Here is a 72,089-nt window from a genome sequence, read left to right on the forward strand (position 1 = left end):
CATTAAGGTAAACTACGATACGTTCAGGAATACAACTCTTAAATTCCTCCAAGAGAATTAGCTCGCGCAACGTCTGAAAATCTGACACTTTGTTCGATGTGCACCACTTGTCAAACAAAACACACTTTTCTCTAGCGAATTCTACATAAGTCTGAGCGGAACTTTTCTTATGATTCCTAAAGCGTTGTCTATACGCTTCTGGTACGAGTTCATATGCTCGCAGAATTGCCGTTTTAACAACGTCATAATCTAAACTGTCTTCTAAAGACAGAGCAGCGCATACTTCCTGAGCCTTTCCTGTTAACCTACATTGCAGAAGTAAAGGCCAAACATCTCTAGACCACTGCAAAGCAGTAGCAATTCGTTCAAATACATTAAAATAGGAATCAACCTCGGCTTCCCGAAATTGCGGTACGAGAGTTATGTGTTTACTCACGTCAAATGTATTCCTGGAGGACACTGAGGCAGTCGACAATGCAGCATTATGCACAGGTTGCACAGGTGAACTAGGTGGAACCGGTGTGTGTCTAGCGGTCAATTCAAGCTCTCGCAGCCTGACTTCCTTGTCCGCTTCGATTTCAAGTCGGCGAATTTCAAGTCGAAGTTCCCTTTCGGCGCGACTTTCCGCTTGTCTCTCGCGCTCTTCCCTTTGAAGTCTAGCAATGCGCGCTTTGAGACGCGCATCGCCTCCAGACTCAAACTCAGCTGGGGAGAAAGGCTCGAAGGGCGGCAAAGCAGCTTTGGCTTCGGAACCCTCCGCCGCAGCAGCTCGACTCGCTTCCCCCTTACCTACCCCAGAACGAGCGTCAACGCCAGGCGAACTTTCAGCCAACAACAACACACCCAACTCCCCTAAATGCTGCACGACACTGCTTTTAATGTCTCGCTTTAACTGCTGTCTGTTAACTGGAATGCTAAAATGTTCCGCGACTTTTAACAAATCATCCTTGCGACACACATCTAATTGTTCGACAGTTGGTGCACTAACGAAATTATCCAAATCGAAGTCAGCCATATCAACTATATTCGACACATGTGCTAAACAGCCTCCAATTTAGCGACTATTCAAACAATACTCCGTTGAAATATTTGATCCGTATCTACACCAGCAACAATGTCTCACACATCATCCCAAAGGAAATTATAATCCCATCAAATGGAATCAATCTATCCCATCGCTGCCACCAATAAATGTTACGTGTTTGATGTATAAAAGGGATGATAGCGTAACATTTAAGTGAGACAGTTGTTGTTGCGTTGTGAGGCAGATCAAAAGATGACAGAAACAGAGTACGTTTAAAGTATTTACTAATTAAGTTGTATTATAATTGTACAATTAAGTGCAAGCAGAAAGACATTAACATAAATAGCAAAAGAAAAGATGAGTGTCACCCAAATCAAAGAAATAAACAGAACAAAACAGCCTTAGGTCTAACCTATAAACTGCTTAAAAGAAAAATAAGAAAAGAAAACCGAAATCTTCAGCGTATGCGACGCTCTAACTAAACTCAATTAAACTAAAAAGCAGAAATACAAAAGTGGCATGACACACACAAAACTAACTAACAACGTACAAACTAAACTCACAAGAACAAAACAAACAGGACTATGGCGGTTGACTAATTGTTCTAATTGTCACAAAGGCAGTTATGGTTAACAAACTCAATGCTCAGAAATCTCAAGAAGGTGCATTCTTAACTTTAAACTTAGCATGAGGTACTAAAACTCCATACGGGCAAAACAACCTCTCTCTACATTCGATACAAGTCAATAGCCAAAACAAATCTAATCAATAGATCAAATTACACTGCACAAAGCATTACTTCGAAAATCAGGATACTTTAAGCATTTGAAGATACTGGTGTAGCACACGAGACTGAAAGCTGACCGCGTTGGAGCACAAGGTACGCTGGCGAGGCGCACACACACAGACTGAGCTCGAGGCCTCAAATGCAGCGGGCAAATCAGCGGATTGGCGGAACGTGATGACGTCATAACGATGACTGACAGTCCAGTCAGCCAATAAACAGAGACCTGGAAATTAGTAAGAAAATAACACAGAAATGGGGAAGTAATGAGAAAAACAAAATATACACAAATGAGGAAACTAAACATACACAAAACACACGTGGAACGTAACAACATCCAATAAAATATTTTCTCTCTTTGCCACGACCCTTCTTTCCCATATTGCACTCTTGATCAACATCACAAGCAAATTGATAAGTTTTTTGTTTTTACATTGCTTATCCAGACCCAACATCACCACCTTATTCCATTCGATACTTTCATTATCCTCCCCTCTCAAACTTAAAATCATATTTTTGCATTTCCCATTAAAATCCTCCAATTCATTGCAACATAAAAACAAGTGTAGAAATCCTTCATCTTCATTTTTACAAACTTTACAAGTAGCACTTGGTTCCATTCCAATTTTGTTTAAAATAACATCTGTAAAAATAACTCTGTGTCTGATAAAATATTCTGAGTTTTCCAGTTTCGTCTGTACAAGTTTCCCATTCATGTTCCCCCATATGTTGTCTTCTTTTAAATCCTTAAATTTATGTAACCAATATTCATTTACCACAGGTTTCTTAAAGACAGCATCTCTAAACATAGAGTAAAACTTTTTTACAGTACATTCATTAAAAGCATACAGTTTTTCCCCCACCTTCACATACACATCTTTTTCTTGTTTCCCTTCTTCCATGTTTTCAATTATCTTTATCCACTCTTGAGGTATAGCATTCTTAATTACATCATAGTTTTTTGTTATCGCTTGTCTGCTGTAATCCTCCTTTGCCTCTTCCATCACATCCACAATATATTGTACTGGTAAGAATCCCTCCTTGAATTCATATAAAATATCTCTGACTTTCATGATTCCCACATCCCACCATTTCTTAAAAAATATCTCTTTCCCTTGATTTAAAATGCCGTTGTTTGAGAATAAAGGCTGATTTAAAATGTTCTCTCTACCATGTGGCTTAAAATGCACATTAGTTAAAAATTTGCTCCATGCCCCCAACAGTTCTTTGTAAAACTCTGGCAGCCCTTCCGTCATCCACTTTTTTGTTTTCATCCATAAAATGTTGTCCCCCAAGTTAAAATGACTACACTTACTTAAAAAATACCCCATAGTTCTCTTCCATGCCGCTTTATTGTCTTCATCCATGTACTTTTTAATTATTTTAACTCTCAAACTGTTCTTTCTTTGTTCCACATCCATTAACCCCAGTCCTCCCTTTCCCACTGCTCCTATTAAAGTGTTGTGTGCTATTCTCGGGGGCTTTCCTTCCCATAAAAATTCTAAAAAACATTTTTTCAGCCTTTTTTCTACCCACAACGGCATAGATGATACATATAAAATATGCCATAACTTAGAAACCATTAAAACATTCAAAATTAAAACCTTCCCCTTTAAAGTTAATGACATTAATTTCCAAAAAATCAACCTTCTCTCAATCCCTCCTAGAATCTCCTCCCACATAGTTCCTTCTGCTTTCTTTTCATCCCTTCCCATTACAATACCTAAAATCTTTATTTCATTCATTTCCTTAAAAGTAAAGTGCCCAGTTAAAACCTCCGTTCCCCCAAATCTCATGTATACAGTTTTATCCTCGTTCACTTTAGCCCCTGATCCCCTGCAAAATTGTTGTACTATTTTCATTGCTTCCTCTACACTGGCCAGATCTTGTAGCATTAACGTAGTATCATCGGCATATTGAAAAATTTTATTCTCTCCTCCCTCTATGTCTATCCCTTTTATTCTCCCCTCCTGCTTTATAGCCAATCCCAATGGTTCTGCAATTAAAGTATATAAAAGTGCCGACAACGGGCAACCCTGTCTAATTGATCTCGTTAATTTAAAACACTCTGTTAAAAATCCATTACACTTTACTCTCGTTACAGCACCCTTATATAAAATTTTAACCCATTTAATAAATTTCCCTCCAAACCCAAAACTCTTTAAAACCCCAAATAAAAAATCATGCTCTACCCTGTCGAAAGCCTTCTCAAAATCCAAACTGATTATAAAACCATCTTTCTTCTTTTCAGTAATATACCTTATTGTATCTTTTATGCTCATTGTTGTATCTGCAATATCTCTTCCTTTAATACTGTATGCTTGGTTTGTTTTGATTATGCTGGGCATCGCTTCTTTTAGTCTGTTAGCTAAAACTTTTGATAAAATCTTCAGATCTGTGTTAAGCATTGTTATAGGCCTATAATTTCTTAACTCCAATTTGTCTCCTTTCCTTTTATATATCAGCTTCATTAATCCCATTCCCATCCTCTGGTTCATCTCATCTTTCCTAAAAATCTCATCAAATACTTCTTTTAAAATACTGGTTAAAAAATCTTTAAAAACAATGTAAAACTCACTCCCCAACCCATCTATCCCCGGACTTTTCCTTTTATTTAATTCACTTATTGCTCTTTTTATTTCTTCCTCTCTTATTTCATCATCACATTCTTTTTTTTCGACTTCTCCTATTCTTGCTTTTATTTGCGTTAATAACTCCACTTTTTCTATTTCTTTTACCCCCTCCGAACAGAATAAGTTCTCATAGTATGATTTTATTTCTTCCAATATCTCCTCATTTTCCTTTACTATCATACCATTTTTGGCCCTTATTTCTTTGATCATTTCTGCTTTTCCTCTTCTTTTCTCCAGATCAAAGAAGAATTTTGTGCACTTCTCCCCTTCCACTGTATATTTTGCTTTGCTTCTTAATCTTGCACCTTCATATTTCTCCTCTTCCATTTCCTTCAGTCTACCCTCCATTTCTTTTATTTTCTCTATGCTTTGTTCCGCATTACCCAGTTCCTTATTTAAGTTTTGTCTTAGCTCCCTTTCCTTATTTTCCTTACATTTTTTTATTAATTTGCAATACTTTATTGTAAATTTTTTAACCAGATATTTCACATTCTCCCACCATATTCGCTTATCCTCATTATACATTTCATTTCCTTTTTCCTTTTCAATGATCTCCTTTATACTTAAAACATAATCCTCTTTCTTTAAAATCTCTGTATTTAAAATCCATACTCCCGGCCCTCTTTGCACTTTACTCCAGTCCACTTTAAAAAATAAAAACTTGTGATCACTAAAAGTTGCTTCTACATACTTAATCTGTTCTATAAAATTCTCCACATTTCTCGTACATAAAATAAAGTCAATTCTTGTTTGACACACAAACTGCCCCACTATTTGCCTCCTTGAAAATTCTTTTTTCTTTTCATTTCTTTCTCTCCACACATCGATCATATTGTTTTCTTCCATTAGTACTTTTAATTCTTTCCTCCCCATGTCAGTTTTAAACACCATCCCTTCTGCCATATCTTGTTTACTAAAAACTGTGTTAAAATCCCCCATCATAATTATTTCCTTATACTTGTTTACAATATTTCTTAAAACCTTAAAAAATTCTTTCTTTTCTTTCTCTTCTGTTGGTGCATGTACATTCACTAAGATCAGTTCACGACCTTCATAGTTAACTCCAACCACCATACATTTCCCCATCTTATCTTGGTACACTACTTTGCTTGCATTAAAAACATCTTTTCTCATTAAAAATGCCACTCCTCTTCCAAGCCTTCCATCCCCATTATTATATAAAATATCCCCATCCCAATTCCTTTTGTAGTCCATCATGACACTCTCTTTCCAGTTTGTTTCTTGTAAAGCAATAACATTTTCTTCTTTACATTTTTCTTTCAGTCTTTCAAATTTCCCCATGTCCATCAATCCCCTTGCATTAAAAGCAACACAACTTAAAACCATTAAAAGAAAGAAGAATAAATACCTAAAACCCATTATTCTCTGTCTTCTTCCTCCATCCCACTTAACACTTCATATCTGTTTACACTTGTCATGATCTTTTTTCTGGCCTTTTCCACATTTGGTTTTACCTTTAAGGTTCTCCTTCTTATTTGTCCTCTCCCCTCTCTGTCTTTTCGCATGTTGTCCATCTTTATTTCCTCTCCATTGTCTGTTTCTTTGTTTTGATTTCCCATTCTTTGTCCATTTCCCTCTACGTCATCCAGGAAACTTTTAAAACTGTCCGATATTTCCATTTCTGTCCATTGAGTGTCCTGTTCTGTTGTCTGTTCTTTATGCTCATCGTTCTCTTTTTGTTCTTCTCCTTCCTCTCGGTTGCCTGTTCCTCCTTCTGTTTCTTTTTGTTGTAGTCCTTCCTCTTGCCCTTCATCAGATTCTCCTTCCTCTTCTCTGTTTCCTTCATGCACCTGTCCGTCCACCCGATGTTCCATACCTCCTTCCTCTTCCTCCATCCAACACTCGCACTTATTTAAAATTTGTTGACACTCCGGGCATCTGACTGCATTGCAATCTCTTGCAAAATGTCCCCTTTCTTCACACTTGTAGCACTTAAAATCAGGGCAATCTTTCACCAGATGTTCCGGGCTCATACACAGCCTACAGGTCTTCACCTGGTGGCTGTGCATCACCCTAAAGTACTGTGGCCCTTCTGCTGTTTCCAGCTTAGTGCTATAGGGCAACGATGCCACCTCTTTGGGGAACCTTACTTTTAGGAACCTTGTTCCATCTTCAATTTCAGTGCCCGGGTAGCATCTTCTTTTCATCTTTGATAAGGGATTAACTCCCCATCCCTCCAATTTTGCCAGAATTTCTTTATCATCCAGGTAGACGGGCAGGTGCATGAAGGAAACAACATAATCCCTATTTTGCAGTTTTTTTCATCCAGAGGGTGATTTTGTCACTTGGGCACAAGTCTCTGAAACCAAGAATACAATCCCTGAAAACTCTTCTAATGCAGTAACGTCACTGTGAGTCGATGTCGAGCATTGTTATTGTCATTTTTCAAGGTTGTCCATTGTTAAGTTTCAGAAATGTCATCACTACTGAAAAATGTATATTGTTTCCTGTTGGTAAACTGAATGTTACGTGGTTGGTTTTAGAATATGTAACATTATAGAAGAAAAAAACTGTTCTGTACTAAAAGACTTTTATGCTCTCCAATTCCACATTTTACCTCTGTGAAAGTTAAAGATGTGAAAAAGGATATTTATTTTTTTCTTGTCAAGAAAGTGTATCTTGATTCAAGAATGATTAGATACACAAAAATGCTTAGTAAAAATGCAATTTTTGCAGTGTACTCTTTAGTGTTGTCCTATTTTGCATAAAAAAGTTATACATGGAAAAAGGGGACACTGTTATTTTTTTCAGAGTGCAATTTTTGTTGATGCAAATGTGCATTATTGTTGATATGTCATGCTTTAATGGCTTGAATTAACATTGTTTTGAATTAACATACAACATGTTTAATGGAACAAATAAATGACTTTGTTGTTCCAACAATCTGTTGTCTGTCTGTGTATGATTAACTTAGAGTTGTGAGTACAACTTACTTGAGAAATTTAAGGTAATCAGTTACCACAGATTTTTCTAGTAACGTGAACTAGCAAACATGTTAACTAAACTGTTTTATTTGAGTTACCCGTATTAAGCCTAACTTAGACCTTTAAGTCAGCTGAACTTGTTATACTGAGTTGACTGTACTCAAGCTTTTAGGTAGTATTTACAAATAAGCAAGTTAACTGAACTAAGTTATAGTAGCTTAATCAACTCAGAAATTATGTATTACTTTACTTGAAAATTCTGAGGTAATCAGTTACCACAGGTTTTCTAAGTAAACTCAACTCATTACTTTTTACAGTGTGCAACAGCATCTGTCAGATTTTTAACACACTGACTTGACTGTCATTGACTCATCTTTCCATCTTGGGAAAAGTAATTTTCAACAATATCATAAAATTTCTTGCCATAAAATTATTAATCTAAGTTGAATAACAAGTTATAGAAAATCCTAAAGTCTATTGCAGTGAACTAATCCTCTGATTTTTTTTCTTGCAAACTAAATAACTATATAGTATAGAAATGTAAAGTAATAACTACATACAATAGAAACATCACTGGTTAGGCAACACTTTTGTCTATTTTCTCCCTAGCAAAACATGAATGTATGTGCCAAAGTAGAATTCATCAGCTTTAGCCTTGATTTCTTGGATCAGCTCATCATCTCTCCATACTCTCTCCACAGTGAAGTCACCCCTAGTTTTTATCACCAGATCACACCAAGCTAAGCCAGTGGACTAGCACCAAGGTGTGGCACTTCAGGGTGGATGATGAGACCACATGGACGTACATTCACAATGAAGGTCTCAGCATAGTGTCAAAGAACCAATGGCTCAAGTTCCACTCCTCGACGCATTGCTTTTGTCTGGGGGGCACCTTTAATTACCCAGCCAGCAAGTGTTTTTGCCGTGGATTCTGACCTCACATGAGCTGCTTCATAGAACTTGCTTGCTGTAAGTCGGAGACAACACATGCAAAACCAGAGTGGGCTTTTGGATTGATCCCGTGTTCCCTCCTCAATAATCACTGACATTTCAGGTGTCACCTCCAGGCTCTGCATATGCTTGAGTTCAGCCCAGCTGCCAGGGACAAAACAAAACTGTGGGACAGGTAATGAGGGGAATTCTGGCGCATTTGGATGGGTAAACACATCCGTCAGCTGCACAGCAGGGCACTGGTAAGAAAGCAGTGAACCATTTGGGACCTCTCCAAATTTTACCTGGGTGCGGGGCCTATGCCAGGCTTGCTGCTTGCTTGTGCATGCAAGGGCAGTAGGAACATTCTTGGTGCCTAGCGTACTAAAATGTGCTGTCTGGTAAGTGTGCATATATACTAGTATATGGTATGTAGTATCATATGCTGTGTTAACTTAATCCTAACTGCAGATGATGCTGTTACTGCTAGACGTTATCGCTATGTTTGATATTGAGACAGGTACTGCATTAAAAACAATCATTAGCTAAATACTGAACATATTTACCTCAAGCTGATGTGGTTCCTCATACTTTCGTAATGACCTATAGCACCTGGCCCTAATTACCACTTTCCCTAAAATAATGTTTGAGACTGAAGTGTCCAAACAAACAAACATACACAAAAGTTATTAACAGGACGTTTTTATTATTATTAATAGACCACTTTTAAATTAATCCATAAAAACAACATTGATAATGCGCAAATTAGCTATCATGACAGCTGTCTAATAAATTACACATACCTTGATAATCAAAAATAAATCAAAATTGAACAAGGGTTATAAATTATTTTTTGAGCAATTAATTTATAACCCTTGTTCAATTTTGATTGCCTCACATCTCCCTGAAAACTATCAACAAAACGGACAACATCTGCTATTCTAGTTGTTGGTACATTTATTAATGACTGGCAGAAAACGAGTTTGCGCTCCATTTTTGTATATGAATGACGATCGTAACGGGCGGCAGCGCGACCGCAAGTATCGCTTCCCTACTTCCGTTCTTGGACGCCACATTGTGAAATAGGCCTATCGGTCAAAGGTTACCATCTTGTCATCATGTGCCTTGGTGACGTCATCCGATTGGACTGCTGCCAAGTTTAAGACTACTGTCCCACTGCTCCCCTCCTCACATGACCCACTGACAACTCTGCAGCTGCAACAACAAAAACAACAACCACCTAATTTCTAAGGTGAGTTCACTTTTTACTTCTCTCCATTCTCTGTGGTATAATAAAACCTATTCTGTCAGGATTTGGTCTGAGAAAAAGGGAAATCTTTACTTCACAAGAAATTTGTTCATACATTTTTCTTAATAATCAAAAGTCATTGATAAAATATAATGTGAAGAAAAGATTTACCTCAGATAACAAGCTTTTCTGTCAGGAAGTGGGGGGAAGGGCTGTCTTTAGGGTTAGGTTCATTTTATGAAGTAAATCTTTACTTCACAGGAAATATTAATAACTTTCAATGAATAACACACTTACATGAATGAAGTGTGGAGTAAAAAAAAGAGAAGACTATTAAACAAAAAAGACCTTGACAGGAACTTATTTTTTGTGAAGCCAAGATTTACCTCAGAAAATATTTCAAATTGTGACTGGTACTGTCTAAATACACATACTTCACAGTAAGTATTCTTAAGTATGTTGTGCATTTTTCTCTTACCCTTAGGATGGCAACACCAAGTCCATACACACGGCCAGCACCGATTCGTTGCAAGTGTGTTGCAAATAGGTCCACTAAAAAAGCCACCTCATATCTGTCACACCCCCGGACTTTCTTGTTTGGTTTTTCCCATTTTCCCCGCTGTTCTGAGTGTTTTGGTTTCTCCGTCATTGTCTGCACCTGTCTGTGTAATTAGTCTGTGTGTTATAAGGTGTGTGTTTCCCCTGTATTCTTGTCGGTCTTTGATGTTATATGGGTGTTTTACCCTGCTGTTCCTGTGTCTGCCTGTATTCCGTTGGATTTATTAAATATTCGTCTTTTACTACGTCGTTGTTCGTGTGTTCCTGCCTGCATCGTGACAATATCATTACGAGGGGGACAAAATAAAAATAGAATAATTTTATTTGAAAACGGTTACTGCCCTATCTGATGGCACAAACATATATACAACATCATGTCAGGGAACAAGTTCAGAATTTGAGGAGGGGGTGACATATTATCTAAAAAATGTCACAATCAGTGCCAAGTATGGTCGCCAAAATTTATATTTTGGTCGCACATCAAGCAAATTTAGGGTAGCACCACTTGCCGTGTTGGATGCAGTAGAAAAGGCTGCAAAAGACATCCTCTGTCCACCATCCCATCAATGGCGAAGAGGCAGACATCTTTTCTATGGGGGATTACTTGACCATCCAAGGCAAAGTAGAGAGAGTGAGTTATTTTACAGTTTTTCTCAATTGCTAAAACACTATAACCAGTCTTTTGAACTAAAATTTCAAAACTATAACGCCATTTATGAAAAAGCACACCCATTTCCCTAAACATTAAACACTATTCCCTGCTTTGACACATGAGTTATATTTGGTGAACTGTTACTGCAAAACTCTACACACAAATGTCTACATTTCTCAGTGCTTACACCATGTGGTCATTTAGAAAGCACAAGCATTCAATGTTGTTCACTCAAGTCTGCAAAGTTTGAGCTCAATTAGCACACAATTACCCAACTGGAAACACTAGGAGTCAAAATTTAGCACACACCAATCAGAACCTTCGATGGAGATAAAAGGATAAAAGTTTTTCTCAGTCACTTTGGTGCATTTCTCAGATCAGAAATGAAATTGTCAAAACTACTTGTTCAACATCCACATCATCTAGTCTCTTGTGCACATCATAAAAAGCTTCTCATTCTTCTGATCAAGTTGTGATTGCTTTGGTACATTCATACAACTGATTATATACATTTGTCTGCGGTTTCCTACATTATCAGTTGCTATATGTTGCTCAAAATGTATGATATAGTTCTCTGTGCAATAGTCTTACCCCTCAAAACATCAAGTCATTAGCTCATCGTACAGTATAAGTCATTACCTAAATGCAAAATTTTTGATCTAGTTGTCATAAACTGTCAATCATATATTCTACACATTTCTATTAGACTTACTGTAAATTTGCCATGAATTATTCAAGTGAATCTTGACTTTCACTAATGAAGATAATATAGATCAACCAATGATAAAGGAGTTCTCTGAAATAGCTCAAAGGTACATCTCATGAACTTTCAATTAGAAAGCATATAGACAGAGGACAACGCAGGAGTTACAAATTCTGACAGTGGACTTTCTAATTTTTATTTTCACCTTTGTGCCCATATTTCCTTTTCTTTTCTGTTTCACAATGACGTTGTAATGCATTTTTATTTATTTATTTTTTGTTTGTTTTTTTGTCAGACCACTAGTACAAGTGTAACTGTGAATCCTATCCAGTCTTTTTCAATCAATATCCCACCTACAGTAATGTGTAATTTTGAAGAGGAAGAGTAGGAGGTGAAAGAGGAAGAGGAGGAGAAGAAGGAGGACGATGATGACGACAACATGGAAGAGACAGGAAGGGCAAGGGAAAGAAGAAAAGCAGTCTCATATATTTTAGTTGATGAGTGCCAGGGTTGGATCAGGCATGCAAGAGGATTTGACCCCTGCTGCCTGGCCAGGGCTAATTTAGCCTTTGATGCTGAAGAGGTTCTTTGGCCTGTCCCAGACCAAGGATGCTGGGTAGAATAATTATTTTTGATGTTGTTTGCTGTTTTGTACTGTACTCGACAGTACATTAAATTAAGGAATAAAACACTTGCAAAGGCATAGATTTGTTGTGTTCATCATGTGAAAAGTTTTTTATTTGTATTGTTTTCGTAGTATTGTTTTGAATTTATCTCATCAGTGTGTAAAACTGTGTTGTAGTGTGTGTGTTTTTGAGGATTTGTGTGTCATGTCTGAGAGCAAAGTTTGGTTTTTCAGCAAGATTGAGTTATTTTGAGTGGAGAGCTTCATTTTGACCTCAATATAGGAAGTTTGGGGAATTGAGTTAGAAGTTGTGGATTTGTGTTTAGAGTTTCACAAATAAGAGGCATAATTTCAAGAAATGTGTTTAAGCAATTGAGAAAAACTGTAAAGCTGTTAATGAATATTTGAAAATAAAAGTTAACCTGCATTACTCTGTAGCTTAAATGAAGATGAAAATGAAGAACTTTTAACTTTTAATTACTCACCCACAAGAAGTTGCAAACCCACATGACTTACTTCTGCATAAACACAAAACGATGGCAATACGTTGTGACTAACTTTAACACACTGTGTAAGCAAAAAATGCATATTAGATTGACATGCCTTTAATCCGAGAGTGTTGGCTGAACCTTGCATTGTAAGTGCATGAGCCAAGAAAGGTGAGAATCAGATTTGCAAAACAATGTTGTCTTTCCAAAGTTTTCAATTTCTTTGTTTTATTTTTTAAACCATTTACCGTGTTATAGGGAAGCCTCAAGCCTCAGGAAGTTTCAAGTGGATTACATGCATGGTTGTCCCAAGGACCACTGGATTCTTATGGTATAATGTCTGACAAGTCACTAGCAATTTGTACATTGTAGAAATTTTGCTTCTCAGAATACTAGTGTTTGTATTCCTTGTATGTTGATTTTATACAACCTTGACTTCACAATCACCCTGTACTTCACAATAAAAACAGTTGGGCCGTTATCCCTTACTTTTTACCCACTACATACATATATACCAAAAACAAAGACATAGATAAATTGAAGAACTGGGCTTTTGGTCCATTATCTTTTCTTTTGTTTCTCTTTTTTGTTTATTTGCTCACAGTTGCCAGCATCTGTTCTGGAGGACATTTTTATTGATGTGGTTCTCCAGGAAGGTGACGAGGCAATTTTGAAGCTGGCCCTTGTGTGCACTCGCTTCAGAGACCTTGTGACACGGGAAGGCTTCAGAAGACGAGCCCATTTTCTTTGGCTTGACAGTAAGTGTTAATTGCAGAGTTTTTGCATAACTTTTTCAAAAGTTACATATTTTTATAAAAATTCAGGTGATTTTTGCTTGAGTGGCTGTTTAATGAATTCCAACCTTGTACATTTTTGAATGTGTGATTTTAAAAAAAATGTTGTATGTTTACAGGTGTCACAAATTGGACCATTTTCTCACCGTACTACAAGGCTGAGTACTACAAAATGTACAAACTGGAAACGTGTAGGCAATGTGGTGATGTTTACAAACACTGCACTCCAGGTATGCATTGTTAGTTGTTGCCATGGAGTGTTTTACTTTCAATGATGAATTCAAACATTTAAAAAATAATGAACATTGAAATATTTGCTTTCTTTGCTAACCCACAGGATATGGAGGTCGAGGAAGAAAGGGGGAACTTTTTAAAATAATAAGTAAAGACACCCACCCAGACTTCTGCAGCCAGTTCTGCCAGATCTGTGCTGACCTGAAAGTCATGAAGATGAATAGTTAATTGTGAATGTCCGGTGGTTTCCCTGTAATGTTTGTGTCATTCTGCGTGTGCTCCCAATGTGGTTTTCCTTATGTTTTGCCTTCAAAGTTTCCCTACTGTTTTCAAAATGTCTGTTTTACCTAGTGTGTTAATAAAAGTGTTTTTTTCCCCTATTTAATTGTGCTGGTAATGAATTTTTCATGCATTTATGTAAGTGAGATGCTCTTAAGTTATGCAAATTAAGTCAGATTCCCTTGTGAAGTCATTTATAAGTATAAAATTAGTGCTGCTGTAATTTAGTCACTTACAGTTGCATAATCAGTAGTGGAAAAGCACACATTTTCCAATTGAATTTAAACTTGATTTAATATTATTCAAAAGTAGAAGCGCCTACTTATTACAATTTTTCTCGATTGCTAAGACACATTTCTTGAAAGCTGCTCTCCTTTTCTCTAAACTGTGAACACAAAACCCAATTTTCAAGCTACATTCACAAAACATCAGACTCTTCTTGCAAAACCAAACTTTCACCTCAAAACAGTTCAATCTGTGCTCAAAACTGAACTATGTTGTCAAATCGTGCCCCGAGTCAATCAAAATTAAAAACACTACTGAACAGTCACTAAACACTACGTAGAAAAATAGAAAACACAATGCTCAGGACATGAAGCTGGAGAAATAAATGTTTATTGTTCACTATAGGCTAAATGCGTGTTGCAAAACAAAGAAAACCTGTGCATTTAGCACTTATACAAAAAGACAAAACAAATCTTGTAAAAACAAACAGAAATCTTTATGCGTTTGCCACTTGTGTACAGTAAGCCCATGTAAAAATAAAGTACAAAAATATACAAATAAGTGCATTACTCAGCCACAGCATCATGTCTCCGTACTGGGTCAGGCCACAGGACTTCATCCACATCACAGGCCACATATTGTCTGGCCAGGCAACGAGGGGAAAAAACCCTGGCATGCCGTATCCAGGCTTGCAGGAGATTTACTGTACCCTGGTGTAAGGTTGGCATTCATATACCTTCCAACGCCATGAGGAGAATAATTCCTCAATGGGGTTTAGGAAAGGGGAGTACGGTGGAAGGCAAAGATTGATAAAACCTTGGTTCATATTGAACCACTCTCTAACCTGGAGGGCTAATAATTATTATAATTATTATTTTCTCACATTCACTTGCATTGACGATTTTTCAATCTAGAGGTCCAGTGGGGTTTTACGGATGGGCGGGACTTACCAGCTCTTTAGTATGTCATACAGTAATTGCTGTCAACATTTACATACTGTACTATAATGTCAAAAAATGGTAATTACCTGTTTTCTTCTCTAAATCTTCGGATTATGGTGGACACAGTGAATCTACTGATGTTTGGTTGTACCCTTTGTCCAGCCTCCCTCATGCTCATACCATGGACAAGAACATGGTCAATCACAGTAGCTCTGATTTCATCAGATATTACTGTTCTTTGTCTTCGCTGACCACGTCGACCTCCTCTCACACAAACTCTTCTATCCATTGTAGGGCCTCACAAACCAGTGTTCTCTGAACTGGCTTACTGTATATGTTCCCTCACATCATTAGCCACAAGTGTGATCAGTTTTGAGTTGTTGTGTTCAAGTGGTGACACCTGTGCTTTAATTGTGTTTGACTTTTGTCACCTGTGCTCACCATTATGCAGCACGGGTGCATCACAATGAAAATGTGTTGGCAAGTTGTGTCTAAACAGGTGAAGAGTGCTTATGGTTTTGCCAAAAGAGTGATTGATTTAATCAGTGGGTTCAGGCAACTGAGCATTTGGTTCAGACATTAGGGTTTAGTGTTTTAGCAATTGAGAAAAACTGTAATATACTTAAGTATTTGAAATCAAAGTGCATGTGGACTACTGAGAGGGGTAAAAGATCAGCCAATCAAAGAATACATTTCCTTTTAAGAGATATTTATTCTTGCATGTAACAAGGAACCACATGCTTTTCAGGGAAGATGAAATGTAAAAATTTGTAATCATTCTTTTTGTTTTGGATTATAATTAAACGCTTTTTCCAAATGAAAAAAAAAAATCACATTCACACAATGTACAAACTGCAATGCTTGTAACTTTTTAAACTTTATTAAATAAGATTTGTTTTCAGCAAGTTTGTTTTTCCGTCAAAAGTCAAATCATCTTCATTTATAGGCCTATAGCGGTTTTTACAGTATAGATTTGTTTCAAAGCAGCTTTACAGAGATAAACTTATAATTTAAGGAAACAGAGATTGTTTTAGCTTTATAGCGGTTCTTTAATAAAGTTATTTTCCAGCTAAAGTTAGTTTTGATTGATTCGCTTCCGTCGCAACCATCATTTGTTATTAAATTAGGCGCAGCTAGACGACACCATTCTCTCTACACAGCCTTTAAACGCGAACCTGTGAGAAACGCTAGGAACCTGTCGACCAATCAGAATGCAGTGAGAGGAAATCCAACTCCGCCCCCTGAATCTGGATCCAACTCCACCCCTTGGATCTTATGTACTGCATTGAGGTGCTACTGACCGGACCCCTGAGGTTCCTTATGGGTGCAAATGGAGACAGGTCTGGCTGGTAGCACCTAATTAGTGGCCAAGATTCTCCAAATTAGACAAGACTACAGTAATAAATGCATCAGTAACTACAAAATTAAGTAAAGGTTAAATGAACATAAAAAGAAACAATTGTGGACATAAACACTGTCATAAATACATGATTGAATAAATGAAAGAATGATTGAATACATTTGGAAAATATAATAATACATAAGTAAATAATATTATAAATATTACAATTTGTAAATATTTGTCAAATAATATTCTTCTCATTTCATTCTTTATATATATATATATATATATATATATATATATATATATATGTATTTCACCAAGAAAAAAACTCTTAATACCATTGACATAAGTTTTATTGTTCATATGTGTTTCCCTGTAAATATCAATGCAGTTTTTGGATTGTAGACAGAAGCGCGTGAACAGGACTTTTATTTTGATCTGGTAATGTGACGTCATAGGGCTGCGGCGTGCTCCTGCATCACAGCGTTTGCTTTCAGTTCAGGAAGGTCTGTAGTTTTAATCATTTAAAGTGTTTAAATTCTTAAAATACGTACAGTCTGTTTTTATATGGTTTACAAGCGATTTAAACTTAATTTATGCGTGTAACATTGTAATATTTTATCTAATAATGAACGTTATTTATTGTGACTAAAGCGCATCCACAGATCAGTCTGATTTCTCTCTCTGTTAGTGATTCAGATCAGAAACACGAGTTACAAACTCCGAGTCAATTGAATCGGTTTATTCACAAAATGATTCACTGTTTCGAATCGCCGCTCGCAGAGAGACCTGCTGCTCAAAACAGAGTCAATGCAACGAGAACAAACTCAAACTTTGACAAACAATTGAAAATGTTTTTGTTGTTGTTGTAATGACAATCTCAAAATACAATAGCGTTTTTTTTTTAAATATGCCTCGATGTAATATACTAATTAAATGTTAATCAAAACTGAATAGTAAGTTGAAGTTTTGAGTGTTTGTCTAATCAGATCATTTAAGATCAGTGCACTGACTACTGAACTAGGGCTGATTGAGATGCACACAGATTTAGACAGATTTTAACAGATTTCTTGTTAATAATTGTCATCTTAAACAGGATATAGTTTCAACCACAGAAAAAAAAAAACATCTGGTTCGGCAACTGAGATCCATGTGACATAAAGATGGCGTTTATCAAAGAGGAGAGTGAAGACATGAAGATTGAAGAAACATTCAGAGTCAAACATGAAAATACTGAGGAACAAACAGGTTGGTTTTATTCTCAAAGCTGGACTATTCTATGAACTGTCCTGTACAGTTTCTCAGTTCATTTGCCTTTGGCAGGTGTTTTTCTACACTGTCTGTTCCACTGTAGCTTTCTTTTTTTAAAAAGGATTTCAGCTTCATTTTTTTTTTAAGTGTTTTAAAAACAGAGTTGTGTCATCAAATATTTAAATGTTAATATTCACTTGCTAGGATTGAGTAACATTTTTACATGAAATAGGTAAATAAGGGCTGTGTGCATGTGGTCTAAGTTGCTCTGATGTAATGATGACGTATGTGAAATAAAGTCTGGTCGTCGATTTCACTCGACTAGGGCTGCCGCTTTAATAGTTTACTGAATGTTAGTTTATGAAAAGAGTCAACTAATATTTTATTATTTGGTCAGTCTCAGAATTTTTTTTGTCAATGTCAAAAAGGTTAAACAGATTGTTAACACCTAGGTCTAATTCCAGTATATTGGGCAGGAAATAAAAACATTGTCTTATCATTCATCAATCTCACATATGTCTTATCATTTGAAAGTGAAGAATGTAAATAAGCAGCTGACTGCTTCATCTGGTGACTCATGCTGGACTGAAACACACACCAGTTTATCAGCCGCCTCAGTATTTAGGGTGCTTTTCCTAACATATAGTTACAATAATCTTCCCCTGGCTGGTCAAATGCTGGGGTTGTGTGATGTTTGCTTCAGAGAGGGGTGTTAGGGGTCGGTTTTACAGTAGCTGAATTTCAAAACAGTAAAACTCAATTTATTTACTCTGGGGGAGTTGGAGAATGAGCCTATTTCCAAAAAAGTGGAGTGTTCCTTTAAAGTCCTCCAAGAGTTCTCTGAAACTTGAGGAAGATCTGAAAATTCAGGCATGAAATCTTCATTTGTTTTAGGAGGTCTATAGACTGTTACAATGACAGTGGTGATGGTTGCAGAGAGACTCAGAACAAGACACTCAAACAATTAAAATAATAACAGGGAAGTAAAATGGGGAATGACCCTTCCACTGGGATCTGGGGATTCAAATAATCCATAGCCAGTGGGTGTAAAATCGTTAAAAATTGCTTTTGTGGTTTAAAAGTTATTAGCATATACTTGAGTGCAAATTGTCTTTAATTTCACAACTTTCCTGTAAGCGGTTCTACGGGCTTCCATAGATTCGATCGAATTAAGAAAAACACCAATTATTACAATAGATGCCTGCCTTCGGTGCTAGGCCCCATTAATTAGATCTTCTGGCTCAAACTGTTTTTATTATTATTATTTTAAATCAAGGGTTCAATGCCAGCTTGATAGTAGAGACATTCTAAATAAGTGAAGAGTTTTCTAGTTACACCTCTTACAGCTGCTTAGTACAGCAGCCCTGACCGATCTGTATATTTTGTGTGTATCTCTTATAGGCTAACGTTAGCTAGCGATACTTCTCTTCAAGGACATCTTAATCGTATTCTTGATAATCAGTAACTTGCCTTTATAGTCATGAACACATTTTTAAAGTCTTACAATATTTTAAAGACTTTATTATTTTCCAACTCTACAGCTGTGAAATAAAATTCACTTCAAGGACTCACTTTTCATTCATAAAGACAGGAAAAAAATGCCTTTTCACGGCAAACAATGTCTTTTTTAGGCTAAGACCACATAACACATAGCTGGGTATTTAGAGAAACAAATATTTCCTCTTCTCTGTTTTCAATAATAAAATTGTGCACACAACATCGTTTTCAAAAAGCAAAAAGTCATTTATATCAACCTGCATAAATACGCCGTCGAGCGCCATAATAACTATTCCAAACCTATGGGCGGCAGTATATGGAAAAGAAAAAAGCCATGCAAGCCAATCAAAATCCTCAGAATCGAAGTTTACGAAGTCTACCCTCATCAGCCAAATAGTACAGGGTGAGGGCAACTTTTTTCTCTACACTGACTGGCAACCGCATAACATTAGTCTGGCCAACTACTAGGGCACTCACATGACGTTAAGCATTTTATGGCGCATAATGTGACGTTTGAGAACTCTGAATTTAGTCTGGATCATTAAAGCTGTTTTTGACATCAGCTTGTCAGATGTTTGGTCCGGTTATTACCGTCAATCATAGCAATGACTCATAGCGCATATTTAGCCGATTTACTCCCGTATGTTTTCAAACTCACGTTTGTCATTTTTGAAACAGTATACATGGACGTTTGGTCCTCTTAGACAAACAACACTTTTCTTTGATTGTGAATGGATTATGGAGAGAAAACGAGCAAAGTACGCTCATATTACAGCACAGTACAGTTGACCGGAAATGACTTAGCTGGCTTGACTAAACGTGCATATGGTCAATTCTAATGAGCTGATTATCAGAATCAGTTGCGTTAACAAAAAAAAGGCATGAAAAATGCAGAGCGGGTGGTGCATGAGGACTGGAATTGAGAACCACTGGCTTGGTGGATATAGGATGTAGATGTATGTTAGTTTTGACACTTTACATGTTTGAATGTTTTGTCTGTTGTTTTGTGTCATTAAACTGGGGTTAACTTTTACTTGTCTTTTTTTCACCTTAGACCTGATGGCCCTGAAAGAGGAGAGTGAAGTACTGAATGAAATGGAAGAGAAAGATCATGATTTCATAAATGGAGAAAAATCTTTTAGTTGTTTACAGACTAAAATGACTTCCTCGAGAAAAATGACTCGAAAGACAGGAAGTTATTTTCCCTGTCAACAGTGTGGAAAATCTTTCAATAAAAGAGAAAGTATTAAAAGACACATGAGAATTCACACAGGAGAGAAACCTTACACCTGCCAACAGTGTGGAAAGAGTTTTACTCAACCTGGACACCTTGGAGTCCACATGAGAATTCACACAGGAGAGAAGCCTTACGTCTGCCAACAATGTGGAAAGAGTTTTACTGAATCTGGAAAGCTTGGAGTCCACATGCGAGTTCACACAGGAGAGAAACCTTATGCCTGTGAACAATGTGGAAAGAGTTTCAATCACAGACAAAATCTTGAAAGACATGTTTCAATTCACACTGGAGAAAAGCCTTTCATCTGCCAACTGTGTGGAAAAAACTACACTCTAAAAGGAAGCCTTTCCAGACACATGAAAATTCACGAACAGCCTTATGTGTGTGATCAGTGTGGAAAGAGTTTTGATCAACATGAAAACCTTGAAGTCCATAAGAGAGCTCATGAAGAGAGTCCTTACACATGCTCTGAGTGTGGAAAGAGTTTTAGTCAAAAACGGCGCTTTGAAGTCCACATAAGAATTCACTCTGGAGAGCAACCCTACACATGCCCTCAGTGCGGAAAGAGGTTTAATTATAAACTAAACCTTCGAGACCACATAAGAATTCACACTGGAGAGAAGCTTTTCACCTGCCAGCAATGTGGAAGAAGTTTCAACCGAAAAGTAAACCTGAACAGCCACATGAACCGTCACTCTGGAGAAAAGTCAGCTATATATTTGATCACTCCCTTATAAAAATTAATAATGTTTTTTCATAGTAACCATAGTAAAACTATAGTTTTGTGGTAAAACCGTAGTAACTCCAAAATAAACCTTGGTTTTACTACAGTAATTGTAGTTAAGTCATGTTTTTGTAGTAAGACAATAGTAACTACAAAAGAACTATGGTTTTACTACAGAATTGACAGTGAAACTATAGCAATGTTGAAATGAACAATCTATAGCATAACTGTGTTAAAATTAAATATTGATGTACTATAATATTTGTGCTTATACTTTTACCTTGAAGACATAATTAAGCACGGTTTTGTAAAGTAAAAAAATACATATATAAAATAACGGCTTTAGCTGCTCTTCCTCTTTCACATCTGAATTGTTTTGCTTCCTGGGGATTGAGTTGGTCTTGCAGACCCATATCCTTAATAATTTCACAAACAGACAAAAAATACATACACATAAACAGTGTTTGATACCTTACAATACCAAAAGCACATAACACTTCTTTAAACACTTTCTTGTGAAGACCTTATCCCTCTTCATATGGAGCCAAATAAACCGAAATGTCATGTCATCTGTCCATTGAATAAAAAAAAATATCATACTATATTTATCATAAAGAACAGGCTTTTTTTTATTATTAAACCACTATGCTTTTTTTTTGTTCTGTATTTTTTTTAATGTTTTTGCAACCCAGCCATTTGGCAATACATATACATACTTTACATAAGCAATAACAATATGTATACAGTTGTAAGTCCACATGAAGTGCAACGTCTCCTATAGATCACAGCACCTCCCAGAGCCCCACAGCAGACAACATCGAAACAACAATACACATTCACCACATCTGTCCACGACAGCACAAATTACCCAATATGCCACTGTTGGCTTCCCAAGTTCAGTCACACATGTACTACAACAAATCCTGAATCACCATGTACAACTATGGCAATATCACTATGAAATATAAAAATGTATTCAATCCATAATAGACACTCTACAGACTCCATCAATGTATTAGTTTTAGCACTACCACCAATAGCAATGTAACACACATCAACTCAAGTTCAAACTCAGTTCCTTTCAAGTGGGTCCCCAGGAGCAGGGTTGAAGATCTCTGTGATAGATTTTTTTTTTTTTGCCATCTACACAAGCTACATCCATCACTTCATCCACATCAGCCCCTCAAACATCTACACTAGCGCTCACTAAATCCCAACCATCAACACAAACATGCACTACCCACCCAGACAATAAAATATATTCACAGATGGTGTTGTGGATGTGTTTCTGGTTGTCAATTTAGTTATTTATTTTTGTGGAATTTTCCAAGTGCATGTGTCATGCCTTTCACACCAAAGCAAACACACTGTGTGCAAATAAAAAAGTTTATAGCCACATTTGTGTATTAAAAATGACAGAAGACACACTAGATGAAAGGCAGGCAGTGGACAACTACATCACTCCAGAAGCTAACAACGTTTACCAGGTCAACATTTACCATTTATTAGACGTTGCTAGTGTATTTGAGGCTGTCATGTCGATTGAAAATCCTGAGGAGGAAACTGAAATGGGCAACAAATATCATTGTCCATGGATACTGGATATTCTGATGAAAGACTCCAGGCCATTTTTTCCACACTGATCAGGGATAATCAGGGTAAGGACTCGAGGGTTCACGTTGAGATGATGCTTGGAGTTTTTATTTTCTACTTTGGTTCCTTTTTCTGGGTTTATCGAGAAAAAACACCTGTAGAACAAAAGCATATTAAAGTATATTAAGCATTTTGATTGATCAGTTAAAAAAAAAAAGACTACAATAAACAATATACACACTACGGGTCAAAAGTTTGTGATATGGTTTATAAATGTGTATAATTATTTGAATTATAATAGATGATAAAATAGCAATTAAATTTACAGAAAGCATCTAATTGTTATGAAAGTATGTTTAATAAAGAACTTGCTTGATCAGTTTTTGCCAAGATTTTTCGACATGGTAGCTGTTGTGATTAGGGCTGCAGAATATCACATGTGATATTTAACGTGCATCTTGTCAGTAAAGCTGGCTGTGTAATCAGCAGTATATCTCCATCACCTGTACGTGTTCAGATAGAGCAGTGCTTACTACGCAGAGCGTCTTTTGTGCTGCTTGTCAGTAAACTCCGGCTCTGGGTAGTAAGCTCTTCTGTATCTGAACACTCACAGGTGATGGAGATACATTACTGTTTATAGAACTGGCCTTAATGACAAGATGCACATTGGATGTCGCATTTGAGATATTAAGCATCCATAGTTGTGATTTAGTTATACAATAAGTGAATAAGTATAATCATTATATTTAAAGGTGAATTGAATGTCAGTTTGGTAAGTGGTAAGAGCCGGGCTGAGTGCTGAGGCCAAGGCCATATAGGCTGCTCCGCCATGGCTTTCCAAGTTTCATGATCCACCATGAATGACCGTGACCGTTCCTAAACGGTCTGCTCAGCCAAGGCTTCCCGAGCTTTTGTAATTCAACAATGGCTCCCCGAACTGTCTGTACAGCTCCCTGATGCACCATGACTCCCCGGTCCACCATGGCCCCCCGAGTTCCCTGATCTGCCATTTGATCTGTCATGGCCCCAGCTGGTCCACCATGGCTCCTCAAGCTCTCTGATCCACCATGGCCCCCCGGGCAGCACCCGGATCTGTCATGGCCCCTCGAGTACGCTGATCTGTCATGGCTCCCCAAGCTCTCTGATCCACCATGGCCGGGCAGCACCCTGATCTGTTATGGCCCCTAGAGTACCCTGATTTGTCATGGCTCCCCAGGCTCACTGATCTGCAAGGCTCTTCGAGCTCCTTGATTCACCCTAGAGACCTTCTATGTCTCCTTCAGTTAGCAGCCTCCAGGGGGCCAATCCCCCTCCCCAGTTGATTATGTTATTGCGTGAGATGTACCCTCTGGGAAAGGGGAGTTATATCAAGTTTACGGACTAATTTTGCCTTATTTTTCACCTTTCTTTGTTTCTGTTTGTCTTAAATGTTTTTATATTGTATTGGATATATGTTCCCCTGATTACCTGTGTGGATTACCCTTTGTGGATTTTATTAAAGAACTTTCATTTAATTCTAATCTCTGTGTTGCATATAGTCATGACACTATGAAGGTAAAAGTGATATAAGGCTATAAGCTGTACAAAAAGAAGTGGACCACATGATGATATCAAGACGAGAGCTGATAGGTTCTTAAAGTACTGAGATTGTAGGGGCTGAAAGTGCAAAGAGTGAAAAGTTTTACACACTGTGGGAGCAGTGTATGGTTAAAAATGACCAAACGGTGTAATTTGGCAACAGAAAAAATGCTGTGCAAATGAGAATGAATGAGAAGTGTTTGAAGTATGTGCTAAAAGTTATGAGTTGTAAAATGTAGCTTGGCTGGGTAGCCAAAAGAAATAGATAGAATGGTTTGATGAGAAGCTATTTGTGCTTGGATAGAGGCGGGGTATGAAAATGTGTTACTGCTGAATACAACTATTTAATAATTTTTAACACCTGCGTTTAATCAAAGTTTGTTTTTCTGTGGAAAGGTTGATGGCACCGATTGTTTTTTGGCATATCTTGGACCCTAGGCTGACCACAGAGACGAGGTTTTTTTTTTACAGATAACGCGTCCTTGTTTCTATTTATTTACTTATTCGTTTGTATTCACATTTAGTGGTACTAGAAAGCAGTTATTCGTTTCTGTATATTAGTTTTGCTAGTGTTTTCGTTTTAAATTGTAGTTTTGATTGCACTTATTCAAATTAAAATACTGAGCCGACGGCCAAGGGAAGCTTTTGTTATTGATATCGCACACGTTGACGCAATCTCTCTAACCTGCGTCCTATCGACACCTCTTCCACTGAACCTTTCTCTTTCACGGTTGGCCTCTGGAACTGTCAGTCAGCTGTCAACAAAGCTGACTTCATTTCAGCCTTTTCTTTGCAATCTGGCCTGAGCATCCTAGGCTTGACTGAGACCTGGATACGTCCAGAAGACTCTGCAACCCCAGCTGCTCTATCTAATAACTTCTCCTTCTCTCACACCCCTCGTCAGACTGGAAGGGTTGGTGGTACGGGCTTGCTCATTTCTAACAACTGGAAATACTCAACCCATTCTCCTCTATGCAATTATAACTTATTTGAATCTCATGCAATCACTGTAACATCTCCTATCAAACTCCATGTTGTGGTAATTTACCGCCCTCCTAGTCAACTTGGCATCTTCTTAGAAGAGCTGGATGGGCTGCTGTCCTCTTTTCCAGAGGATAGTAGCCCACTTCTAGTCTTTGGGGACTTCAACATTCACCTTGGCAAACCCTATGCTGCAGACTTCCCTTCACTCCAAGTGTCATTTAACCTAAAACGCATTATCACTACATACACTCATAAATCTGGCAACCAACTTGATCTCATTTACACTCAAAATTGTATTTCAGACAACATTGCGGTCAAACTCCCCTTTTCTCCTTCTGTCCTTACTCTGAGGCAGAAGTAACCAAACATCTCCTCTCCAGCCATCCGACGACATGTCCTTTAGATCCTATCCTCTCACACCTTCTCCAAGCAATCTCTCCTACAATCCTACCGGCGCTCACACACATCATCAACACATCTCTTCTCACAGGCACTTTCCCCACTACATTTAAGCAGGCCCGGGTAACCCCACTGCTCAAAAAACCTACACTTAACACTTCACTCATAGACAACTACGGACCTGTATCTCTCCTTCCATTCATAGCAAAAACACTAGAACGAGCTGTTTTCAACCAGCTATCTTTATTTCTCACTCAGAACAACCTATTGGATGCTAACCAATCAGGGTTCAGAAGTCACTGAAGCCTTACGGACTGCAAAAGCTGAGTCCAAATCATCAGTACTCATTTTGCTGGACTTATCTGCAGCTTTTGACATGGTGAATCACCAGATCCTCCTGTCCACCCTCTCAACTCTGGGCATTACAGGGACTTCACTTCGCTGGTTCAAATCTCTCTGGTAGGTCTTTCAGAGTGGCCTGGGGAGGGGAGGTATCCAAAACTCATCAACTAGTCACTGGGGTTCCTCAGGGATCAGTTCTTGGTCCCCTCCTCTTCTCCATATACACCACATCTCTAGGCCCCATCATACAGGCACATGGCTTCTCCTACCATTGCTATGCTGATGACACACAGCTCTATCTTTCATTCAAACCAGATGATCTATCAGTAGCTGCAAGGATCTCTGGCTGCCTGGCGGATATCTCTGCATGGATGAAGGAACACCATCTACAGCTCAATCTAGCAAAGACCTAGCTCCTTGTCTTTCCTGCTACTCCAACTTTACAACATGACTTCTCCATCCAGTTAGGTTCATCAACAATTACCCCATCGACTACAGCCTGAAATGTCGGAGTAATTTTTGATGGACAATTGACTTTTAAAGACCACATAGCTAAAACTGCTCGATCTTGCAGGTTTGCATTGCACAACATCAGAAAGATCAGGCCCTTCCTAACAGAGCATGCTACACAACTCCTCGCCAGGCCCTGGTCATTTCTAGGCTAGACTACTGCAATGCTCTTTTAGCTGGTCTTCCAGCATGTAAAATCAGACCTCTACAAATGATTCAGAATGCAGCAGGTCTTCAGTGAGCCCAAAAAGGCCCATGTCACACCTCTCTTCATATCTCTGCACTGGCTACCGGTTACGGCTCGCATCAAATTCAAGACACTGATGCTGGCATACAGGACAGCCACCGGCTCATCACCTGCCTATCTCCATCCACTACTACGAATCTACACTCCCTCCAGAAGTCTGAGATCCTCTAGTGAAAGACGCCTCATTGTACCAACACAGAGAGGCATGAAATCACTTTCCAGAATATTCTCACTCAACGTTCCTGTCTGGTGGAATGATCTTCCCACCCCTATCCGAATGCACACTCCTTAACAGCTTTCAAGCGTCTGCTGAAAACCCATCTTTTTCGACACTATTTGACTATTGGTAAGATCAAAATTTTGATCTTACCTTTCTATCCAGCACTCATCTAACAATGCCTGAGATATATGGTATTTTTGAGCACTTCCTATGTTGAACTGCCTCCTTAGGATGAATCAGTTGTTGTATTCCCAATTGTAAGTCGCTTTGGATAAAAGCGTCTGCTAAATGAATAAATGTAAATGTAAATGTAACTTTTTGTTTGTTTGTTTTTGAACTTGAACAGCAACTGTTTCTGTGGGTGTACGATGTGTTGTGTGTGGTGGTGTATGCATTTCCAGTAAACTCTGATCATACTCCAGATCTTCAATGTCTTGTGTAGTGTCTTTAACAGTTTAAGTATGTGTTTTATCTGCCATGTCATGGTCAGGGATTGCAGTTCTATCAGTGCCTAATGAAGCAATATTTTGTTCAATTTGAATGACAAAGTTATTGTGTGTTTTAACTGTAATTTGAGGAATTTCAAGCAGAGCATCCACAATATCATCATTAGATCTGCTGTGTTTTACATCTACAAGTGTCTGGATAATCGTATTGCTTATGTTTGCTTTAAAAATTTTGCCAGAGGTTGATTTCAGTGTCAGATTTCTGTTAGTTTTAACTTCAATTGCAGTTAATTTGAATCATTTTGGACAGAGTATTTTTGTAATGGTTAGTGACATGTTTCCAATAACGTGTTTTAGTGGGCATATGTAAGTGCTTTTTACTTGTGCGCCAATTATTTCACAGTTTTCAGTGTTGAAAGTTGTTGTGGGAACAAAGACTGCAGTGCCTTGAGATGAAATGGATGTGATCACAGTGTCTTTTGTTTTACTGAGACATGGTTTATTGTTGAGTTCTCTCACTGAGATGTTGGTCATGTTATACCATTGTCCAATGCTGATACAGTGTTCCCCCCAGATTGTGACTTCTGCTGAGGATGTCTTGTCAGCTACTGTGTAAGTGTTTTTCTCAAGAAAAGTTCCATACCTCATTATGTTGTGTCCCTTGCTGTCTAGCTGGACAATTTTTACATGCATTGAAACCTATTGAAATACAGACATTTACACAAATTAGTACAATACAGTACATTAAAGATGGTTATTACCATTAAGTAATGCTACGTTAATTTGAGACATTTATGGATATTTAAAAGTGTATGTTTATTATTTATACTTAAAAAAAACATTACAAAGATATTTTTTCAAAATCAGATGACTGATGTGTATTGCAGCCTCAGTAAACTGCTCTATTAAAGTGTGAAATCTGTCAATAGCAGTGCATGTGTGAATATGCAAGAGGTCAGAAGCAAAAGACTCAAAATCCATCTGCCTTTTTTTTTATATATAAATATTTCTATCAGGCTCTTATGTATAGGTTTCTACCAAAGTACCAGTACTGATTGAGCAGAGGCTGTGATTAAGCGTTTGAAACTCCCTTGGTTAAGGGAATGACTTACGAAATGTCAGCAACACTGCGTGTTGTCAAGGTATTCAGCACTCCACCAGTTGTTGTAAATGCATATTTCTTCTCATTATTTTTTTAAATTTAACGTTATTTTATTTCATATTAAACTTTTTTTTAACTAAACATGCTAAAACTTGCTTACAGTACAATCTTAAATAATATTTCTTTGGGCCAATGTCCTGCAGAGTTTAGCTCTAACTTACCCAACAGGTGTATTTAATTGAGTTGGAGTTAAACTCTGATAGTGGCCCTCCAGGAGCAGTCTCCCCACCCCACAAGAAAATTCAGTAAGGAGGATGTTTTTGTGTGTGTGTGTGTGAGCGCTGTAAAGGTAAATATTTTCATTTGTTACATCTGATTGTTCATATTGACAGACATTTCAAAATAGCTGCTTTTTCCCCAAAGTTTCACACACATTCATGTTGCTTAACTGTTCCATGGACTGTTTTCACTTCTCCGGGTTTCTCAGCTGCTGGAGTTGTCATAGCTGGGTAAACATCTATAGCTGTGAACAGGAGACTTTATCAAATATATATTTTTGCATTCCCCTTTGCTTTGACTGTTTGCCTGTGTTTTCCTTAAATGGATAAATTACTAGAGTGACTGACAGTTTTTAAATGTGTGCCTCTGATTTGGTAAAAAAATTATATATATATAAAAAGAGATGTATACTGTTTTTGTTGTTGTTTGCATCTTTAGGCTGATGACATAGAAGTGAAGAGAGAATGCATAATGAAATCTCTGTGTGTCTACCTGAATTAACTCCCTAGCAGTCTTATTCTGGAGTTTATGGTGGTCAGTATGTTTTTTTTATTTTTTTATTATTATTCTGTTCAAAACATGTTCCTGAATGCTAAGTTAATATGCAGGAATTTAAAAGTTCTCCATTTTAAATTGCCTCTTTAGGATAGAGGCGGTGCTAGCTCTCAGCAGGCGATCCAGAAAACTGTCTTGGGAATCTATGCAGTACGATACGAAGGTGCCAACATTGAAGACAGTCCAGCAGATGTTGGAGTGGTGTTGGAAGGTGAAAAAGTTCTCCAGGACTAAACCTAAGCTACCCTCCAGAACTCAGGTACACGTTCGAGGTCCTACAGAAGCTAACAACGAGTTGTCCAATAAAGTGCAAACCCTGGAGACAAAGCTGTTCTCTGACATGTTTGAGTAAGGATTCATCCTGAAACTTTTTATTGGGTACATCTAAAAGCCAAGATTTAGAAATGATAGTGGTTTGACATTTTTGCTGTTCTCTGTAGTTTTGTAATGTGGGTTACACTTGTTTAACTGTATTTATCCATGTTCAAAATTGTTGCAAGGTGCCTGTTTCCTGTAGGTGCTCGGCCTCTGAAATTTTCAGTAAAAGCTATATTCATTAAATGCTACAGCAGTGCAATCATTGATTTAAGATGCCATTTGATAATTGTTGTTAGACATCAGTTAAGAGGAAGTTATGCCCCTAGCTGCACATTTCTCGGAGGCTGCTTGGAATGTGTCATTTTATTTATTTTTTTGTAAAAGTTGTTAAATATATTCCAGAATTGATTTCTGACCAGAACCTCAATTAGTCTGCAAACTTTCATTTCTGACCTTAAGTGTCAAGCTGTGTTTTTTTTTTTTTTTCTTTCCAGAAAATACTTTGATAAAGGAATATTTGTTGACTATTCTAAAATAATGAATTGTAACTGAAAACCATGTTAATGCCTTAGCACAAGTCTAAAGACTCTTGAATGTAAGCTTGAGACTGTTTGAAAACGGTTTAAAACACTATTTATTATGCTGGTTTAACAAATACAGTTTGATAATTTTGAACATCTTGCCTTTTTATGAATCATTACTTGACAACCACACTCACAAAATGCACTGAAAAAAATGATTAATTGAATTTACTCATTTTTTTATGGTAAGTGGTTGCAATCAATTGATTTGATCTCAATTTTAACAAACACATTTAGTTGAATTTAATCAATTTTATTTAGTTACCTTAGTATAAAAAACAGTAATTTCAAACCTATTTAATTATGTTACATCCTCTTAATTTATTTATTTGTAACTAGATGAAAAAGATTAATTGAATTTACTAATTTTTTTATGGTAAGTGGTTGCAATCAATTGATTTTAGCTACATTTAAATAAACATTTCGTTTAACTTCAACATCGTACACACAACAGTAAGTTTAATGTTTTGAACTTTTCTTTAATTTCATCAAATGTATGTTCAATAACAATTTCTTTGTTCTTTGTTTAGAACACAAGTGCTTACAAATGCACATTTGCAAAATGAAAAATAACAAAATTCACAGGAGGGCAGAGGCTATGTTGTTTGTGAACTGCACAACTGTTAAAAACTAGTACTAACAACATTGTACAATTAATAAAATAAAATAAAAAAGGGGAAACAGGCAACAGTATTTGCTTGCGATTCTTTAAAACAGTGCTTAAACTGCATAAATGTTAAAAACTGGAGCCCTGACTTAACATTGCACTAATAAAAATAAACAGGCAACAGTGCAATTGTAAATCATAACAATAGTGCTAAAACAAACTGTTTTCATATTTCATGCAACAAACTGGGAATTTTAAAATGTTTGAACTACAAATACAGGTCTTAAATGAAAAATGTTGCGATGTAGGCTGTGACATCTGGACTAAAATTTCATGCTAAGCCTGCATATATATGCCTGCTGCACACAGCCCTTCGGCACAATTATAGCATTAAACTGTTTTTCAGTCCCAGAATTTTGGGGGACAGCCTTTCAGAATCCATTTGCATGAGGAATTTCTGAACAAATTCATAGTAGTATTTTAGCTCTTTTGGGTATGCCAAATTAAGCACATAGATGGTACCCAGCATCAATGCACAGGCTTGTGCCACAGATTTGATCTGCTCAATAATCATTACTCCATCAACAACCAATATCGTCGTAGTCTCCCAGAACACTTCCTTCCTTTTTAATTACACATATGCCCATGGTGATGTTTTCCAGCTCTTTCAAGAAGTCATCTCTTTGATTGTCCTATATTTAAATAAAAAGAAACTGTTATTAGTAGGGTTGGGTATCGATCAATATTTACTGGCCAATATGCAGAAAAATACGTTAGTACGTCATCATAAACACAGCTGTTTTTTGTAGAAAGTTCAATTGAAAGTAAACATAAGAAAGAAAACACATGTGTAAAGCCACGTTCACACTAGACTTTGAGCATGTGCAATTCCTTTGGATACTGCAACGGCCATGATATGATATTATGATATGATATATGATTGCTCTGCAGTGTCTTTTTAAAAAATTAAACTCAACACGGTAAATAATATTACATCTAAAATGTAAAGACATACAATCTACTACACTATCCCGCAGTGCTGCAGTTTCACATTTATGTTCTTAGTTAGCTACGAGGTCACGCTGTGACCTATTTGTGACAGATTTAAGGAGTTCACCCAAAAATGAAAATTTGATGTTTATCTGCTTACCCCAGGGCATCCAAGATGTAGGTGACTTTGTTTCTTCAGCAGAACACAAAGATTTTTAACTCAAACCGTTGCAGTCTGTATATAATGGAACTGAATGGGCACCAAACCTTTGAAAGTAAAAAAAAAAACAAAACACATAGACCAATTCAAATTACACCGTGCATCTTGTGACCATACATTAATGTCCATGTTCTAGTTTTTGCTAGAAACTGAACAGTATTTATATAATTTTTTACCTTTGATACACAGCAATGTAAATCTGTCCTAAGCAAGAGCTCATCATCAGGCACGTTACATGTGAACGCGCTCTGGCGTAGTATACGCAAACACTGTAAGGGGAAATTGGTGAATAAACAACACTCCCGGAAGAGTTTGCACAAGCAATCATAATATTTTATCTTTACATCAGCTTAAACAATCAGGATAAGCGCAAGTAATTACCATTTTGAATAGCCGCTATACTCACAATCTCTGTGCACTGTGTAAACAATGAGTGTCGTATTCATGCTACAGATCGCTTACGGCGTATTTTACGCCAGAGCGCGTACACATGTAACATGCCGGATGATGAGCTCGTGCTCAGGACAGATGGATGTTGCTGTGTATCAAAGGTTAAAAATGATATAAATACTGTTCAGTTTATCATAAAAAGTGATCGTTTAGTCTCTTAGGACATCACTGTATCCTCACGAGTCGTAGTTTTGTTTTGTTTTTCTTTTAAAGGTTTGGTGCCCATCCACTGCCATTATATGACTGACAGACTGCAGTCATATAATGAGTTAAAAATCTTTGTTTGTGTTCTGCTGAAGAAACAAAGTCACCTACATCTTGGATGCCCTGGGGGTAAGCAGATAAACATCAAATACGGAATTTGCAGATGCTTATAACTTTAATGAAGATCACATGAAATTTTATGACCAGTTAATGCAGAAAACCAACTAATTACAAAGGTCTCAAAGGTACTTCTTCTTGCCACTATATGTCAACTTTCTGGATGAAGTATTACTTTATTATCCAAACACTCACCATGTATTCCTTCACCAGGGATCTCTCATCCTCACCAAGGTAGATACAAAGAGCTCTGAGGATGGCCTCTCTCTTTATATGGACATCACTTGCCTGTAAATGTTACATATTTGATTATTTGCTCAATCCATAAACAGCATGGCAGAAAAGAAAAAAAAACTTTGTAGAACCTCCAAAATGGGGCATGGGTCTCCACACACAAAGACTTTCATTGTGGACTCTGGCTTCAGCCAATTGATACTAACATTTTAAAATAAAAGTTTTTCTAGTTGATCTAAAATAAAACACAAAATATGCTAAAAAAATATGCTACATGAGTCCTGGAGCTTGTGGCCAGTAGCATTTGCATATATTGTGCTTGTCCTATATATTGTCAATTTACATGTAAAAAGCTCCACACTCCTACAGTTAGGTTAAAACATTGTTTCCAAACATATAACATGCTAGAAACATAATCACAGCAATAATGGTCTAATTGTTGACTCTTAAGGATAGTTCACCCAAAAAAATTAAATTTGGTAATCAATTTTTAAAGGTGCCATAGAATGCATTTATACAATATTTTAAATTGTTCTCTGATATCTACATAGAAGGTATATTGCATAGGAAAGGGCAAAAAACCATGAAAATCATCAGCGCAGTCATCTCTCTGTTTATGTGGTAAGTGAAATCCTATGTATTGCAATGTAACAGGCAAGCGCTAGCATTAAGCTAACCGTGTTGCTTGCCTTGTTTTACTGATGTACTGACATTAATGATGATTGGGCGATGCAAATGTTGGAGGCGTAACTATTAACGATTCCAGGACAGTTTCATAACAGTCGGTGTTATGTTGGAATTGACCTATTTTTCGGTGGTCTTTTGCAAACACTAGATTTATATAAGAAGGAGGAAACGATGGTGTTTAAGACTTATGGTATGTCATGTTCATGTACTGAACTGTTATTATTTAACTATGCCAAGGTAAACACAGTTTTACATTCTATGGCACCTCTAAGTAATTAATTCACCCTCATGTTGTTCCAAATCCGCAAAACTTTTGTTCATCTTTGGAACACAAAATAAAATATTTTTTAATGAGATCTATGAGCTTTCTAACCCTGCATAGACAGCAACACAACTGAAATGCTCCTAGACCAAGAAACTAGGGATGCAGAAAAAAATATTAAATTAAATACAGTTTAATAAGTAAAACATGTGCTTTTAGTAAAGTAAAACAGTAAGCCAACAGGCATTTTAATGTAAAATAATAATAATCATTCTTAACAGAACAGACTTTTATTTTTGGCTTTTCAAAAGTAGATGTTTGTTTGTTTTTTTACAAAAAGAAGCATCTCAGCTTTGTCACAAGTGAGTCTGTTTCTTTTTTCATCTATCACGTGAGAAGCTGAGCTGAACAAACGTTCGCTGTCCACGCTTGTGCAGGGCGCGGACAGGTATGCTCGCGCAACTTCAGCGAGCACAAGAAAGCGGCTCTTTGTGAATGAATGAATGTTTCATGAAGTGTATGAATTATGTTTCTGAATTAATCGAATGCCGCGGCCCACGTGCACACTTCGGGGAAAAAAAACAGCCGGGATGAAAACGAAAACCGGTTCCGATTTATGGCCGGTCAACCGGTGCATCCCTACAAGAAATTCTGTAAGGACATTGGTAAAATACTCCATGTGACATCAGTGGTTTACCTGTAATTTCATGAAGCTACGAGAATACTTTTTGCGAGCAAAGAAAACAAAAATACAGACTTCATTCAACAATTTGCGTCCTCTGTGCCACCGTCTATTCATGAGAGGTACCATGACACAAGTATGTGGTGTTGCTAACGTAGAACACGCATGGGCTGAGCCATGTTTATAAGCAGAGGAAAGCACACGCATATGTCGTTGTAGTCTTGACAATGGCAGCAGATAGTGACTTGGAGAACAATTGTTGAAAAAAGTTATTCTTGTTTCTTTGCACACAAAAAGTATTCTAGTAGCTCCATAAAGATACAGTTCAATTACTGACCTTAGTACGTTTCTGGGCCAGTTACATTGTTGTCTATGCAAGAAACCTCTCGGATATCATAAAAAAAATATCTTAATTTGTGTTCTAAAGACGAACAAAGGTATTATGGGTTTGGAAAGACATGAGGGTGAGTAATTAACGACAGAATTTTCATTTTTGGGTGAACCAACCATTCATTTCACTATTTAAATTCAATTTTAAATTAAATTATTTTTTTATTTTTTTCTATGGCAGTGTATTTGACGTCACTGTGTTAAATAACAATACCTGTGGGAAAGGGCATTTTGGCATTTGATACTTGAATACATACCGTCTGTAAAAAATAAGTTGTGGAACATATTTGTCCAACTGTGCCATAAAGGTGTTTTGAAGTGGGATGGTTGTAATGCGTTGGAATTCAGCACCAAGCTATTGTACACAGAAGAATAAACAGACAATGATATCACATTGTGGTAAGAGACATACACCAAATTGGGTCACTGTGAACAGAACTGCTTTTTACTAGATATAAAGGGTGTTTTACAAGACCACTGAAGAATTTTAAGTATTTTGCAGACATTTCATGAAGACCTTAAAAAATCATATCAATTTGTGGAAAATCAGCATCTAATGTCCCCTCTAAAAAGTCTAATGCCGGCTACTATTCACTGCAATTACATGGATGAGCAACATTTATTTTTCTGTAGTTTGTAAAGGAAATAATATAAGAAAAATAGAACAACACCAGGGTGAGCAAAGTATTACTTTTTTTATTTTTTTTTAAACAAAAAAATATCTGATCCACGACTCAAAATTCTTGATATGATCGGAACCGTGAGTTTCTGATCCGTTGCACCGCTATTCCATGCAAAAATGAAAATCCTCACACTTGTGTCTTTCTACATGCGCATGACTTTGTTTAGTTGAAATTCTTCAGGTACACTTCCAGTTGTATATCTACGAGAGCCTGGTATGGTGTGGCACGATTACAAACAAACCATTCTCGGCACATTTAGGCAACCAAAATATCTGATTATTGTTCATATCGCTGTTTAAATTACACTTGCATTACTAAGGCAATCACTGGTGCATTTGTGTTACATTCCAAAGAGCTCCTTCATCAGCACCACAGTGGAAAATTAAACCGTATCTGCTGACTGGCCCAGATCGACACGAAATCGAATGGTTATGCAAAGATTGCCATTTGGCAACAAAGTGGGAAAGCAGCTACTGATTTATTAACTGGGAATTACCATTGTGTTTGTTTGTGTGGTTTTCAAATGTCAAACCTGGAGATCCCATCCACTTGCATTCTATGGAATCACATGGATCAATTATTTCTTTAAAATCTTTGTGTTCATCTAAAGTAAGAAATTCATTTACCTATGGGACAACATAAGTATATGAGAGAATTTTCATTTTTGGGTGGAGTATGAATACCTGACGAGGAGATCAACAACTGTAGCACAAGTGAAGATAACATAATAAGAGAGTAAATATGACCTTACCTCCTCAGTCTGAAAAAGTGCAGGCCAGAGTTTAAAAGTCTTAAAGTCCTGAATAGTTGGACTGTTCTGTATGACATTCCTCCTCCTGTAAGCAAATGTTTTGGACATCTTTTCTTTTACCGCTGATGATCTCTTCCTTTGTCCAAAATCAACCAGTAGCTCACATCTCAGTTTTTCGAGGTTTTCATCCGTTTCTCCAGTTGGATTAGCAGGGCAAAAGTTAACCTCTGCTCTCCTTGGTTTCTTCACATTTTTGGCTGGGAAGTATTCATTCCTGGACTTGTTCTTCATTGAATTCACAGTGACTTCGGGACAACCAATGTTGCGCATCTTTGTCCTATAATTTGCCATTTTGTGCTTGAGGCTAAATATCCACCTGCTATACCCTTTCACAGATCCTTTTTCTTTTAAACATGGAAACTTTTCAACAAGCGACTTGGCAACATCATCTATCTGGGAATCACGTGGGTATGCAGTATACTGGAAAATATTTTCAGCCAACTTTTCCAAGATTCCGGACTTGAGCCCTGGACTGATCTTCAGAGAGGTTCCAGTTTCAACAAAAATTTCATTGCCACGTTGAAGCTGCACTTCCACATCATACTGAAAACGAGGAATCGGAAATTTTTGTGGCCATATCTGTGCTAGGACTGATTGAACTTCTGCATCAGATGTTGGGATAGTCACAGTGTCATCGGAATCTCCTCCAGATGGCAACAAAGAATAGGAAAGGACTGAGCATTCACTTGAAGCGCTAAACGTTTCAGAAGCACTTAAAGATTGCTCAACTGGATGGTCGGGGCTTGGATTTGTGTCATGTGCCAAGTAGATCACCTTGATAGTAGTCTTGTCTTTTATGTCATGAATTGATGACAGATTCATGAATTCATTAAAGTCCACATCCATGTACTGAAGTCGGAATTGTCTTTGAATATCTAATGTTTGGCGGACAGTATCATGTAAATTTGCAACACTGTCTGGTATCCCAGCTGAGAGGTCCAGTCTTCTGAAATCATTGTCATCCACAATGACTCTATGAGCTTCACACTCATATTTAATCTAATCAGGAGACAGAGAACTCAAATTAGTTGACTGATAATGGACATCTAATTTCTCCATTCAGGACAAAAATAAAAAATAAAAATCATATACAAATTTAGCAATTTTTGTGTTTATAAAGTAGGGCTCCAGACTGTGACTAAAACGGTCCAAATTGCAACCAAAAATATTAGCAGCTTTGATGACACACCTGCTAAAAAGAGCTCAGTTGTGCAGCAGTAGAGAGATCGTAAATGTAAGAAGTGCAGAAAAGCAGTGTCTATTTTGTGCACAATTTGAACAAGCTCCATCAGATATAGCTGTGTGGATATTAGCAATATCGTTACGAATTATCGTTTATAGGCTTATCATTACTAATGGCTTCCTGTTATCAGGATCTTAGTCTATATGCTGTGTTCTGTTAATGCATGAACTTCATGTATCCCCAATTCCAGAGAATTTGGGACGTTCTGTAAAATTTTGTAAAATTCAATAAAATCAAGAGTCCGTGATTTGATCATTCTCTTTAACTTTTTATACAACCCCAATTGCAGAGAAGTTGGGACATTTTGTAAAATGCAATAAAATCAAGAATCTGGGATTTGATCATTCAAAATTAGGTTTTCATTAAATTATTATTCTATTACATCTTATTACACGGCTCTCTAGAATGCTTGATTCTGATTGGTCAGTTGAGACATTTGCAGGTTCGTTCTTTTCGAATAATCACCGCTCCAAAGTAATAACGCATAGCCGGTACTACTTGTATGTTTAAAATCCCTCCGCGCCTACAAAGATTACCGTTTGGCGCCATCTTGTGACAAACACTGGACAACCACAAATAACGATGGAACATTTCGACATTAATTTTAACATGTACGGTAAAAACAAAACGTTTGAACAGTGGATAGATTCGGACGAATCAATTGACTCCCCAATTAAGACGAAAAAACGAAAATTGAACTACGAAGAACAAGCAACGACAAGACACAGAGAGCTTACTGAGACTGAACTTGACAAAATAGAGAATAACAGCTACGAAGCAAACACACAAAAAAATACAGAATGGGCAATAAAACTTCTCAAAGACTGGCTAAAAGAGAAAAAAATGGAGACAGACTACGACAAGTATGAAGCAGAGAATCTTAATAAGGTATTACGATCATTTTATGCATCTGTTCAAAGTGCAAACGGTCAGACTTATTCAATAGCCAGCTATATGGCCATCAGGACTGGCATTGCCAGATATTTTAAAAAGTTTGATATCCTGAAAAGTCCAACCTTCAACTCCAGCAATGCAGTTTTCAAATCTACAATTAAAGCCATTCGTAAAGCTGGCAAAGACATTAGTCACCATCATCCACCGATCTCACCAGCAGACATGCATCTAATACGAAACTCCGATGTGCTGTCGCCAGACACATAAACTGGTCTAGTTTGGAAAGTGTGGTTTGATGTACAACTACATCTAGCAAGACGAGGCAGAGAAGGGAACCGAGATTTAAGAAGGGATTCTTTTACCATGAAATGTGACGACAATGGCACCGAATACATTACTCTGTCCCACAATGCAGAGACTAAGAACCACAAAGACCCGAAAGATCCATGTAAAGAAAATTACAGAGGCTGCATCTTCGCTGAACCCAACAACCCTAAGTGTCCTGTTGCTACTTTCAAAAAATACCTGGCACTCTGTCCGTCAGACGCAGACGCATTTTACCTTCATCCACTACGACAAAACCAGGAAACACTGAACAAAAGAACAGTCTGGTACTCTAAAGAGCCGATGGGACATAACTACCTTGCCAAGATGATGCCCACAATCAGCGAAGCAGCTGGCCTCTCACGAAGATACACAAACCACAGTTTAAGAAGCACGGCTGTGCAACTTCTCTCGCGTGCCGGATTGGAAACAAGAGAAATTATGACTGTGACTGGACATAGATGTGAAAGCAGTCTAAAGACTTACTGGACTCCGACCACCGCTGACAGACAGAAATGGAGCAGTATACTGTCATTAAATCCTGAAAACATCTTGGCAAGCAGTAAGTGTTCATATATAAATATAATATTTATCATAACATTTAATCACCAACATAGTTTAATGATAAATGTGATTTTAGGTGGAATCAACAAAAAGTCCATAGAGGAAACTTTCGCTGACTCTACCAAAAACATCAACTTCAACATACCCGCTGGGACCACATTTACAATGTCGCAGTTCACAATTAATGGAAATGTGCAATTAAATACTTGTAAATAAATAAAATATATGCGTTATTATATATTCATATGTACATGTTATAAATTGTCTTACTAACGTACATCGTTTGAATGTTAGTCACGGTACTATAGTTTCGCGGAAGGATAAAAATGTTAATGTAAAACAAATATACCAATAAAATGTTTCAAATTCATATTCATGTCCTGTTTTTTTTCTTATGTGGCAAGTAGCCGTGTAATAAGCGGATAATGTACGCTTCGCGTCGGGTCCTGATCACACTGTCGGGGCTTATTTCTGCGATAACTACCGGCTGCCTGTACATTATCCCTTACTTGTCTATCATCTCTGAAAATAACTTGGCAAAATTCACTTGTTTAGTGCAGGAAAAATAGTGATTTATTCAAGCAAGCAGAAACTACTGTCTTTCTCTTAAGAACGCACTGCAAAGAAGCTCTCCCTTAACGCCACAAAAAGTTAACCTATCAAAATAAACCACGTAGCATATATAATAAAGGTGTATTAATGCACATTCCCCGCCAGTCCTCAGCACACAAAGTTCTATTTATTTGTTTTTTATATGATGGCAGAGTGCAACAATGCTAAATACTGTAGTACTTAAGTACTGTAGCTGCTCATAATGATCTTACTCATTTCAATCTGCTCAATCTTGGTGATATCAGTGCCATAAACAATGTTATAATGGATGATTTCACATTCAGAGATGAAGGATGTTAGGGTGCAAAGAGCTGTGTTCAATTTGCGCCTTATATGTAATTATGCATTTATTGATGCTTCAGTTCAAACACACATCTGATTCAGTTTGCAATGGTCTGTTCTTGTGAATCCAATGGATTTACATACAATGCATACAGCTACACCTGCCACCAGCAAATAGCAACATCGACAGCCTCTTTAAGAAATCCAAGAAGTATGAAGCTGCACTGAAAGAAGCAGCTGTTCTAAACAGAGCTCTGGAAAACTCTGCAGGGCTCCGGCTCTCTAAGACAGACGTTAGCCATCCCTGAGCCAATGGCTCCTTACTTGATTTATTTGTCTGGAGCCCTGTAGAAATTTTAATTCAGTCGTTGATCACTCACTCTCCGTAAGACCTTCGTTTATTTTCGGACCACAGGTTAAGATATTTTTGATGAAATCTGAGTGCTCTCTGACCCTGCATGGACAGAAACCCAACTGAAATGTTATAAAAACATAGCAAGGACATTGGTAAAATAGTCCATGTGGCATCAGTGGTTCAATCATAATGTTATAAAAGCTACAAGAATACTTTTTGTACGCAAAGAAAACAAAAATATTGACTTCTTTCACCAATTCTTCTCCTCATTCAATCTGTAGCAGCGTGCCACCAGTGTGGAGAGTATTCCGACGCATACTTTCGCTTCTGGTTCATGTAAACAATGAACGTGCATGCAGACGCATGTAAGTTCAATGACATAATACTCTCCACAAAGGCAGCACACCGCTACAGACTGGATGATGGATGAGAATTGGTGAATATTAGTTATTATTTTCTTTGTACACAAAAAGTATTCTCGTAGCTTCATAACATTACGGGTGAACCACTGATGGACTCTCACCTCTGTACTATTTCACAGATGTCCTTGTTACGTTTCTGGACCTGGAAACATTTCAGTTGCATTGCTGTCCATGCAGGGTCAGATAATTTGAGGTCCAAAGAAGAATGAAGGTCCTATGGACCCTGGAACAACATGAGGGTGAGTAAATAAGGACTGAAGTTTCATTTTTTTGGTGAACTAACCCTTCTAATTTATTAAAACAAACTGAACCTAACCTCTTGTGTTTATGAATCTCCTAAGTGTCACCATTCGTCTGCCTCCAAGATGGTAATCTGCCAATGGGTAGTAGTCAGCAAGGGCATTATGATGAATGAGAGAAACTTGCAATGTGGGGCACAATTCGAAAGCTCTGAAATGCTCCCAATACCAAGCACTCATTTCTTTCACAATGAAACTCAAATGTCTTTCCACTACAACCATCTGCATGATCTCAGCAAAAACTGGCAAGCCACCAGAAAGGCCACGAACAACAACCATGCCGTTCCTGTAGTTTATTTCATCAACTGAAACATTCTTTGCAAGATGAAAGCAAGTGACATCAGGATATGTTTGCTTAAGACTATTAACTACATCCTGATTCAAGATACCCACAGGTACAGTTGAGACGTTTGACACACTGATGCTACTCTTTTCAAAGGTAGCACACTCCAAGTAATAAGCCATAATAAACGGATGTTTCATTGCCAGAGTCAAGAGTATGTTTTTAAAGCAATGTGTGTAGCGAATGACTTGCTTGAAAAATCAATGTTTTGCCTCAAATCTGAGTGTCCACATCCCCACTAAAGGTCCAAAGAACTTGGTCAGTTGTGGATAATGTTCCACATAATGATGTTTCGGCAAAAGTTTCAGTTCAGGAAAAAACTTCCTGCAACCTGCGCCTGTGATCACAAATTTTGCTTTCAAGGAAGGCAATTGATTCTGCTGTTTGCACTGGTGCCACAACCAACTCAACAATATCCTTAAGCTCCAGAAGAACCTGCCAAGCTGATTCATCTGGAGGTACCAGATGTCCAACCAAGAATGGAAGAAATCGTAAAAAGGCTCCAATTTTCATGAGCATTGCCTCCAATGCTTCCATTGCACATGAAAGCACGTGGAACAATATGTGGCCTGTTGCTTTTGTCTGTCCATTTGTACGGAAATGTCACAATCAGTTCATTGAGATTTTCGAGAGTGAAAAATCTTTTGCAAATTAACAAATGCAGACAGTGTGCCAGCTCTACTGGTATTATGCCTTAAAATAGGTCATGGGCAATATCAGGTGGGTTCCCAGTACTGACGTTGAAATGGGAAAGACGTGCAGACAAAACACACTGTCTTTTTACAACCACAACAAGGCTTTTCAGTTTCTACCACTGACCTGACATGTAATTCATGCATCTCTTTAGTTCTGAGAGTAAAACCATCTGAGCTCACTTCTTTCTCCTGAATTTCAGACTTTTTTGCAGTACAGAACCTGCACACATATCCACCAGAGAAACTTTCCACAAAGCCAGCAATTCCATGTGCCCCCAGATTGTCTGCTATGACAGTCCGCACTGTTCCTTTGATAAAAGAACCAAGGTGTGGAATGAAAATCCCCTCGCTTTCCAATGTGGAAAGATCTTGCAGCAAGGGCTCAAGGATTTTTTTATATCCATAGATCTTAACATCATCTGATCGGCAAAGTAGTGCCAAATATATGGAGGATAGTGAAGAACTTTCACCTGGTGACAAGTTACCAAGATTCCAGTACACAGCACAGATTTTGTGTTTTTTTCTAGAGGTGCCTAGTGGATTGCATATTTCAAAATCATCCACATACAAATTCAGCAATATTCGTTCCTCATTACATGACAAAAAAATCATTGCTTTTGAAATGCATACCATCGGGATAGGATGCATATACCAATGATTCTTGTCCAACTTCTGACATGTTTGGAGTATCTAAAGCATCAAGAATGTTCTTGTTACTTAAAAGCAGCTGCAACAACTTCAAGATCGGGACATACTGCATTGTTCTTTTGCGCTTGTCATCCAAAAAGTACTCTACTGGCTCAACTACTTTGAAATTCTGTCTGTAGTACGACTGCCGTTTAAATGATGTGCCAAGTGGACTTCCTTTACCAATTGCATCACAAATGGGACTGTTGACACAGACAGCAGATGCAAGTTCTTCAGTGACTGATTGGTCAATCTGTAAGTGATGTCTAATCAGTATTTTGTCTATCACACTTCTTGCATTAACAAGGGAAGCAGTGCTCAACAAATAATGGAGCTCTTCCAGGAATTCACTAACTTCAGCACTCAGAACATGAAAAATATTTTCCAGTTTTAGTAATACAGCAGCGAGTTTGTGCTCTATTACATTATCCTGATTATCAGGGATATCTGCATCAGTGCATGTGTCAGAAGAACATGCAGGTACATTATCTGGATCAGATTCATCTGCACTTCCAAGTTCAACAGACTCATTCAAAGTCTTTTGAACTACACCATCTTTAAAATCGTCCAAACTATGTGTCTTGTGTTTGCGACTTTTGTGGGATTTGAAAGTACTGTATACATTGGTTTTATATTCACAGCCTTTGAACATGCATGTGACAGTCTCATTATTTGAGATGATGACCAATGTGAAGAAAGTAGTCATGGTCAGTCCCAAGTTCACAGAAAGAACATAAATCACAAGAAAATGAAATTGAAGTCTCAGGTTTCTGAGAGGTTTTCGTGTGATTCCTGGACAAATGTGTCAAAAGTGACTTCCATGTTTTAAAAACACAAAGGGCAGCCAGGATGAATGCATTTTAAGTGATGACCATGCCCAAAGTTGCCATTCTTAAGTCTGTAGTGTTTAAGGATTTCTGACTGCTTTACCAATTCAAAGCCACACTGTTTACACTGAAACATTACACTGACAAACACATAACAGAAGAAAATGACACAAGTTAAAAGATGTTGCATTGCCATATATGAGCATTTAAATCTTACAGAACTTGTTTGAATTAAAGTCAACTGACTGTTTACTGTAATGAATGATATAAAAATACTTACTGTGCAAATCGTTGAAATAACACTTCAGGAAAACTACTTGAATCCACACCACGCAAACCTGAAAACTTTCTTTGGCATTGAGAAAATCGTAAGTGTCCTAGTTACACCCACGTGCAGAGAGTACCTCAAATGAAAGCAAGCACACAATAATTATTATTGTTAGATTAAGACACATTTTACATGCTGTACCATTAAAGCTAGCAAAATGGGGATGTTTTAGTAGTCGAGTTGTCAAAAAGTAGAGTTCAGTACTTTAGGTACTGAAATTTTAAAAACGTTCATTTCCCGCTCACATTTGAGTGCTGTTGAGATGATTTTTAAACATCGCTGATTGGCCATAGTGTATCTGTTGAGCACGTGAACACTATGGCCAATCAGCGATGTTTAAAAATAATCTCAACAGCACTCAAATGTGAGCGGGAAATGAACGTTTTTTTAAATTTCAGTGCCGAAAGCACTGAACTCTGTACTTTTTGACAGCTCTATTTAGTAGTAAAGATATTTAAGCTAAAACATTAAACTGAAAAACAATTAACAAAAGAAAAACACAGTGACGCAAATTAACAGACGTATACAAGCATTCAGATCTAACAGAGCAACTAGGTAAAGTCAACTGTTTACTGTAATGAGTGGTGATGCATAATATAGAAACACTACTTTGCAAATCGTTGGAATAACAACAATTCAGGATGTAGGATCTGTAGTGAATTTTACAGGAGACTCAACTCATTTTAACTTGGCCCACCTAGGGACGCCAATTATGTAGTGAGTTCTGCTTTCGCCCACTAGGAAGGCGAAATAGTGTAGTGATGGGTACTCGTATGACCGATGACGTTATGATTCTTGGATCACGTCACTTAATGTGCGGTTATGAGTACATCACATAAGAAAGATTGATGGGATATCTAGCTTGTAGAACCTCTCACTGTATTATCAACACAAGGAAGACACAAGTGTAATAAAATAAATGTATTAACAAATGATAGACAAGAGTAATCAACTATTAAATGAATACAATAAATGCAAAAGGAATAAAGTGCATAAGATGCATAAAATGTGATTCAGTTGGGTGTTACTATGTCATAGCCATGTTATCTTATGGAAAGATAAACTGTTGCTACTCTGAAACAAATAAGGTAAAGAACCTTATTATGCATCAAACAAATAAATGAGCTATTATTTGTTATCAACTGCAATCAGCTATACAATATCTAATGTACATTAGAAAGATCATATACTTATAGTACACAACAATGCCAAGGTCTCTGGAAGAGGATTGGAAGTGATATTTACGTTCTCTGTGGTTGATTGAGCAGTCCGGTCACGGTGAATTCTTCCACTGGTTGTGCTGGGAGCAGTCAGTGGGAAAAGGAGCAGGAATCCGTTTCGACAGCCTTGAGCATGAAGCGCTGTAGGATGCTGTTCTCCTGGAGCACCAAAGGGTCCTAAGATCTGGAACACGCAGATGTGGCCCTGGTGTAGGTGCTGAAGGCCCTTAGCTTGGAACACGCAAGCAAAGGTACCTGAAGTGAAGGGTTGCTTGCTGGAGCTCAACCTTGTTGCAAATGTCTGTTGGTCTTCTGCCTCTCTCGGCTAGAGACTCAGAACTTGGTCAATCCGCTTTGTCTCTCTCGGATGGAGACTTAGGACGTGCTGCATCTGTGGTTGCCTCACTGGACGAAGACTCTGAACGTGGAAAATATCTCTTTCTTCACAGACAGAACGTGGTCGTATCTGCTGCTGCCTCAAAGCTGGAGACTCGAAGCGTGGAGCGTCTGTTTCTGTCTCTCTGGACAGTAGGCTCAGAATAGTTGTGTCTGTTAGTGTCTCTCTCTTGTGGAGCTAGAGACTCACAATGGAGGTATCTGTTGCTGCCTTCCCAGTAACGGGCCGCAGACTCAGAACTTTGGTGCTCTGTTAGTGTCTCTTCCTTCACAGGCTGCAGACTCAGAACTTTGAAACTGTTATGTCTTACCCTTGCAGGCCAGACTCAGTACTTAGTGTAACTGTTATGTCTTTCCCCGATGGGACTCAGACTCAGTACTTTGTTAGTGCTCTGTTAGTGTCTCACCCTGCTGGGCCTCAGACTCAGAACTTAGTTGCTCTGTTAGTGTCCCTTCCCCTACGGGACTCAGACTCAGAACGAAGTTGCTCTGTTAGGTCCCTTCCCCTACGGGACTCAGACTCAGAACTTTGTGTCTTTTGGAGAGGTACCTTTATAACTTTTCGATGAGGAGGAGATTGCAATTTGGTGCTTCTCCATTTCCATGCTGTGATAGCCCACCCTTCTTTCCTCTTGTGGAAGTCATTTGCATAGTCCAAACACAAAGTTAAAAAAGGTGTAAATAATGTTTTACTGGTGCATTTCTCATTTTCCAAAACACAATCAGAAAACATTTGGTCATGTAATGAACACATTAAGTCCAAACATGATGGGAAAAGATTGAACTGTCATGCATGCATTCATTTGTCCATTAACAGCTGAGTTTGTGTAAGATGTTGCACTACACATCGCTGTCAGTGAGAATACTTATTTCTCTGAATAAGTAAAAGATGTGCGTGTTATGGTTCGCATCAGTTCAAGGTTTGAAAACATAGTTATGAATGGATTTGGATGGATCTTTGTGATCTCTCTTTGTTTCACCCACTGCTGCTGCGTCTGGAGATCCTAAGGAATTTTTATGGCCACCACAGGCCAAACCTTAGGAAACAGTATCAAGGTGGGTGAAGGGCAGAAACTGCGTCTTGACCAATAGGAAGTTCTGTTCTTCCTGGGTTTTTGTCCCAAAGGTCTCTTCTTGCCCTCTAAGAGGTGTCTGGCAGTTGTCCTGGCATCCTTATCTGATGGCGTTGGACAGTTTGCTTATGTTAGTCCACCAAGATCCAATCAAAATGTAGCAAACCTTTGTCCACTATTGTGGCCAGGGAGGGGCCCTCGCCATAAACTGGGCCCTGGAATGCGTGGTCCACTACAGATCTCAGTGCGAATCAGACAATTCATGAGATTCGATTAGAAGTTAAAACACTTCTACAGACGCAAATTCAACAAGAGGCCCCGTCATAAATCTGACGTTTGATACCCTGGCGCCAGCCAGCTCGAAGCAACCATTTAAAGGGATAGTTCGGGCATTTAAGACATAAAGTTGTATGCAATCCTTATCGTCACTATAGTGTATACACACGGACCCACACTGCGTTCACCTCCCTGGTCAGAGTTCTGGCCGCTGGAAGTTTTTCAAGAAAGTAGTCACGGTTAGTTTCCGGGGCCTCAAAACTGTGCGTTTTTACGTGAAAAAAATATATGCGTTTCAAAGCTTGATTAATTTACATCACAAAAAACACTCCTAACAAAAATCATACCTCAGTTTTAATCGGCACTATATTCTTTCCGTTTCCATCAATCCGCGCTCCATTGTGATTTATGGTTGGGAGGAGAAACCAGCAGTACCCCGACTTAGGACAATGTTCTAATTGGTCAAGACACCATTTGGGATGTGTCCAAAAGCTGAGTTTAAAAACTCAGGACACCATTCAACTTCTTCTCTTACTCCTTACTCTTACGCTCTCAATCTCTTACGGCTTTGTGCCGCTGCGTTTCGACGCTGCCTGGCCTGCATGCCAGCTGCTCCTCTAAAGGAAACATGAGGAGATCATTACACTTCTGTCTATTACTTTAATTATTTTATTTCTTTCCGTTGAGAGTTTCGTGTCTAGTTAAGTTTGTGCAAGCCGCGACCGACTTAAACGTCTTCGTTGACCTGAACTTTAACAGCGCACGCACAACTCTCATATCCAGCCAACGCCCAAGAAGACATCACATTGACCGACCACCAACCAATCAGCAACCTCGGGAAAACCCTTTCTGAAGCGACGCAACCAAAGGAATTCCCTCTTCACAGAAAAGGCTGACGCAAGTACAACTTCCAAGTTCTAACTGAACTGGTGCATTTGATAAAGTTTAATAACCTCTTTGAGAGACTCAATACGAGGGTTAATTAAGTGATTGATGGTTGTTCAAGTCTAAGCAATTACACATATTGCTAACTTGGGACTTCATATTTTCATTCCTTTAAACTCATTCTTTCCTCACTTTCTCTTTCTGGAACCTGTGTGAATCTAACATGTGTTTATGTTAGATTAGTTTGTATGTGTTAGGTTTATCCAATAAAATCATATTTTTATTAGAAAAGATAAATATCTTGTGTTTTGTGCTTACAAATTAATGTCTTAAACTGCTGATTTTGCTACTGTGCTAATATATAGTGTTTTCACTATATTCTGGATAGTAATATCCATTGCAGAGTTTCTGTCACATGGCTTGTGAATGAATCGCGGGTCGACTCTGGAACAGCCGTAAAACAGCGATTCTGTTCAAATTCCCTATTGAATCATATTCGATTCCCTTTGAGCTAAATTATAAATTATTATGTAATTAATCCCTATTACTTACCTATTACCTATGATCTGCTTCTACATTGGCGTTTTCTCTGAATTTCAGGAACAAATCTTTGTCTACACTACGCAACTGAAAATGCATGTCCCATTACCATTCAGGCTGCATACATTCTCAAGGATGTCATATTTAAGTGAAAGGACCATAATGAAATTGACTTTTTCCATGGGGCGTAAATTTATTTTTTTATACTTTGCAATTGAACAGTTACTTTTCTTAAAAGAACCTCTGAAATGAGATGAAACAAATGGGCATGTTATTGTTTACAATGTTGTCATGAATATGCAGAGTGAATTTGGGCAGCCATGCCATCGTTTTCAGAAACCTCATATTTGGTCCGTTTACACTGAAACGCAACCATGGAGTTTTCTATCTAAAGCAGGGTCTGCAGTATTTTAAAAATTCTCAGTTTTTGAGGGTTGAAAATGTTGGAGTAATATAAACAAAAGGTGTATAAAAAGTTATGCATTAAAAAAAAATGCACTAGTGTAAACATTGCATAAATGTGCTTTTTTAAATTTTGTATTACATTCATGTTTATTGTCCTGCAGTATTACAAAGATTGGAATGTCAGATTATAGTTTATAGTATATTGCATATATTCAGAAAAGCTGTGCTGTTGATGTGGCAGATGTATTTGTTGTGCATTGTTTTATGGCAGATGTATTTGTGCATTATGTACCTTCACAGTGGTGTGTGTAGAGGAGTGAAATTTTCCCTGGCCATCTTTGAGGATGCAGGGGCGAAGGTGAGTGATTAGCACCTCGTCTCCAACATATAGGGTTATTAGCACCACATCCCTCCACAGTCAAACGTCAAACCCCTTTTGCCCACACACCAGGTGAAGGTCCAGGATGGGAACGTGAGTTTGGGTCATCCTCTCCGCACGCATCTGGAAAAGGAAAATTTAAGTGAGTGGTAGTGATTAACATTTCAAATAGAAGAATACCTGAATGACATTCATACACATCAATAGAACTATAGTATATAGTATAATTATAGTAGCAGTTCAGTTATTACTATTATAGTAGTAGTTATTTTTTTTACCCTGTTTGTAGGTAACTGCATTGTTAATGTTCAGACTGCATATTTACAATATTAAGATGGTTGACAACTATATATATATAAAGGAATAAAACTGCCTCACTTTTGAACTGTGCAGAACTGTAGCTGAATAGTTAGGCCTCCTATGCTATTTAAATGCCAGTCATTATGGTGCTACTTGGAGAGGAAATATTTTCTGAGGTGGTACTTGGTATAAAAAGTTTGAGAACCAAAACCAAAACTCTCAAGCATTAATCTTGATACAACAATATAATTTAAGCTAATAATTAATTATCTCTTCTAGGCAGCCTGGAGCTGGAACTGGTGGAGGTAACACTGTTAAACCGGTGAGTAACTTAAGGTTAAGCTCTTAAAAGAAAGAATTTTACACTGCAACTTTTACTAGATCAAATGAAAATAAATAGAAAATTCACACACTTCTTTGATTTGCCCTTGGAGGCTGAGGTAGCCTTCCCTTGAGAATATGTCCACCTCTTCACCTCTTCACTGAGGTCCTTGGGCACAGTTTTAAACTTGAGGGCCGACGAACAAATACATTTGTCCATACGTGTTGGTCTGTGAAACCATGGGCTAGTGTGAAAACAAAATGAGTGCAAATAATAAAATATATTAAATATATAAAATAAGAACAAAAAAGAACATGTGTAAATGCATACTGACAATAGCAAACATCAACGCAATCATTCTAGTTTTGTATGAAGATGCATGTGCATTAATCAATAACATATCCACATTGAAGCAGTCCATGCAGTGGGCTTAAATATTTATCTCACAAACACCTAACAGTCCTGACTTCATTAACAGTATTTAAAAATTCTGTTTTTAATAACTTACATGCCGTCTGTCGCGCGCGATCCCGCTGCCAGCGTCTTCCGTTCGCGGTGATTCGTTCAAACCGCATCATTTGAATCATATTCAGTGAGTCATTGAATCATCAACATGAACGAACGAACGTACGAACGAATCTTTCAGTTGTGATTAATGAACCGATTTAACAGCTCGATTGAAAAGAATCATTTGGTTCACGAATCGAATACCGCTTCTGCGTCGCGGAGCACGTGATGATTATTTCAAAATAATGAGAAACTACACGCGTTTATGAAATTAAGTAGATTCTTGCTATTAAACCTTGGCAGGGCCAGATTAACACTTTGTTGTACCCTTGACAACAATATTCAAGGGCCCCATCACCACAACCCCAGGATCACCATAATATGGTCATATATAGAATCTGACAGATGAGGTATGCTAACTCTAGAGATTTTAACTCTTGTTTATGAAACTTTTGGCTTTTTTTGCTGACAGTTTGTCTGTGGGTTATTGGAAGTAGGCTCATTTATTGAACCTAAATGGCTAAAGAAATTTGAAAATGCTTTTTGATCTTGTAAGGTAAACACATACTGACAAAATATGTTCTTGCAGGGGGACAGAAATAAAGTCTCCACAACAGAAGGGAAGCTCCAAGGTTTCAAAATGTCTTAAGAGAGCTGCTGATAGAAGCAGGAAATACAGGTGAACCGAAGAAGCTCATAAAAATAACTTCATATGCATTTTTCACACAATATACAGTACAGACAGTTTGGACACACCTTTCTTTTCTTTATTTTCATGAAACTTTGCTCTAAGTATGGCCTGGGTCTCTACACATGAACTCCAGCATTGAGAACATTGTTTGTGTACACAGAGTTTACTAAAAAGAAAGGTTTTGAACAACTCACTTTCACTGTTTGAGTTTCCGCTCGCAGCCGTCTTGCCAGTCAAGAAGTGTTGATCTCCGAATGCGAATTATTATTACCATTAGGTAAAAAACATTGAATAATACTTTTTATACATGAGACTACCTCTTGAAGCTCATCAAGAGAATGCCAAGAGTGTGCAAAGCAGTAATCAAAGTGAAAGGTGGCTACTTTGAAGAACCTAGAATATGACATATTTTCAGTTGTTTCACACTTTTTTTGTTATGTACTGTATATAATTCCACATGTGTTAATTCATAGTTTGGATGCCTTCAGTGTGAATCTACAATTTTCATAGTCATGAAAATAAAGAAAACTCTTTGAATGAGAAGGTGTATCCAAATTTTGGTCTGTACTGTATATATAAAAACTGTACCTTTTTTTATTCTTTTTCCTCATACTTAGGATGGCAACCCCATACAGTCGTCCAGCACCACTTCGAGTCAGGTGTGTTGCAACCTGCAAGAACCAAAAGGCTTTGACATTTGTAATGCACCAGAATAAAATATTTGCAGGAACATATAATGTCAACACTTCATGTGCGCTTACTGATGGGGAGACAGTATACCTTTCTGTAAGAAAAGGTAGCGACCCTGAATTTGAAGAGGGGCAGTCTTACATGGTAAAAAAACTTCACCCTCTCGCACAAATATGGGCGGCCATGCGTGTTCGTCAATCAAGCAACGATTAAATTCAAAACAGCTCCACTGCCCATTTCTGAGGAGGCCAGAAGAGCAGTGAAAGAGGCCCTCTATCCACCTTCCCCACGCAAGACTGGTGAAGAAGAGGACATCTTCACAAACAGGAGCTACCTGAGTCTCCAGGGGCAGATAGAAAAAGTGAGTGACTTTAAAAGCATAATTGAATATGGTTTGCAATCCTGGTCCTGGGGACCCACTGATCTGCACATTTTGTATGTCTCCCTCATTTAACACTCCTGGTTCAGATCATCAGCTCATTAGGGGAGACTGCAAGACCTGAATTGGATGTGTCTGATAAGGGAGACATGCAAAATGTGCCAAGCAGTGGGTCCCCAAAACCACTAAACTAAACTGGTAGGACACTGGCCCTCCAAGACCAAGTTTGGGCACCCCTGAAATATACATACACAGTACTATTCAAAAGCTTTAGGCCACTAGTATTTTCACCAGTAATTTCTATATTTTGCTGTAGTGCCACGGTTCTCAATTCCAGTCCTGGGGAATTTGGTTGGATTATGATGAGATTAGGGCCTGTATTCACAAAACATCTTAAGGTTAAAAGTAGATGATAACTTACTGATTTAGGAGAAAATCTTAAAAAATAATGGGCTTGTCAATCCTAAATTTAGGACTTAAATTTTTGCTCTAAGAGTATTTTTACAAATCGTTTTTGCAGAGGACTCCTAAGTTACTAAAACCAAATCATAAATGGTGTCAGAACACCAGCATTCTGCCTCAGAATGTAAACATTTTAGAAATACGTTACATGTATTTGTAAAAAGTTTTTCCATGCATCTTTTTTGTTTTGGTGGTTATACCAACTTTTCATTATATCATTGCTTTCATTAACACATTGGGTAGCGTACAAGAAGTAACAGCTGTTCTTGTGTCCAGTTAGGTTTTCTTTTACGTTTGCATATATGATCATTCTGCTCTGTTTATATGCATATCTGTACCAGATTGAAGGTCTTCAGTTAGGAGAAGAGATGAATGAACTGAACTAATGGGCTGATGATCTCATTCAGGTGTGTTAAATAAGGAAGACATGTAAAATGTACAGAGCAGGGGTACCCCAGAACAAGAATTGAGAACAACCTCTGTAGTGTGGCAGTAAGAAATATCACTTTACATTTCCAAACATTCATTTTGCTATTAATTGTAATAATCCAGTGAGATTTTTGTCTGACAAAAGTGTTGGAATTTACCGGTATTCTAAGAATACCTACTTCCCCCCAGTCCGTTTATCCGCCCTTTAAATAAAACAGTTCGAGTCCGCGTCAAAGTTTAAAGCCAATTTAATAGCAAAGTCAAAGAGTGCTGAGCTCAGGATTCCAGAACAGCCAATATCAAATCTGACATTCTGGGCAGTCCAGGAATGTCTCACAAAGCTAAAATATGCATTTATATTCTTGATTCTGCAGGCCTCTCCTCCTGATATCGTTCAACCATTCTCCTCCAATCAGGGCCTGTTATCGCCAACCCGTTCCTGCACAGAGAAGAAAATACAGCCCCATCCCATTCTTCTTCTTAGAGTGACCAAAAGTCTAGTCTAAAGTGACCTTCAAATTGCTACTACTTTTGCAGGGCTTCTTTTCTCCTACGTGCCTGTAAACAAAGGTTTCTCAGAAATGACATAAATGTAGAGAGTTCGCAACTACACGCACACATTTTACTAAACAGATTCTGTTACATAGTGTACACTTTGTCTTTTCATATGCACAGAACATTCTGTCTTCTCATAAGCACAGAACAACCAAAACACAAATTTAAAAGCATTAACAAAAAGTATTTTCTACAATTCCCTCTCTTGATCTCTGAAAGAGATCACACTTCTTCATCCTCACCATCATATGCACCCTCATCTGCCAGCAAAGGCATCTGTTACCGGGGAGGTTCTCTTTTCTCCTAACCAGGTTGCTCTCAACCTGCTTCCACCTGTTTCCATTCAAAGTTAAAGGCACAGCCATCCTCACCATAGGGCACAATCCTTCTGTTATTTCTGTTGGCCTAACTATCATCACACCTGTACCACATGCACAATACAGACCTGCTCTAGCCCATGACCCCACCATTTCCTGCCCCCTCTGGTGAATTACCTTGCACCATGACACTCTGACGTTTCCTACTATCAGCTTATTGTTTTTAGGGGATGTGAAATTGAAACAGGTATAGTTTCCTTCTCTTACCTTATATGCAACCCCCACAGAAGTAGTATTAGTGGTAACAGGATAAATTTTGCTTAGTTCAAAACAGTTCTTTGGTTCTGCCATTTTTTTCATGCTCAATATACACTCATAACCCCATTTGTCTTCAGGATGCAGGGGAGCTGGTTCTGTGTTAAGTTCAGGTCTAGCCGCATCACAAGCCATTCAGCCACTCAGTTTCAATTCAGCTGCACTCCCATGTAACCAATCAATTCATAAATTTGTCTCTTTATACCCTGTTTCCATTGTAACTTTGTCATGCGGGGTGAGAGTGCTGTAATCAGTACTTCTAATGACTTTACCTGGCTTGGTGAGATCCCTGACCATCGGGACTGCAGTTGTGGCGTTTTTGCTCTCTACCAGTATTCGTATAAGTCCTACCGTGTCCTTCCCTGACGCATATGCTCTTAATGTTATAAATGTTTCAACCCTGTCTGGCCCATCAAATCTCGCACAAGGGGGTTGTTTTCTTTCAATTGGGTCCAAAGGGGCGCTCAGATACAACAGAACCCTGCACTGTTGGTGTTGTTTTTTTTTAACAGTACCCCACTCACACTAGCCCCTTGCTCACTGACATCCAAATGGAATGTTACAGAATAATCTAGGGTCTGCAGTTCAGCAGGTTTGGCCAAATCAGTTTTTAGTGTTATATATTCCTGTTCTTCCTCAAAAGTCCATTTTAAGACACTTCTAGCATTTTTCATCCCTGCCTCTTTCTGAAATTCTTCCATATATATTTCATCTCCCTCCCTGTCATATTATACAGTGCAATGCCAACCGGGGCTGACAGTGAAAATTTTGAGGACATCCATGAAGTCCATTCTTGTACAATTTTAGTAACGTCTGGCATGTCTGGTGCAGTTAGCAATAACCAATAAATATCTGCCCCTTTTTCCACCACCTTTTCTAGAACCCATTGTCCTGTGTCCCCTTGTACCAGCCCCCCTCCAGTGGAGCAATTATGAATTGTTCCATCTGGAAATCTTATCTAGATCCCATCTGGACTACAAAAAATTCTTACCCCCAATTTCACTAAAATGTCTCTCCCCAACAAGGGTGATGGTGCACCTGTGGAGTACAAGAATAAGCTTAGTTAGTGGCCACCTTTCTGACTCCCCAGAGAACCCTCGCACTCTCACTGTGTCAGATGAAAGTGTTTCTTCCTCCAGCGTGCCCCCTGTAACAGTGGAGAAAGTAGCCCCAGTGTCCACTAGGGCTGTTATAGGCTTATTATTTTCAGCACCTGTAGGTAGTGTTCAACCTTTGCCCCCCTGCTGGTTCTCTGTGGGCCTCGTCAGTAAAACTCTGCATCACCTGCCTGGTCCCAGACTGGGCATTGACCGGGCACCTGTTGGTTGGCAGGCCATGAGAGTGCATTTGGGACAGCTCCCCCTCTCCTTGGAGCCCCTCCTCCGAAGGGAGCCCGTCCCCCTGCAGGAGGTTGTCCCTTCCGTGGGCATTCGCCCTTCCAGTGACTCAAGTCTCCACAAATGAAACAACCCCTCGATGGTGGAGCAGACAGACCCCTTCCCTTATCATTTTTCATATTCATACCCCTTTTTAATCCCCTGCCCCTGTTGGTGGGAGGCCAATCTGTGTATGGATCATAGGGATCCTTTTGTTGACTGACACCAGTCTGCCAATAGGGCTGTGGTGCTGCAGGCTGTAGAAACTGTGGTGGGGGAGCACTCTGGCTGGTTTGCTCTTGCACTGGCATTTGCTGCACTTCCTTTCCTTTCTTTTTAGATTTGTCTTTCTCGGTTTCTATCTGCATCTTTAACAATTGAGTATTCAGTTTGTCTATTTCTGTCTCTTCCTTAGGTAGTTCTGGAAACTTCAGCAAAACTGCGTTCATATCTGAGTGCCCCCAAGGTTTATATTCTTGTTGTTGTCCCATCTGCATTAAAAGGGTACATCCCTGGTCCACCCTCTCCCACTATTAGTGGTCTCCTAAAACCCATCTCTGCTCAGTGCAATTATTTGTATGTCCCCGTCTGCGAATACACTTTCAATTATTTCCTTGACTTTTGTGTAGTCCAATCAGTCTAACCTGTAGCCTAGTTTTGGTATAGCCCTTACCTGTACTTTGTTTTTCTTGCACAGCTCTTTGAGCTCTTCTAGGCTATCTCTTAAGTGTTTGTACGTGGGCAGGTCCCTGCACCACCACTTAGTACCTAAATGAAATATCTTAATTAATTTTTTTTATTATTATTTTTTTTTTTTATTTCATGTGTGGTTAGAATGCACTGACCTGGGGTGCTAATATGTTTCTGCAACTGCTCTACCCCGTATTTGTCTCTTATTTGCTTTGCTACACCTGCCCCTAGTGCATAGTCAGCACTAATGCAATGTGCAATTGGAATGTCTTCGCTAATTTTTAGCAAATCTCCCACCCTCTCTAGAACAGTAATTTTGTGTCCCTGTGTTGGCTCCTGAGGGTTGAGCTGATTCTTCTGCTGTGTCCTTTTCTGCTTCCTGTTCTCCCTCTCTTTGACCTGCTCGCAGGTCAACTCTGGTAGCCTGCAGTGACCTGGAAGGAGGATCACAGCTCACACAAGATGTGTTATACCAAGTTTTTCCCTTACCTGCCAGTCGAACACAATGTGAGGTCCTTGCAGTGACCTTCATGGGCTCAGACCATTTAGCAGGCAGCCATTTTCATTTCATCAATTTCAGTCTTACCCACTGATCCTGGGGGCTTCAGTCACCTGCTGCCAGTCCTGTTAAAAGGTGGGGTTCTGGGGAGAGAATATGTTAATAACCACCCTTACTTTGTCATAGTAGTCCCCATGTGGCAACAGGCCAGCTTCCTTACTGAAAGGGGCCCAAGGCCCAGGAAATTGTCGCCCTCTTAACAGTACAAAAGGTGTTAAACCAGTTGTGCTATTAATAGTGCAACGTACAGACATCAAACCAATTGAAATAACAGTAAGCCAATTCGTCACTGTATCAGAACATATTTCAGCCAATTTTTGTTTCAAAGTCAAATTCATACGCTTTGTCATGTCTTTCTCTCCCCTGTGGCACATGCTGTCAGCTTCTGACAGTACCGAGACCGCCGTTGAAGCTGGCAGCACCAGTTTGCCATTTGGACCCCTCCAAATTCCCATCCCATCCCTCACTGCTCCCAAGTTTAACCAGGATATGCGTTCTTCAGGAGACGCAGTCAATTGTTGTAATTTTACATATCGGACAGTAATTTCGGGAGCTAAAGAAGTCAATTTGTCACTGGTTGTTGGAAGCATTTGACTGTCAGTATAACCAGCAGCCCCTCAAGCTGCTGCAGTAGCTGCAGCATTACCCAACGCTACAAAGTCCCACCCCCCTGTGTGCTCCGCACACTTTTTGATAGCCAATGAAAATGTATGGCCTGCAATAGCTCAGTGGCTTCTTGGGCATGTTTAATCGGCTTCCCTGTTGATGTTACTAAACCACATCTTGCCCACAATGTTGACCCTCTGGCCTATTGCCATTTTTAGAGCACATATCAACGCCCGCAATTCAGCTCTTTGTGCTGAGGGGTGGTCACTCATGCCTTCACTTATGCTAGCCATGCGTGACCAACACCCTAATAAATCTTTTTGCCTTCCCTTAATCTCTTTTGGCTCTGTTTGTGCCATCCCTTGTGACTGTTTTTTTTTATTTATTTTTTTTATCAAGGGTTACAACATTTCCCATGTTATTATATTTTAATTAAAACTAATGCTTATTAAAATAATTTACAAGGCTTAATTAAAAATATTAAACTGTTGCCCTTGCAACAAAATGAAATAAATCAGAAATTGCTCAATATGTATTTTATTTAGTTATCTATTTATTTACTTATTTATTTATTGTTTGTTATATTTATTTCAACTTACTTTAACATTCATTCATTGAAACCTGATACTGGTAAAGTATTTACTAATATTTATTTATGTTTCTTCCTAATTACCATTTCCACAATTTTCGCCAACTTTCCTTATATGTCGCCATTCTAACTTTTATACTTTTATCCTTTCTTTATCAACAGTTGAGTTTCACAATTGGATCACACCGTCTGCAGTCTGGACGATGTCCAAACAATTGACACAACCAATTTCTTGGAATATTTTTTTTTGTTCTTTGAATTCTTATCGTACCCCTCAATTCAACTATTATAGTTTTCTATATGTACTCTCTCTTCATATATTAGTTTTATTTAACATCAACTGACATAAACGATACACATACACACTTCTTTCACTTCACAAAACGCATATGCCACATGCACTTGATCTCAAATTTAGGAGGTCCTTGAGAAAATCAACCTTACTAGGCTTCGACCCCGTCGGGTTTTACGATGTTTCTTTCACCTTTATTTACCAATATTTTGGAGGTCCTTAAGAAATTTTAATCTATCCTACTGCCCAATTACCCCCGGACACACCGCCTCCTTGCACACAGCCTTAAATTTGTCTCCTGCTGCCCAATTACCCTGCACACAGCCCTCGCACACAGCCTATTATTGTATACCTCCTTTTTTTTTTTATTAATTGGAGACCCTTAAAATTAAAGAAAAGTCAACCTCGCCGGGAAACGTTTTTAGGAGTTTTCTAATAAAACTCAACCTCGCCGGGAAACGTTTTTAGGACCTTTCTGTTATCTCCTTTCTAATCTGTTGGAAATCCTTGAGAAAACTCAACCTCACCGGGAAAGCTTTTGTTTTAGGAGTTTTCTTTCATTTCCTAATTTAATTCCTTTATTTGAGATCACTAGATATCCTTTACCTTATTTCACTTTCTTACTCTTTGAGTTTACCCAATTTTATACAAAACGCAAAACTGATATTCACTTCCTATTCAACTCTTCAATTTAGTAGTAGCCAAACTGCAGTTTTTTATGAAAAAGGTAACTGCTTACCTGTTATTTATTTCTCTGCGCAGAGGAGTTGAAATGGAGATGTCCTTCAGTTTCTGATTCCTCGTCTCGGGCGAATCCGGGTTGCCCCCTCCAATTGTTGGAATTTACCGGTATTCTAAGAATACCTACTTCCCCCCAGTCCGTTTATCCGCCCTTTAAATAAAACAGTTCGAGTCCGCGTCAAAGTTTAAAGCCAATTTAATAGCAAAGTCAAAGAGTGCTGAGCTCAGGATTCCAGAACAGCCAATATCAAATCTGACATTCTGGGCAGTCCAGGAATGTCTCACAAAGCTAAAATATGCATTTATATTCTTGATTCTGCAGGCCTCTCCTCCTGATATCGTTCAACCATTCTCCTCCAATCAGGGCCTGTTATCGCCAACCCGTTCCTGCACAGAGAAGAAAATACAGCCCCATCCCATTCTTCTTCTTAGAGTGACCAAAAGTCTAGTCTAAAGTGACCTTCAAATTGCTACTACTTTTGCAGGGCTTCTTTTCTCCTACGTGCCTGTAAACAAAGGTTTCTCAGAAATGACATAAATGTAGAGAGTTCGCAACTACACGCACACATTTTACTAAACAGATTCTGTTACATAGTGTACACTTTGTCTTTTCATATGCACAGAACATTCTGTCTTCTCATAAGCACAGAACAACCAAAACACAAATTTAAAAGCATTAACAAAAAGTATTTTCTACAAAAGCCAGACAGATTTATAAATGTAAACTGACATTTCCTACTGACACACTACAGCAAAAGTTAGAAATAATAATTGACTTTAAATTAGATAGCTGGTAAAAAATACAAGAGGCCTAAGACTACATAGTTACCAATCTAACCATAACACTAACATTTACCCTATATGTGAATTTTTTTTTTAATTTATTTCCAGATTATTGACCAGCAGATACTGGACCAAGACCTGGAAATAATTGGGGTGTCCCAAAAAAACGACACCCTTATACTACTTGACAGTGGGTTGGATGATTATGTTGTGCCAGCCCACTTCTATGCAGGCAACCCAGATGATTTAGTGAAGCAACTACCATTGCAACTGAGAGTACGGCATGTTCAAAAGCATGTCCTAAGCATAAAATGCCTGAGTTCACCTACCAATGAGGAAGCACAGGATCAAGCATCCCTAGATCCAGAACAGGATGGGAAATCACCTGATCCAGTTCAAGGAGGGGCATCATTGGATCCAGGTCAGAGTGGGGAATTGCTGGATCCACTTCTGGGTGTAGCACCCCCGGAGCCAGAAGAAAGTGTGGCATCTTTAGATGGAGAAACTGAATCCCTGGACCATGAATGGAATCCCTCGATGCACTGAGTTTAATAAAGTCAATTACACTTTGAAAAAAGGACATTGAGTTAGTTAGTTACTTGTTCTTGTTGTTCATTCATTTATTTTTTACTGTTTTCTAATTTTTGTTCCTTTTCTGTAATTTAATCTTAATAACTTAAACAAATTCACTAAATAGCTAAATAAATTAAACTTTAACCTTTATATATTTCTGTAAATAATGTTCAACTTGTGAATTATTCAACAACAGAATTATTCAACAACAGAACGTTGATCCTGGAGAGTCAGTGTCCCTGCAGAGTTTAGCTCCAACCCTAATCAAACACACATGAACAAGCTAATCAAGATCTTTAGGTTACAGGTTGATGCTAAACTCTCCAGGGACACTGGCTCTCCAGGATCAACGTTCCCCACCCCTGCTTTAAAGGGTTATTTCACCCCAAAAATTGTAATTTTATCATTAATCACTCACCCTCATGTTGTTACAAACGCGTAAGTCTTCGCAAGGATACTACCGCGTTCAAGGCCCAGAAAAGTAGATCGACAAAGTAGTCCGTGTGACATCAGGGGTTCAACTGTAATTTTACGAAGCTACGAGAATACTTTTTTGTGCGAAGAAAACAAAAATAATGACTTTATTCCGCATTTTCATCTTTACTGCGTCATTGGTGGACACGAGTTCACTAGAGTACCCCGTGAGGCGGCGCCGGCGCTGACCCGGCGTTATGACGTTGAACACGTGCGCCATGCCTTGTTTACATGCGGAGAAGATGCACGTTGTATAAAAGCTATTGAAATCTATAAATCAGCGTCAGGGTATTCTCGTGAACGCGCATCCACAAGTCACACAGTACAGACATAAATGTGAAATTAAGTAGTTTTTGTTTTCTTTGCAAAAAAAGGAATTCTCATAGCTTTGTAAAATTACAGTTGAACCACTAAACGCGGACTACTTTGTCAGTCATCTTGGGCCTTAAATGTGGTAGGAACCTTGCTGTCTATGGGAGTCGGGGACCTCTCGGATTTCATCCAAAATATCCTAAATTGTGTTCCGCAAAATGAAAGAAGGTGAGTAATTAATTAAACCTAAAGTATTAAGAGTTAAAGTATTAAAGCTAACAGACTGGGCTGCATTTTCCTAAACGCATCATAAGGCTAAGTACATCGAAGAACCATTAAAACCAATGGAGTTTCGATCATTTTACGCTTTAGGGAAACGCACCCCAGGACAGAAATAACAATGAATGCTGCGATCGATTTGCCTCAGAAGTCGGATGTCGAAGCTGGGAATTACATCCCAACCAAGTGGGTCGCATTCCTTCGAGACGTCACAGCAGAACACCAGAGCCACAGCAGCAGGCTCATACCGGTAGTGGGCGGAGTCTCCGTCTCAGGTCGGAAGTGGGTGAAAATCTTTACAGTCTATGGTGAAAATAATGACAACTTTTATTTTTCTCTTTTCCTTTTCTCATTTTTAATGTTCTTGCTAACGTGTTGTATATTATTGTTATTTGAAAAAAGGTAATAATGATCAACACCAGAATTTGCACTACTTACCTTAGTGGACTGTTTTTCAAAGTTAAAGCTATTAATGTTAAGTCAGTATTTATTTAAAAGTGTTTAATTGAAAAAAAAAATGTGTATACATATTTATAAATATATATGTGTATCCACATCTATTTTATATATCTGCAATCAGTGATTTTTGGGGGTTCCTTCTTTTATCGTTTTATGGTGGTTGACAAGCCAAAATATGAATTATGGTGAATAACTGGAGTATGAGGCATTGACAAGGAAGAAAAAAATTATATCTTCCAATCCAGTTACTTTAGATAATTGAATATTTCTTTCTACAGTCTTGACTGCTCTGAAGCACATCTTAATAAATTTGATCAACTGGAATTGGTTATACCTAGATCCATCAATTTCTTTTTTCTTAATACTCTTCCAGAATAAAAAATTTGTTACAGAGACGACGGAGATGTGGATCCAAACGCAAGCTTTTATTAATCAGAACGTAGTCGACAGGCAAGGTCACACAACAGCAAACAGGAACAAACAGGGCAAGACAAAAACGTAATCCAGTGGTACAGGCGAGGGTCGAAATCCAGAAGGGCAGTCAAAAATGTAACAAAGAAAACAAACGAACAAACAAGGCAAAACTATGACTACACTAAGACTGAAAAAACAGTCATTTATGATCTATCTATCTATCTATCTATCTATCTATCTATCTATCTATCTATCTATCTATCTATCTATCTATCTATCTATCTATCTATCTATCTATCTCCAAGTCTATCAAGCTTTAAAACTACTTCAAACTATTTCAGACTGAAAACAGACAAACTTTTTTATCTAGTTTAATATTGCTATTTTACTGTTATGACACTCCCTAACTATTTTATAACCATTACAAATATGTCCTCTTAAACCATGATGTGTATGTGTGAACTCGGAACAGTCCCCCTGTAGGTGGGATTTAGTATTGCAAGGTATACACATTGGCGCCAAATTACACAAACGTTGGCGCCAAATTTATATTCCCATATGCGGTTTGCAGAAAATATCATACACGCAGCATATGTCAAGAATATCTGCAGCGCTTCAGTGAACAACACAGCAGCAGGATCTATGGTAAAAAAAGTAAGTACTTTAGATATTTTATTTGTACATATAAATGAAATCCGCGATTCGTCAACGTTAATTTCTGTTTTCAAATATTCATTAAGTCATTTAATCACTTAAAACTGTAGTAATGGCTCGTGAGAGGAGCGCTGCTTTCAGCTCTGAGACACAAATATGTTGTAGACCGCAACTAATGTGGTAATCATTAAGAAATACAATTTAAATTAAATATATCGTTGTAAAATGAAGTGGCCTTGGGCAGAGCACAATGCTAAAATCTCATTGTGTCTAAAAGAAAAGATTTCTGCGGTATATTTTTTCATTTTATCATTTATCAAAGTTCAAATAATACAGTAAATTTAGATTGACATTTGAATAAACACAATCTCCTCTAACGTTAATCTTGTTGTCTGTGCGGTCGCGTGAGGTTTAGCCGGCTGAGGTGCACTCTAGCACGGCAGCGCTTGTCTCTCGCTCCCCTGGCCACGGCCTCGAGACAGGAGCGTGCAATTTTCTTACCCAAAGCTGCTGATCCTGTTTGCTTTTAAGGAGAAAAGTTATCCCATAACAGGGGCAGTGCTAGGTGTAATTAATGCCTATTTAATTAACCCTCTATGGCATGGTGTTGCCTTAAGGTAACAAACCACTTTTTGGCACACACAACACCCCTTTATTTTATAAAATATCACATTAAAAGTCTGATGACAAGTTTGTGACCAACGAAATTTGAGGTGGGTGTGGGTTTGACCTTTCTTCCTGGGGTAGAACAGTCCTTTTTTGACCATAGGTGACTTGAGCACACTGCTAGCAGAAGGTAAGATAAACTTCACCTCTTAAAGTGCATATAGCAGGTTAGAGACTCCGGTGAATTGATGTATAGAAAAATAATGCAGGAACCAGATTTTAAAATATAATTCAAAATAGGCTATTAAAGGGATAGTTCACCCAAAAATGAAAATTTGATGTTTATCTGCTTACCCCCAATGCATCCAAGATGTAGGCATTACCGCGGGAAGTAGGGGTGCTGAGGGTGCTGCAGCACCCCCTGGCTCGGAGCTCAAGAAAAAATGGGGGTGCTGGGGGTGCGGTGCTAAAAATAAATCAATGTAAAATTTGTAACAAAAAAGGACAAAAAATCTTTTTAGTAATTCGAATATTCATTCAAATTTATTGGAAATACAATACAATGACAATAATTTTCGCGTGACGTCACCGCATCCGTCATTGAAGATTAAAAATACACCAATCAACACGGCGCAAAAACGCATTTCCAAGCAAAATAAAAATAGACTGAGACTTGAGCAGACCGATAATATTGGATCAGTCGGATAAGGAAGCAGATCTACCCCAAAATAAATAAGGTTTCTCTTTTTTTAAACGAATGCTTAATTTGTGGTTCACCGTTATTTTTTAATGAAAACACAGCAACGATAAAGACCAGCTCGTTTATTTTAAATGAAGAAATTAAAGGTTTATTAACAATAGTTATCTTGCTTTTGGATCCGCCACCAGTCATTTCGCATCATTCTCGTCACATATCACTCCTGCCGCTCAGAGCTGCTTGGAACAGACTCGCTGCGCTCCCTCAGATCTGTAGCCTCCCATGTTCAACTGAACTAAATTTATTTTATTTCTATAAAAAAAGCCACATTTACCGTCTCTAATTCAGCGAGTATGTCTTTGCACTTTTCAGAGCACCGTCACACTCACTCAAATCCATTGTATGAGGTATGCCTTAATAAATTAAACTCCTTATTTAAATTAATTAAATTAATTAAAATGCTGTGGTTTCCTCAAATTCATTCCACTTGGTTTATTCAGGGTCCATACCAATTAAACTCATTCCCGGTTTTCACTAGTCGGGAGTGCTGGGACACAGCAAAGTAAACAAAGCAGCGTAACTTCTGCTCAGATACACCTCACCCTAGCTGATGTCAACTTTCCGATTATTTCATCAATTTTTATTAAAAAGAAATGACTTTCCGATGTGATATAAGTGAAAAGGGAGACGATTTCGAAAATGATTTCACCAAAAGGCGGACGCGAACTCGGGTCTCCCGCGTCAAAAGCAATGTGTCACACGTATTATCACTTACGCCACTGAAAACGTGCTGAGATAACCGTCTTTTGTATTATTTGTAAATATGGCCTATTTGCATTGTGTAAAAACATTAAAAGGTAGACTACAGAAAACGGCATATACTACAGTAATTTACCCACCCACATTTATTTTCCTTCCGATGCCCATGATCCAAAGCCAATTACAAAAGAGAACAATGGAAGCAATCAAAAACAACAAAATAGCAACTCTTTTTACTTATAACTTTGCTCTTTGCTCCCCCCGCCCCCCACCCCCCCACAAACTTTTTTTCTCTCAGCCCCCCCTGCTCAAAATACGTTCCCGCGGCTATGGATGTAGGTGACTTTGTTTCCTCAGGAAAAACACAAACGAAGATTTTTAATGAAAACCGGTGTTGTCTGCCAGCCTTATCATGGACCTGGATGGGCACCAAACCTCTAAAAGTAAACAAAAACATGCACAGACAAATCCAAATTACACCCTGCGGCTCGTGATGATACATTGATGTCTTAAGACACGAAACGATCGTTTTTGTGAGAAACTGAACAGTATTTATATAATTTTTTACCGTTGATACACAGCCACGTCCATCTGTCATGAGCATGAGTTTGGCATCAGTCACGTCACATGTGTAGCGCTCTGGCGTAGAATACGCAAACGCCGGAAGCGATCTGTCGCATGAATACGACACTCATTGTTTACACAGAGCACAGAGATTGTGGGTATAGCGGCTATTCAAAATGGTAATTACTTGCACGTATCCTGATTGTTTAAACCGATTTAAAGCTAAAAGATTACGTTTGCTTGCACAAACTCATCCGGGACTTTTCACTGATTTCCCCTTACGGCGTTTGCGTATACTACGACAGAGCGCTACACATGTGACGTGACTGATGCCAAACTCGTGCTCATGACAGATGGACGTGGCTGTGTATCAAAGGTAAAAAATGATATAAATACTGTTCAGTTTCTCACAAAAACGATCGTTTCGTGTCTTAAGACATCAATGTATCATCACAAGCCGCAGGGTGTAATTTGGATTTGTCTGTGCATGTTTTTGTTTACTTTTAAAGGTTTGGTGCCCATCCATGTCCATGATAAGGCTGGCAGACTGCACCGGTTTTCATTAAAAATCTTCGTTTGTGATTTTCTGAGGAAACAAAGTCACCTACATCTTGGATGCATTGGGGGTAAGCAGATAAACATCAAATTTTCATTTTTGGGTGAACTATCCCTTTAAGGCTTCTGGGGTCGTTTTTGAGTTTTTTTTACTTCCGCATCTTAAAAACTGGCAAAACCGGCAGTGATGTCACGAGAGGGAGAGCAGTCGATGTAAACCATAGGAAAACAATGGATCGCAATGACCATTCGGACGCAGAGAACATTTAAAATGTTTATTTACACTCCTATGACGAACCACAGACACAAATATAAGCCTGCTATGTGGCCAAGAGAGCAGGGACATGCCAGGATTAAACAGAACAGCGGCCAGAGGAGACAAATTAAGTTGTGTCAGGAGAACAGGGCAGGTGTCTTGGTGAGAGATCAGTGTTAGCTGACGATATCTAATCAGGAAAAATCACAGCATTGGTCATCTAGAAGTATTGATTCTACTTACCAGTAACACAAATGAATAATCGTTGATCAAGCGTGTCACACTCGTTTATATCTGACGCAAACTTTACGTGAAATAGCAGGTTCTTATTACCGGGCGAGAGCAATAACCCACTGCCAAACCGGTCATGCTGGAGCATGTAGCAGGCAGCAGAGCGTTCTCCAGACTCTGTCACGTCTGTCACATGTGCTCAGTGTGAACCAGAGGGCACCAATGGTGAATTTGCCAATCTTGTTCTCTGTCAAATGCCAAACATCCTGCACTGTGTTGGGCTGTAAGCACCTGTGGACATTGGGCCCTCATACCACCCTCATGGAGTCTGTTTCTGTCCGTTTGAGCAGACACGTGCACATTTGTGACCTGCTGGAGGTCATTTTGCAGGGCTCTGGCAGTGCTCTTCCTGTTCTTCCTTGCACAAAGGCAGAGGTAGTGGTCCTGCTGCTGGGTTCTTGCCCTCCTACGGCATCCTCCACGTCTCCTATTGTACTGGCCTGTCTCCTGGTTGCGCCTCCATGCTCTGGACACTACGCTGACAGACACAGCAAACCTTCTTGCCACAGCTCGTATTGATGTGCCATCCTGGATGAGCTGCACTACCGAAGCCACTTGACTCCGTCTCATGCTACTACTAGAGTGAAAGCACTGCCAGCATTCAAAAGTGACTAAAACATCAGCCAGGAAGCATAGGAACAAAGTTTAGCAGCTGTCTTTTGATTTTAAGTTAAATCAACTTAAGTCATTTAAATTCACAAGTTATATTTTTATTGTAATAAGTTAAAATGACTTGTTGTTTTAAGCTGATTCAAATCAAAAACGTGAGGCAGCTGCTGAACTTTGGTTTTTAAGTTGAATCTGGTGAAAACTTTTTACAGTGTAGTGAGAGTGTGACATCTGGTGGTGACCGGACAGAAAGGTTACAGATCAGTTTTGACCCATTATTAATAACTGAGTATAAAAAAATCACAATAATTAAGCACTAAATTAGCATTTATGAATGATTTAATGTTACACTGAAAGCTAGAGTAATGGCTCCTGAAAATTCAGCTTTACCATTAAAGGAATAAATTCAACTTTAAAATACATTAAAACAGACAACAGCTGTTGTTATTAAATAAATTAAATACAATTTATATTGTATTCAATTCTAATAATAATTCAAAATATTACTGTTTTACTGTATTTTTTATTAAATAAATGCAGCCTTGGTGAACATAAATGTCTTTCCTCTTCGAGACAGGATTGGTCAGCAGCTGAACCCACAGGAATATTTACTAATTATGTATTTTTGAGTCTTCAAAGATTACCCAAAGATAAATAAATGAATCAAATTTCCTCACAATAAAAATGATAAATCAGCAACATTATATGACAGGTGATAATTTTTATTTATTTTATTCAACACATCATGTAACATTTCAAACAGTACATCAATTACTGTTATGACAAATATAATGACTTAGAAATATGGCATACATAAAAATAAAATAATAACATAGTGTGCCATTCTTATAAGATCAAATTTCCTGCTGTATTGCGGTGACGGATAAAAGAAAAAAATATAATACGCATAAAACTAAAATCTAAAAATGTCAGTAAAAGTACATTGCAAAAAACTAAAAAAGAAAGTTTTCAGAATAGCAAACAATGGTCACAGATCAAAAAATAATAAGTGTACATCAAAAATGTAATAAATGTAATGTTTCTTGCTCTCAGACATTGTCTGCTAATATTTCGATTTATTCGTATGCTTATGCTGTTTGTCACTAGGCTTTTGTTTCCAGGTTTTGCACTTGCTTTTCCAAATGTGGCGGTTAGAGTTTGATGTAAATCAGGGCAGGGCTTAAGCGTCATCACTGGTCCACCAGTTCTAGATTGACAGCTCCTCCTCGAGCCAATCAGTCGAAGAGGGGCGTCAACGTCACTCCACGCGCCTCATCAGCTGCCGATGCTCGCTGTTCACTTGCAGGTGAGAATGGCCATCCGTCAGCTGGGGACATCTTTCCATGCAGCACACTGTGTCTGTCTGTCTGTCACTGATGTACGTCTGCCTGGCCATCCATTAACATTAAACCAAACTATCCTAGCCATAACCCGTCGCCATTATCTTCACCATCTTTAGTCTACGTTCACATCGTGAAAGGGAGCAGCCGGTCGGCCATATTGGCGGCACTGAAAGTAAACAATACCACTGAACCAAATGAAACTCGCATATTTCCCTAATTATTGCTGCTGAAAATGGTCAATTATTGTCATGTTTTAGGCTGTGCTAATCGGTCGGACCGGGAAAAACATTTGGAGTACTATAGACTGACAAAATTAAAAAATCTGTCTGAGTAACAAAAGGTGTTTGTGGTTGAAACTGATCTAGAATTTCTTGGAGAAGAATCTTGATAACATTCGTGTTTGTTTGTATCATTTCCAGTCCAGGAGTTGAAATATTAGTCTAATATCTTAATTAAAGGGGTCCTATTATGATCTTTTACAAAGTCTTTGGGTTGAAATAGAACATGTTCTCATGTTTGGTGGTTCAAAAAAACACATTATTTTTGACATAATTTACATTATTACAATACCTTTCTCCCAAACCTGGCACAAATGCCTGGATTAGTTCTGTTTTTGATGAAGGCCCGACACAGTACTGCCACGTCTCACATCACACACTGACTCAAATTCAAAAAGTGAAAAAGCGTAATTAACCCTTTCATACTACGTATCTTAACTTTAGTTTGTCAAAATATGCCCTTTCCTGCTCACTAAGTCCATCTCTCTGTGATTTAGCTGCTTCCACATGATTTTGTGTGGTTTAGACAGCATAAATTAGCAGAATAACCTATTTAGTAGTATATTAACTACTTGCAATCCATGCTGTTGTTTACATCCGAGTATCACCAATATGGCCGCACATCCGGTTAACTGACCAAATCGTGACATAAATTCAAACCCACTATTGAATAATCCACTTTATTCCTCACTAAATGAATCGGACATTTAAATCAATAATTTAATTAAATGTCTAACTCTAAAAATAGTAACTTGCTGCCACCTACTGGCTGTTTTACTTACTTACTCGTATACTCACTATATTCAAACTTTATATATTTAAAACATCTATATGATAGTTATAAGGAATTACATATGTAGCTATGTAAACAAATAAATCATTATGTATATCAAATGCACGTGCCTCTGTAACTGCTTCCCTGTAAAACTATAGACCAATTTAGAGTAGATCTCACAGTCAAGTCACTTGCAGCTGTGCGCACATAGTGGTTGCAGAAAAACACCAGAAAAAATATGTATTTCTGTGCCTTTTGATGTCAAAATCTGAATGCAAATCATTTTTATACAACACTGTCGTCAAAGACGCCATTTGAAGATAAACGCAAATGTTTAAACGGACATACTATGGATGAAAACTGCTTACTTTACTTTTAAACCATGAATTTGATTTAAACAATAGGTCTATATAATATTCACATGTTGTTAACAGGGGGCATATTGTATTAGCCTTACAGTTACAGCATGAAATATTATTTAAACCTATTACTATTAACATTTTTACATAACATTTATTTATTTTAATCTTACAATTCAGCCTTTTTTTTTTTTTTGCAAACGCAAGTTTATATCTCCTAACTCGGACTTTATAACTTGATTTAACTAAAAAAAAATAGTGAGTTTTCTGCCACCAGAAGGGCTCTACCCATAAAAAAAAACGTCATCCCTGTTTTGGATCTGTAAGACTATCCCACTATCTAAGGTCAATTTAGTTGAATATCAGTGCTTATCGATGAGTGACAAGCTCTTGTAATGAGCTGAGGACATTTCGAAAATGACATCTAATCAATATAATCTATAATTGTTTTCAAATCGAACTATTTTGTACCGTATCCGTGTAATTCTCTAGCCATAAAGGCTATCTCTATAATTGGTCTATAGTTTTCAGTGATCAGTTAGCCGAGTCATTGCATAAGCATTACAATCAATATTAATTAATTAATTTACTCATTTAAGGCTAATGGGTTGCCAGGTTGGCATACAGCAGTGACAGACAGGTAAGGAATAATTGATGACGGGGCGCTGACACGAAGCAGAGTTGCTGTTACTCCTCGGGTGTGCATTATTTTCATAGAATTCAACGGACCGAAGTCAATTAACCGACGACAAACTGGCCCATGCACGCAGATATCCATGCCTTCCTGTGTTTGTGTATTTAACTGCAACACGCACATCACGCAGCCTTTAACCCAGAAGTGTTATGCTATGAAAAAATGACGAAACCAGTGGTCGAACGCTATGAAAATAATAGTCACTATGATGCACCCGTATGCCGCACATTTAGCCGCATTAATTAAAAATGTTTAGAATCTTTATGTGAAGATGCTTAAATAAATATGTTCATAAAGCATTATATATTTACTTATAAAGCTTGTTGCAGTGTATGAGTATAGTTGTTTAGTTAACTGTGTTGTACATGCAACCGGCTTTCAAAAATAGTAATGCGCCCCAGTAGAGTTTTGGGTCTAGCGCTGCCCCTGGTCTGTGCGTCTATCAAAAGAGATCGACAGCAGTGTCTCTACTAATAGTGAAACTTTAAGTTCATTTTCTTCAAGACCACTTTGTGTGTGATAGCTGTCATGTAGTCTTTAAGTTGTTATGCGTATGTTAACGTGTGTGTTACTGTATGTGTGTGCGTCTGTGAGGGAGAGAGTATGGGAGAAATAACAGATGTGCTTTCCGTACATAATAAAACATAATTTTTTGGCAAAAATCATCTATCGTTTTATCCTATTGTTTACTGTGTTTGGATTTTTGGTGATTTTGCTGTTTTAGGCTGTAAGGACCTTTGAAATAACTGAAATCGTGTGGTGAAGTGATATAGACATGTAATGCGGTTAAGTGTTGCCTGGAACTACGTTCGCCGTGTGTTTCTCTGAAAATAATGCACACCTCTTGAACGTCCGTCTGCCCCGTAGTATAAACACA

Source organism: Garra rufa, chromosome 1 (assembly GCF_049309525.1).
Source record: "Garra rufa chromosome 1, GarRuf1.0, whole genome shotgun sequence".
Lineage (NCBI taxonomy): Eukaryota > Metazoa > Chordata > Actinopteri > Cypriniformes > Cyprinidae > Garra > Garra rufa.